Here is a 72,089-nt window from a genome sequence, read left to right on the forward strand (position 1 = left end):
TTAAGAGCTGCATCCTTTCTTTTTTTCTCTCCCAATTTGGAATACCCAATTCCCAATGTGCTCTAAGTCCTCGTGGTGGCGTAGTGACTCTTCTCAATCTGGGTGGCGGAGGACAAATCTCAGTTGCCTCCGTGTCTAAGACCGTCAATCCGTGCATCTTACCACGTGGCTTGTTGATCGTGTTACCGCGGAGACATAGCGCATGTGGAGGCTTGACGCTATTCTCCGCCGCATCCATGCACAACTCACCACACGCCCCACCGAGAGTGAGAACCACATTATAGCAACCACGAGGAGGTTACCCCATGTGACTCTACACTTTCTAGCAAACGGGCCAATTTGGTTGCGTAGGAGACATGGCTGGAGTCACTCAGCATGCCCTGGATTCGAACTCATGACATCAGGGTTGGTCTTTACTTGCTAAGCTTTCCGGGGAGAGACAGCGAGATGACAGTTTGTAAAAATATACTTTAGACAAAAAAAGTATATTTTTACAAACAAAATATACTTTTGTTTGTAAAGTATATTGTCCAATGCTCTGGCAGGCTAACAAGCCACAGTCTGCATAATTTGCTCTGCATTCAAAATTTACTTACTCAGAATTTCAAATCAGCCAAGATGGGGCGATGACCTTTTTCTTGCCATTCTTCTAGTGATCAAGGTTAGGTGAAATCAGTGCTCAATGTCAGCACGTCACTATATGGTTGAGTCACAATTAGTGGATGAGAGCTGTGGCTGAGAGAGAATTCTATTCATTTAAGGATTATTCAAGGAGAGATGGAGGTTTGGTACGAACAACACGTACAGTATATAGCATTGTCAGGTAGAAAAGAGGGAGGAACCCAGAGAGACGGTGCGACCCAATTTTCATAATATCCATTGTAAATACTATGCAAGATTTAAATTTGTGCATCCACAATCATATTAATTTGAAACAGGTTGGGGGGAAACATGCTGAAAACATGAGAAACATGTAATGGGGCAATGCACCCATAGTTGCAATTTAGCCCCCGGCCTTGATTGCAAGGGAACAAATTCAGTTTGATGCTTGCACATCAGTGCAAATGCAAATACAGTATGTGACAAGGGGGTGAGTGGTATCACTTTTATTGTACTTTTGCATCTCTATAAAAGTATTTATATAGCAGCCAGAAAGAGAAACAGAGTTTATTAGATTCTCAAATAAAATATATCTTCTTTAATCTTGTTGTGAACAGCTCTTGGAATAAACTTTTGTTTGTTCGTCTTCATGGGAGCTAATGCCCCTCGCATTCATGTGCAGATATTCTGCATTTTCACAATAAAAAGAAGGAAACCTGAGGGTGTTAAATGTATTCATATTGTAGTGCTACAAGCGAAATTGAAAAATCTGGCCAGAAATATTTTTCAAATGTAATCTTGAATGCAAGCTTGTTATGTGTTGATATGCTCTGCATCTTGCTGCAACTCTCTGTCCCCCCCCCCCCGCCCCCCCTCTCTTGCGCCGCCCATCACCCTGAGGATGTTGAGTTTAGCCTGGCAGTGTGGTGAATCTGCAACTCTAGTTGACATACTCTCTCTTTCTGTCTCTCTCTGCAGCTCTGTCGTTCTTCTCTCCTTCTGTCTATCTGTTTTTCTTTTGCTCTCTAACTCTCTCTCTTTCTCTCTCTCTCTCTCTCTCTCTCTCTCTTTTTACCTCAGTGAGAAATAAGACAATGCTGATCTGCAAACTCTATTTCTCTCTCTCTCGGTCTCTCTTTATATATAGGTACTATATATACTCCGGTGGGTCCTAATAGAGGCAGTGATGCACCCTTACATCCATCAAAATGCCAAAAACATTACACATTCTTGCAACATTTTCTCAAATAGAGGTAACGGTTAATACTTAGATTAATCAGATCTGGAATTAGGGCTTTAAAGCTGAAGTTTTCAATTGGGTACTGATGCAGCAATGGCATCACAGTGGCCATATTTGTGACCATCAGAATGGAGAAACACCTGTGAAATTACATCAATGAAAGCATCCAGAAGTTGCTTTTGATCCATGCCATGTGCCAGGAAAAATGTGTACATGTCTGAAGTCAGCAGAAATGTTCCCAGATTTGACTTTTACGGACATTTAAATATATTTTATTCACGATTAATCTCTGTATGCTTGCCAGACTGACGAGTGATTGGTGAGCACACTCCCAGCGGTATATCACCATAGACATCTCTCATTCAGGAGTTACAAATGTTTGTTTTGTTTTCTGGTCTGACTCGGTACCCAAAATATCCAGCATTTTCAATATCAACTTGCTGTGTAAATAGTACTGAGCAGTATCACTTCATCAAGCTTTATCAATAGAAATAAAAGTTTTGCTAACTTTTGTCTCTTTTGGCTCAGTGCAGCACACAGAAGGTATGTGGAGTTTTGGTCTTATACTGTACTGTATATGGCAGTGAGGTCAAATGAAACAGGTAAATAGAACTGACCTCTTGGCTCAATTCATAGGCTGTATATTTCAAAGCTGGATGTTTTTATTGTTGTAAAATGAGTAGATGGTATATTTGAACATTTTGAATTGAATATTTATTTTATTTTTTGTTATATATAATGTATTGATTATTAAAATATTAATACTATAATAATGATACATATAAACGCTCACATCTATCCAGTCACTTTATGTTGTGGTCATGTAAACAGTACGTTCGTAATCATAAACTGGAATGATTTCAATGACATGAGTTTGGGGCGGGATTATCATTTTGTTAGTCAATGACAGATGGAAAGAGGGTGTTCAGGAAACCTGTTTGAAAATGGTCATTATCTTATCCATTTGGTGACAATAGTGGTGCATAAAATACACACTTCAGCTTTAACCCCAGAAAACAATGTCGAATAATTTCCCTCATGTGCAACTTCAATCCTTCGCTATCATAGGTCATGAAGAGCTAACAAAACTTATCGAAACATCAAAAGCCACAACTTGTTTGTTAGATCCTATACCAACTAAGCTCTTAAAAGAGGTATCTCCTGTAATATCAGAACCTCTTCTTAATATCATTAACTCCTCGCTATGCTTAGGACATGTCCCAAGAAACTTTAAAATGGCAATTATCAAACCGCTAATTAAGAAGCCACAACTTAATCCTGGAGAACTTGCTAATTATAGACCGATTTCAAATCTCCCGTTTATGTCAAAAATACTAGAAAAGGTAGTATCCTCCCAAATATGTTCATTTCTACAGAGAAATAGTATATATGAAGAATTTCAATCAGGATTTAGGTCTCATCACAGTACAGAGACTGCACTTATCACAGTTACAAATGACTTGCTCTTATCATCCGATCGTGGCTGCATTTCTCTTCTAGTGCTTTTAGATCTTAGTGCTGCATTCGACACGATAGATCACGACATTCTCTTGAATAGGCTAGAGAATTATGTTGGAATTTGTGGAGTGGCATTAGCATGGTTTAGGTCATATTTAGCAGACCGCTACCACATTGTCTATGTAAATGTGGAATTGTCAAACCAAACAAAAGTAAAATATGGAGTGCCACAGGGATCAGTTTTAGGGCCTCTGCTTTTCTCCATGTATATGCTTCCCCTGGGAGATATTATCAGGAATCGTGGAATAAGTTTCCACTGCTATGCTGATGATACACAACTTTATATTTCTTCAAAACCTGATGAGATTTCACAATTCTCAAAATTAGCAGAGTGTATTAATGAAATAAAAGATTGGATGGCCAGAAATTTCCTTCTACTCAATTCTGACAAAACAGAGGTTATAATTATTGGACCAAAAAACTCTAAAAATAAGCCACTAAAATATAATTTGTCTCTAGATGGATGTACTGTTACATCATCTTCAACAGCGAAGAACTTAGGTGTTATATTTGATACCAATCTGTCCTTTGAAAATCAAATTACAAATGTTTATTGAACAGCATTCTTCCACCTAAGAAATATTGCTAAATTAAGGCATATGCTCTCGGTTGCTGATGCCGAAAAACTAATTCATGCGTTCATGACCTCAAGACTAGATTATTGTAATGCATTACTGGGAGGATGTCCAGCAAGATCAATAAATAAACTTCAATTGATTCAAAATGCAGCAGCCAGAGTGCTGACGAGAACCAAGAAATATGATCATATTAGCCCCATTTTATCATCATTACATTGGCTACCTGTTAAATTCCGTATTGATTTTAAAATTCTGTTAACTACGTACAAAGCTTTGAATGGTCTAGCTCCGTAGTACTTAAGTGATCTTCTACCACGCTATATTCCAACACGTTCATTAAGATCGCAAAATTCTGGCCTATTAATAGTTCCTAGAATATCAAAATCCACTAAAGGAGGAAGATCCTTTTCATATTTGGCTCCTAAACTATGGAATAGTCTCCCAAACACTGTTCGAGATGCAGACACACTCTCTCAGTTTAAGTCTAGACTAAAGACTCATCTATTTATCCTCCAACCCACAATTAGGCTGCTTTAGTTGGGTCTGCCGGAACCAGAAACCAGAAACATTGAGCATGATCTCTTACTCTGCAATAAATTAAATGGCATCTACGCTTACATCTTTTTATTTGTTTCCCTGTCTCAACCTCGGGACTCCTATCCTGAGGTCACCAGAACCGGCTGGATCCAGCACCATTCCTGCTTCATGTTGGACTCCACTGCTACATGTCGCAGAATGATGATGACTAAATGCAGCCGGTGCCAGCCAAACATCTCTTCAATCTATTATGATGGACTTCAGAGGATGAAATGATGCCAACTCCAACCTGCATCACCTCGGTCTATAGATGGACTATGATCTTGAAATGGAATGCATAGACTAACTATTGCCAACAAAAGCCTTCATCAGCCAATTAACAAGGACAATTGCATCTATGTAAACTTCTGCAATTAATCAAGATGGACTTCAAAGACTTTGGTCATTAATCTTACAGTTCAAACACAATCGATGTTTAATCACTGACCCTTAACACTTAGTTTAATAATTTTAAACCATGATTTTACCTATACATAAGTAATATTTACATTACATTCATGATGTTAGCCAGAGGGGAACTGGCCCCCACAGTGAGTCTGTTTTCTCCCAAGGTTATTTTTCTCCATTAATCAACATCTTATGGAGTTTTGTGTTCCTTGCCACAGTCGCCTACAGCTTGCTCACTGGGGTTATTAATACAATTCTCATTTAATTATTTTTAAACACTATTAAAAATCGTATTTTATCGAAATGACACAATGATGATTAATCGACTTTATAGACATTACAGTTTTATCATCTGTTAATGCTGATATTCTGTAAAGCTGCTTTGAAACGATGTGTGTTGTGAAAGGTGCTATACAAATAAAATTGACTTGACTTGACTTGTGTATTGCCACATGCACACATATAAATATTCAAGTTTTTGAAAAGACTTCACAATGAGAGAGTTCACAATGAAATATAAATGACAACTAATGTCATTCATCTCAAGATGTGTCTGTAGTCAGAGCTTGATATCTGATTTTCTTTTTCAGTCAGCTGCCTCTGATTTTCATTGGATTTATGGAACATAATAATAGTAATAATAAAATCCCTCTTCCTTGATCCTCACAGAAGCTGGATTAAAAAAAATACAGTCAATATATTTTTTACTGAAAGCTTTGTGATTTTACCACCAGCACAGCTGTGAGTTCTTTCTTCTTCTTCTTCTTCTTAAAACTGCATGATTCAGGAGTAGTAAATATACATTAACCTATTCCAGATGTCATAATAGCTATACATTTAACAGTGTAATAACATCTGCTCATGGTACATTTATCAGCCACAGTTCAACATCTTACAAAGGCGCACTAGCTACTGTTGCTAGGGGCTGTAGCCATTAGCCTCCTTGTAAGCACCCGCCTCACATGCCGGCTGACCCCAGTTGGAATCCCGCTCTGAGCAGGTTGAGCAGGACCGGTTACATTCCAAGGTTTCTGAAGCCATGCAATAGCTTTGTATGAAAAACAGGCGAGAACCGGGTTGACAATATAAATAATAGTTTTTATTAGGGCTGTCAATTTAACACGTTAATTCAGTGAGATTAATTTTACTAAAAATAACACATTTAAAATATTTACGCAATTAATCGCACCATAATAAGGAAGATTCCTGAGAAATGCAAGCTTGTAATAACACCTGTTTTCTCCAGAGGGCAGTAAGTGAAATTTCAGCTGTATGAGCAACGCACAGTTTATACAGTGAAGAAAACAACACACAACACAGACATGCGTTACGTTCTGGCGTTCAAAACACTTGAATGAGCGCAAATGCGAACTAAGGGATCTCAAGATGTGTTTAAAGATTGAGTATTAAACTATATTTAACTTGAAACCTTTATCCCTCTTGGAGGCTTGATTAGCCTGATAAAGGACCGGGTGTGTAGAATCATGACCCGGCCCCGCCCTCCACCCTGTCACACAAACATTTTTCAGTCCAATATGTGAAAGTATAGTATTTGGAGTAAAAAGCCCCCTGTTGCAGTGTCTAAAGGCCCCTATTAAACACATTGTTTTGTCTTAAGTGGGGGATCTGTGTGACACACTGTAGCTCCCAGACATGAGACAACGTTCTTTAGAGTATTTTGTCTGTGTGCTCTAAAAAACGAAAGTATTTAAGTAATAATAGAGTCAGTGGCAATATTTTCTCAGATAGTGACGATTTTGTTCTTTTGAACACTTTGGATGGAAACCCAGCTTTATTCTCACAATGTTTTTACAATATTATGTTTTTTTGCATAAATTAAATTTGCAATATGGATGGAAACATAGCTACAACATAACAAGTGTTATGGACCGTTCACACAGGATGTCTTTCTGCATCCATCCGTGCTGTTTTTTCAATTGTTTTTCTATGTAAACACGCACCGCATCTAGCTGTTTTTCAGTGTCTCGTGCAGAGTCCCATGTTTTTTAGACAAGTGGTTCCCAGCCCTGTTTCTGGGGGCCCCCAAACACTGCACATTTTGTATATCTCCCTTTTCTGACACACCCAATTATGGTCTTGGAGTTTCCACTAATGAGCTAATGAGTTGAATCAGGTGTGACTGATTAGGGAGATATCCAAAATGTGCTGTGTTGGGGGGCCTCCAGGAACAGGCTTGGGAACCACTGTTTTAAAACACGTGTCAAGTTAAAAGAACTTTATCTTGTGAAAATGCATCTTGAAATGCCTGCTTTCTGTTCTGTTCATTGCACTGCATCTAGCTTTTTAGAGCATTAACGCGTTTGGTCTGAACAAACCCTTATGGATTTGAAACAACATGAAGGTAAGTGAATGATCACAGAATTTCAACATTTTGGTCAATTAATTCCTTTAACTGCAGATAAAGGACTTTAAACAGTGTAGAAGCAGCATGTACTTGTCCAAGCCAGCTGTGGGTTTCTCTGCCTCATCAAACACAAAGAGTGTTTGTTTAATAAAATCTTATCAGAGGAAGAAAGGAGATAGTATGTAGCTTATATTGTTTATGACTCACAACCCCAACAAGGCTAAGCTTGATTCAGCTCTCTTTCTCTCCTTCCCTTTTTTGTCTCTCACTCACTCACTCTCATTTAGACACAGTTGTTATCTCAATGCCGAAAAGGGACATGTCTGCCCTCTACTGTTGAGACATCACAATTACAGCCACATTGATATTTTCCACCTCACTTTTGGTTCATCGACGGTATTTAGAAAAAGAAAACCATTCGTTCCTGAACCCAAACCGGAACAGACCAGAAAAACAAGTCGATCTGATTTCTCATCAAAACTTTCAACTTACATGTATAATATCTGACACACCGTTCTTGAGCTATGCCATTCAACTTGGATTTGTCAGTACAAAAACAGGCACGAACACAGTTCACAACCATTGTCACAACTTTTAGAATCAGATCTCTTCTCAGTTCCCGTGACCTCATGAGGAAAGAGTGCCCACTGGTCGAGGCAGATGCAGGAGTATCCAGGGATTGTTTGCCTACTATTGTATAAAATATACTGAGTTTTCAGATCTTGCTCATTTGCCATACTACTTTTTGCATACTATATACCGGTAATGGGGAGGTAGGCATATTTGGAGGCTCAGTGACAACCAAGGATTGATGCTGCTTTGGATTTGTTATTTTTATTTGCAGACCAATAATGAACTTAATAACTGCCTGTATTTTTTCTAAAATGTAAGTTGCCCTATATAAACTTATTGTGTATAGAACTGTTGTGTAAATGTAGTATTACTCTCACAATTGTGCTGTTGTAGGACTTTTGCTTGTGTCATATTGCTTAATTTTAATCTGTCGTGTGTGTGTGTGTGTGTGTGTTACGGCTCAAACGCTTAGTCGACTTTATCGACAACGTCGACAATACAAAAATGTCGGGAAAAAAATTTAATTGTCGAATATTCGTTTGATTTCAGTTAATGTAACATGGGATCGTATGAAACTCTAATGATGCGTGAGAGCAGCACTGCCTGACTGAGGAGAGGAAGAATTACACAGCTCACAGTCCAGATGCACTCCAAACTTTCCAAACCGCTTCAGGTGATGTAGATTGCAAAGTAAATAAAGTAAAAACGGAAGCATTCTCGTTGTGTAATAAGTGGAGCCGGATCTGCCACTCCGCTTAAGGAATACTTGTGCCTCGAGTGTCTTTAAAGGAAACACCCTGGTGTTACATCTTATATGCAGTTAAATTAATGCATTATAGCTTTATTATAGTTCAAATAATATTGAAGCAGATCATGTAAATAACTGTAACTGTAAAAAACTCTCAATATAACATTTCTCTGCGGTCAGCGCCTCTTCTATGAGTTGATTGATGTGTCCCGATCTAACGGCGAGAGATTGAAACTGCAGCCTGCTGATGCACACTCTGTCGTGGGGACGCTCATCCCTCATACATGCACGCTTGCTGCAGCTAGATTATAACGTGATGGCTCTTGACTTATTGAATCATAAGATATGTCACTGTGTATTTCTTATCGTGAAGAAAATTGGCAATACGCATCTTTATTGATAAGAGTGAGTATGTTTTTGTGAGTTATAATTGGATTGAAGTGAACCGAAAGGTGAGGGAGGGTAGTCTTCACCCCATTATACACTATAATTGTTGCAGTAATCACCGAATAGTCGAATAATCATTAGATTAAACGATTATCAAAATAATTGTTATTTGCAGCCCTAGTGTGTGTGTGTGTGTGTGCTCGTGCGCGTGTGCGTGTGTGTATAGAGGATGCATTACTGTCTAGATGATCACAGCTCTCTTTGAAGTAGAACAGAAGTAATCACACAGAGCTTTCTGCTCCCAGAGTTTCACTCTAACTCTATATTGTCTCAAATTCTCTTTTTCTCTCTGTCTCTCTGAAATTTTCAATCGTACCCTCGAATGAAGTCTCTTCTTTCACGAGTGGCTGACCACACTGATGAGCTCAGATAAAAGAGATCCCACTGTGAGCTGAACCTAGAACTATACCACCATGCCCACAGAACCAGACGAGACCATAGATCAATGTCTCAGGGAAATGATTACAGTTCAATTATTGGGTTCGGTGACAAGGATAATATTCTGGGGTGGGGGGGTGGTGGTGGTGGGGTTTAGTGCCCCTGTGTCAATAGGCCTGGTCCCCAGTGGCCCCCCTAATCTGGAGTGGTAGAATGTAAGAGTATTCTCATTTTCCATCCCACAGAGAGTTCAGTGATCCCACATCATAGTAAATGGACCAAACAAATTATATTTAAACAAAACATCAATCCATTATGACTGCATAATAATATTTAGCAGGGTACATTTTTATTTAATTTCAATATTTATTAAATATTCGCTTATTGTGCACAAGAGATCATCTGAAAAGTCCTCACACTGTGATAAAACGTCACTGGTGCCCAAGTGTTCAGTATAACTGGTTTGCATGTTCTGGCTTAAACACTGATGAAAAAACATTTACACAATCTAAAGATTGGAAATTGTATGCATAATTTACACTTTAATTTAATTAATTTATGAATGAATACTTGGACACCTCCGACGTTTTATTTCTGTGGGTGGAACTTTCACACGGTCCCTTATGTACGCTGGTCAATGAAATAGCATTTTTAGGCATAATTCTCCAACTACAACAAGCATTGACCGTTTAAGTTCAATGTTTTATGCCTGTATGATGTAGTCATATATTATTTAACCTAATTGTGCTAATTATATTGTTGCAAAATGAACTGCTCCAGTGAGCGTAGGAGAAACCGAATGTCAAACGAACAACGAGTGAGCAAATAACTTCTGGAGAAAAGGTAGAAGTTCAGCATTAGTTTCGCATCTTTGGACCTGCAAGCACCAGTTTCAATTCTACTTGATGTGGATTATACGTGCTGGTGTAAATGTAAGTTAAGTTACTTTTATAGTGCAATTTCCCAAGTTATTGTCATGAAACTCGATCTGGATGTGACTGTCTGCCTTGCTGAATGCATCTGAGGCCAACTCTTTAGATATTGCTCTCATTTGGCAAGCATTTATCGTAAATAAATGTTTTATATGTATCTGTCGGGTTTTCATTTCTGGAACAACATAAAGCACACTTATATTGAGGTATTTTTTACCACTGTCTTTAATTTAATGTAGTTCAAAAAGTTAGGCAAAATAAACTAATAGCCCTTTTTCATGCATTTACGCCTTATTTATCAGCATAAATCTTGCGATTTTTAATTTGTTTTATATTATACATTTAAAAAATATTGAGTGTAAATTTATAACCTTATGCTTTCTGTTATATTACCCTGGAATTAGTTTAAAAAAAATGAATTACCACAGCTGCGAGTGGGTTTCTATTACAGCTGAAACATAGTGACTGTAAATTTGACATCTTAATCCACCGCTCACTATTTATTTTCTCTTCTGGAAAGTCATTCAAATGTAATAGTGGATTTTTTCTTTTGGTGTTGGAGCAAATGGGTAAGTGAAAATAATATTTGCTGTGATCTCACATTCACCGCTGTCGAAGTTTACCCTGCAAACATTTACTTCTGCATTCCAAAACCCGGAGTGTGAAAAAGGTCTATGAAGCAACTCTGATAGGGGCATTGCTAGACATAAAGCTCTAATAGGGCACAGGCCCCCCCATTGCTCATATCACTTTTCTTTCTTTCTTGAAAGCATCCTGCGTGCAAGAAGTGTGCAACACAATGCACTATACAAACTTCCCTTGCTTAACCCATTATTCCTACACTGCAACAATACTGGGAAACATAAACATGTAGAGATATTAATCTTTATGAAAATATTTGTTTATGTATCTTCAACATACTGTACAGGAACATTCTCAACATGTTTTACAGCATAAAATGCATACACTGTATATGCAAATAACAAAACCGGAGAACATTTCTAACACATTTGTATTCTTCTGTATTACACATTACACATCAGGAAAACCTCTGTCAAGTAAGTCTATGGAATTGCATTATCCAACGTCAGACAAAACGGCCTCAGACGAAACGGCTTTAGACAAAAAGGCCTCAGAATGAGTAGAGAGTTGGTTGCTAGGTAAGCATTGGTCGCTAGGCAGAGTTATTAGCTAAACTGGCTAGTTCGGTTGCTAGCTTGTGAAACTAGCTGAGCTATCTCTAACTTAATAAATGCAGAAGTGTTGTTTCTATAAATTAATAACTAGCTAGCTAACATAATTGGTGTAAGTTTAAACTGATGTTTGAAACTCATTAAGTTTACTTGCAACAACAACTCAAAACATGCCAAACTATAGTCCTTTATGGTCGCTAGGTAATTAGCACATAGCAGCCATAGTTACTGCCAACTGTTTATGTAGTGTCCTAAATTAGCGCTAGCAAATTAAATGATTAATTTCATATCCATAAGATTGATTCAGCGTTATCATACACAATCAAAGACAGTACTACAGAACACAAAAATGTGTTTATTTTCTCTGTAATTCTATAGACTTGACAGAGGTTTTCCTGAGACTTCATGCTTTTTCATCTGATGTCTGAAACCTGACTCTGACAGCTGAGGATGTAGTTTATCAAGTCTTACCTCCCTCAAACTCATCTCTTCTTTCAGCTCCCCTTTTCCTGCTTTGTCCAAAGAATTTTCTGATGTCCATCTACAGGAGCCAATAATGTCGTGAGTTAAAATAAGATCATCGGTATTATTTAGAAACATACTTTAGTTTCATCATGTTTTCATAGCCTACCTCAATTCTGACTTGCGTGCCGATACCTGGGTAGGGTTGCACCAGCTGTGCACAAGTTCTCGGGTAAGTTAGGACGTAAAGTTCACACTAAGGGCTTACTAGTTAGTGTAACTAAGTCAGTGCTTAATTTGGTTGCACCACCTGTTCTTAAGGCAAGACTTAACTAGTAGGTTGTAAACTCTCCATAAAATGATGCATAGTTGCATAATATGACGTTTACCTGTATTGATCCAATAAACAGCCTCAAATTTGTACACATAAGTGTTAAAAAGCTTTGAATTTCAGTTTCAGTTCGCTACGGTTGATGTTCAGACCTTGTCTAGTGTAACTGTCAGCTGTAATAAATTATATCACCATTAAAATACAATATGTAAAAAAACAAGATTTAATAAATAGTATATTTGCCCTGTGTAAATAACAATACATAGAAACTGGTTTCTAAAATAAATAAGGGGTGATAAATAAATGCTAATACAACTGGCTGAAAAAATAGACATTTGTTAATTTTAATATCTTATATATTTCGTATATGTTGACACTTGACACCGGACAGCACCGTTTGAACGGTTTCATTCTGAAGAGACGCTTAAAAGTACATAAAACCTGAGCACATTGATGTCATTAAATAGTTTTTTTATTCCAACCATTACTCCTGGTAGGAGGCTTCCGTTAATATTTAGTTCATACATAGTGTTCGTTCTACCTAAGTTTAATGGAGCAACGCTCATAAGCGAAAACCTTTAGTAGTGAGTAAATTGTGACTTAGTGCCCATTTACGCCACAACAAGTTTTAACGTATGTATAGCTGGTGCAACTGGCCCCTGGACTTGTGTGTGTGGCTGTGCGTGCTGCAGTGGCTTTGGTTATAGCATGCGCACAAGCACGCACCGCATGGACATGGATTTCAGATGCATCAGATTTGTGTTTTCGGTTAAATTGTGTTGCTTTTACAAGCGTTGCTTGGGTGGGGTACTCTGTTGCATTTAGATCCGTTTCTTTTTTCTGAGATTATCAATCTAAATGAATGCACTAAAGTAAATTGTTAAAACTCAAACTTGAGATTTTACTGGGGCACAGCAGATTTATACTGGGGCGCGTGCCCCAGTAAAAGGGGTCTAGTGACGCCCCAGGACTCAGGATGAAACAGCACGCTGGAACAGATGTGAAGAAACACAGCTCTGGAAAAAATTACGTTTCTGGAGTGGTGAGAAATTATCAGTTTCTCTGGATTTACTATTTATAGATATGTGATGAATTTTTTTGTTTTATTTTATAATGTACTGACAACATTCTCCCAAATTCCAAATAAAAATATTGTCATTTAGAGCATTTATTTGCGGAAAATGACAACTGGTCAAAATAACACAAAAGATGCAGTTCCCTTATCGAGAGGTCTCTCCTATTGCGTAAGTAGCTTACGCTATGGGAAAACTCCGTTTCTCGAGAAATATTGAAGTCTTTATGTAAAACGCATTGCAGCTGCACAGCAGACAGTGATGAGCGAGGCAGCTCGGTCATTGGCTGTGCTGCGGCAACTGCTCGAACCAATGACGGGGCGATTTAGAACGCGCCACCAATGGGGGCGCGCCCGCTTTCGCGCGCTCATAGCCTGCTGAAATTAGCATATGAGGGCTATATAATGAGCATCCCGTCATTCCGGTTCTTTAGATTTAATCTCCTTCAGCGAAGACCTTCTCTTCGCTGGATCCTCCGGATTGTTGGAGTCTTTCGCCGCCGTTGAAAAGCTACAGCGGGACTGCTAAGAGGACGCCGGCACCTTCAGCTGCCTTCGAAGCCTTCTGCTACGCTATCCGGCGCATCGCATATCCTTTTACTAAGCATATCCTTTTACTGCAAGCGCTCGTCCCCGCGACACTTTTTTAAGTAAAAGAGTGATGTTTCTAAGGCGTTGTTTCAGATGCCTTCAGCCTGCGCCTCGTGCAGAGGCCCTCTTCCTGACGGGGATCATCACATCATTTGCACTCGCTGCCTGGGACCAGACCACGCAGAAGCTGCACTAATTCAGGGCGGATGCCCCGAATGCGACTCACTGGGCCTCGCCGGGCTGCGCGCTCGCTTTGCCGTTTTCACCGCAAGCGAGCCGGCTGCCACCGTGCTGCCACCTCCGTTCGAGCCACACAAGAAAAAGCGCCGCTCACAGAGGCTGCCAGAGCACGTAGACTTCGGTGACGTCATGCCGGCTCAGTCCCCGCGTGCTTCACCGCTACCGGAGATCTCCCCGCCGCCCACGAGAGCGGACCAGCACCCCTCCAACAGAGCGGTGGGTCTCGTCTCGTTCGGCGCGCCAGGGGACGACGATGGAAAGGATGACATTCTTTCTATTGACGCTGCATCCAACGACTGGCCGGGCTCGTTCGACCCCGCGCCATCGACATCAGCGGACACGAGCGCGGGCACCAGCATGGAAGAGACCGCCTCAGCAGCAGCGAGCAAAACGTGTAAAACATTACCCAGTCCCCTTACAGGCGGCTGGAAATGTCTGTACAGCAGTCGATGGGCCAGTCACAGAACTCGCTCACCTGCACTCAAACGCCGTGTTAACGGCAACACACAGAAAACACAAAAATCATTTTCTGCCTGTGTCACTAAGGGGTCACGTGTCCACGCTAAAGTGCGCACTCCCACTTATCAATACTGTCCAAACAGTGCCAAATACTTCCCCAGCTCCAGCTGGACGACCCATAAATGTAGATCGTGTGCCTACTGTCATGTATGCACCACTACACACAAGCACTGTTCCCACAGTTATAAACACTTCCCCAGTAAAAACGGGAAGTGCTATAAGTGTAGCGCGTGTGCCTGCTGTATTGCACGCACCCCTACACACAGCTACCCACACAGTTTCAAACAGCTATGCCGCAAACATCACAGATGTAATGCGCAAGCTAAGAAACTCCCCACTAAAGGCGGAAAGCTTTATGAACGTGGCGCGCGTGCCCATAATGATGAATGCACCCCCACTTCAAAACACTGTTCATACAGTTTAAAGCACTCATGCTGTCAGCATTTCGGAAATAGCGCATGTGCCTGTACTCTCACACGCACCTCTGCACTCGGCACTCAATACAGCTGCTCAGCGCGCACCTGCGCCTCTGAGAGCTGTAGATTCTGTGTTAGCACAAAGCAATTTGCCGGCAGGGCCCATACGTCACTGCGACACACCCCCAGCCGGCATTCAGCCCATATCTGTGCAAGCAGAAGCCTGGGAAAAAATCCCCGACATGCCGAAATGGGTTTTTGAACATAATAAAACACGGATACTCACTTCAATTCGCTCGCAGACCACCCCGCTTTTCAGCGGTGGTCAAGACGAAAGTGAGGAAAGATGTGTCACATGTTCTACACACCGAGGTGCTCAAACTGATAGAGAAGGGCGCTATAGAAACTGTTCCTCCCTCTTTGAGCGAGGCGGGTTTTTACAGCCGCTATTTTCTCGTCCCGAAAAAGGACGGTGGCCTTCGCCCCATCCTGGATCTCAGACATCTGAACAAAGTGTTAATGATTCGCTCGTTCAGAATGTTAACAACCAAACACATCCTCGCGCAAGTTCGCCTCGGGATTGGTTTCTATCAGTGGATTTGAAAGACGCTTACTTTCACATCCCGATAGCGCTCATCACAGGCCCTTTCTGAGATTCGCTCGAGGGACAGTCATACCAGTACACAGTACTACCATTCGCCTATCATTGGCCCCCGTACATTCACCTAAATGTATGGATGCAGCACTTTCCCCTGAGACAGCCGGGAGTGCGGATACTGAATTACCTCGACGATTGGCTAATCATAGCACAATCAGAGGTTCAGTTAATGACACACAGATCTTGGACTATCAGCCATTTACAATGCCTGGGTCTGAGAATAAATTTTGCAAAGAGCGTGCTATCCCCCAGCCAGAATATTTCTTTTCTGGGAATAGTGCTAGACTCAGTGCAGATGACAGCGCCTCTCATCAGAGCACGCGCTTCTATTCGACGCCTTGCAACATCGTTCAGAACGGCGCCACGACGCTCGTCAAACGATTTCAGAGAATGCTCGGCCTCATGGCCTCGCATCAGCTGTACTCCAGCTAGGATTGTTGCACATGCGTCCTCTCCAGCCTGGCTCAAGAGCCGCGTCCCCACTCACGCGTGGCGCTCAGGCCACTTTTTGATCAGAGCGAATCACGGCTGTATAAAAGCCCTGACGCCCTGGAAAGCCATAAAATGGTATCAAACCGGCGTGAGTCTGGGCGTGAATACGCGGAGAAAAATGATCACGACAGATGCCTCCAAAATAGGATGGGGGCCCTTTACGAGGGTAGGCCTGTTTCCGGCTTTTGGTCAAACCCGAAAAGCGTCTACACATAAACTGTCTGGAATGAAAGCGGTCGCCTTGGCTCTCAGATCCCTGCTTCAGTACCTGCAAAACGAACACGCCCTGGTCCGAACGGACAACATGACGGTAGTTTCGTGATATAAATCGCCAAGGTGGACTCAGGTCGAGCTCCCTGCACTCTATGGCCAGGGAGCTCATTCTATGGTCACAACACCACCTGCGCTCGCTAAGAGCAGCGCACGTGCCAGGCGTCCTGAACCAAGGAGCGGACATGCTATCCAGAGACAAAGTTCTCCCAGGAGAATGGTCTCTCCACCCTCTGACGGTTCAGTGGTTATGGCGAACCTTTGGCAAGGCAGAGGTTCGCCTCCAAGGAAAACGCGCACTGCCCTCTCTTCTCAAAAGCACGGACGCGCTCACCCAAGTTTGGCCGAGCCGCCCCTTGTATGCTTTTCCCCCGATTGCGATGCTGCCTCAGGTCATCAGTCGGATCAGGGAGGTGAAATGTGCAGTGCTCCTGGTAGCCCCACTCTGGAAAACCAGACGTGGTTTCCAGAGCTGGTACAGATGATGCAATCTGCCCCATGGCCGATTCCGCTGAGGCAAGACCTCCTTGGACAGGCCAGCAGGATGATTCTTCATCCCCGCCCCGATCTGTGGGCCCTCCATGCATGGCCCCTCAACGGGTTCCCGAGAACCTCCCCAGTGGAGTTCTGAAAACCATTGCTGAAACCATTACCCTCTACGAGGTGCTTGTATGCCCAAAAGTGGAAAGTGTTCAGTGACTGGTGTGATACCAAGAGCTTGAACCCCAAAACGTGTGAGATACCGAGCGTACTCACCTTTTTTCAGGAGCTGCTGGAGGCGGGCCGCACACCCTCCACGCTCAAAGTCTATGTGGCTGCCATAGCGGCGTCACACAGTCCTGATAAAGGACATTCATTAGGAAAAAAACGATCTGATCGTTCGTTTCCTAAGAGGCGCTAGAGGATGAACCCTCCTCGCCCACCTTCGGTGCCGATCTGGGACCTGGCCACGGTCCTGGACGCACTCAAAGGTGCCCCGTTCGAACCTCTCCGAACCGTGCACCTCAAGCAGCTCTCGCTCAAAACCACGCTCTTGCTGGCACTCGCTTCAGTTAAAAGAGTGGGCGACCTGCATGCGCTGTCATCAAGCGCTGCTTGCCTGGAATTTGGACCTAACGACTGCAGAGTTGTCCTTGGGCCAAAGCACAGGTATATTCCTAAGGTGCTCTCCACTCCCTTCAGAGCACAGGTGATATCTCTGGCAGTGCTATCGTCCTCAGCAGACGAAGGCGACGCAAATTTACTCTGCCCGGTCAGGGCGCTCGGAGTATATTTGGAACGTTCTGCCCTGTTCAGACAGACGGAACAATTATTCGTATGCTTTGGCGGCCGAACTAAGGGTCTCGCTGTTTCAAAGCAACGAATATCGCGCTGGATAGTGGATGCTATAGCGCTAGCTTATGAAGCCAAGGGCCTTCAATGCCCCTTAGGCGTCAGAGCTCACTCTACGAGGAGCATGGCCTCCTCGTGGGCATGGTCGAGTGGGATACCCATTTAAGATATTTGTGCAGCAGCAGGCTGGGCCTCGCCGTCGACATTTATCAGGTTTTATAACCTACAGGTCCCCTCACTACATTCCAACATTCTATCAGTCTTACTGTGGAATGAGCTGGAGTATGTACATGCTGGGCATTATCTCCTCCCTTATAAGGTCCGTCTCTGACCAACTTAGAGGGTTTATTATGCGTACCAGTACACAAAAAAACTCAGTACATAAGATGTGTACTTGTGTTTGTACAAGGAGCGCCCCACCTTGTAGGTAAGGGCGCCCTGTCATACCCCACTAAATAGCTCGTCTCTGGCCGGCTCGTGGAATAATCACTTTGCTTTAAGGCTCAGGCACCTGCCTCTGGCTTTATACAGCGAAGTCAGCATGCACGGCGTTTTACATGGGGTTCCCATAGCGTAAGCTACTTACGCAATAGGAGAGACCTCTCGATAAAGGAACGACTCGGTTACTAACGTCACCTCGGTTCCCTGAGAGAGGGAACGACTATTGCGTAAGCTGCCGTGCCTGTGCTTGGTCAGTCGCTTCAGTCGATTGAACCTAAAGAACCGGAATGATGGGATGCTCATTATATAGCCCTCATATGCTAATTTCAGCAGGCTATGAGCGCGCGAGAACGCGCCCCCATTGGTGGCGCGTTCTAAATCGCCCCGTCATTGGTTCGAGCAGTTGCCGCAGCACAGCCAATGACGAGCTGCCTCGCTCATCACTGTCTGCTGTGCAGCTGCAATGCGTTTTACATAAAGACTTCAATATTTCTTGAGAAACGGAGTTGTCCCATAGCGTAAGCTACTTACGCAATAGTCGTTCCCTCTCTCAGGGAACCGAGGTTACGTTAGTAACCGAGTCGTTTTCAGACCTCGAATAATGCAAAGAAAACAAGTTCATATGAATTTTTAAACAACACAATACCAATGTTTTAACTTAGGAAGAATTCAGAAATCAATATTTGTTAGAATAACCTTGATTTTCATTCATAGCTTTCATGCGTCTTGGCATGCTCTCTACCAGTCTTTCGCATTGCTGTTGGGTGACTTTATGCTACTCCTGGTGCAAAAATTCAAGCAGCTCGTCTTTGTTTGATGGCTTGTGGCCATCCATCTTCTTCTTGATCACATACCAGAGGTTTTTAAAGGGGTTCAGGTCTGGAGATTGGGCTGATCATGACAGGGTCTTGATTCGGTGTGTCTCTATCCACACCTTGATTGATCTGGCTGTGTGGCATGGAGCATTGTCTTGCTGAAAAGAACAATCCTTAGAGCTGGGGAACATTTTCAGAGCAGAAAGAAGCAAGTTTTCTTCCAGGATAACCTTGTTCATGGCTTGATTCGTGCATCCTTTCACAAAGACAAATCTCCCCGATGCCAGCCTTGCTGAAACACCCCCAGATAATCACTGATCCTCAACCTGGTTGTCTAATAGTTAGTCGGAGACCTGGAGAGGCCTTCAAGCCACAGTGTCTCGCACTCACTGTGAAATTTGGTGGAGGATCGGTGATGTTCTGGGGTTGCTTCAGCAAGGTTGGAATCGGGCAGGTTCGTAAGATCCTGCTTATAATTACGATGCATGCAACTTTTTTTTAACTCATAGTAATTGAGATACATGCATTTAAAAATCACTTGTTACACTGGACCATTAAAAATAAACTAGTGAATTTAAAAATGTGCTGAAAAAGTCTTAAAAGAATCTGAAAGGAAGTGGTGACATATACAAGACCTGTATGCTGATTGTAACCTATTGATTAAATTCTAACCTGAAATTTGTATGTAACCTATCATTAATTTTACCCAAGAATTTTACTGCATTATTCATTTTATGGTAACACGGCTTAAGGTTTGTGAGTAAAACCACAATGTTAGGATATACTGACTTATTGAAACATTTGTCATGATCCTGTTTGTTCATATATTTTAAAACAAAAATTTACAAATTTTCACTCAAATTTGGTGAATCTTTGGTTGTCTTTAAAAAATGTCATGTCTGCAAATATTAAAACAGCCAGTTATGTTTTATATGTGTGCAGGGGACATTTGAGGTTCAATACAGTTGCTTCCCTACAAGTATACCTGGCAAGAAGAATATTTTTCCATACATTTTTTCCATAGGGATTTCATAAAGTCCCTCATAAAAGAGTTGAACCAATATAAACAAACTAACCAGCTCTGAGGTGAATCACAAATTTACAAACTTTTATTTTAAGCAAAAAAGTATTTGAAAATCTGACAAAAAGACAAAGGTACAAGACTGTGTACTTACCATCTTTAATGAGGCAATGAAGTACAATCCCATGATGCATTGTGAATGATGTAATCAACTAAACAATTATGGAAATGTATAAAACTGGTGATTTAAAGATTTTGGTTTAAAGTATAGAACAAATATATTACGTTTATTGCAAAAATTCTGAAATATAAAAATAAAAAGGTAGTTTGAGAATGTAGGGAGACTAACTCTGTTGCATAATTTTTCAGTGTCTCACAAGTGAGCGGTTGCTTCTGGGCTTTGTTTTTCGCAGTTTGTTTGCTGTGATTCTCTGATCGGTATCATGGGTAGTGTAGTTTTTCACCATTATATCCACTATTAAATATGATTTTATAGTTCTATAACTATTAATAAATATAGTTTAAATAACGCAGACTTATTGCTTCAACAGAAGCATATACAGTTGGTAAACAACCTCTGAGCTGAGTTTTTTTTTTTTTAAGTTATTGTTAATGATCAATTCCCCTATGGAATAAAATGAATGGGATTTTTACTTCCAGAATCAGACTGTTACGCTCTGTTGGATTTACAGTTTTCAGCTAGAGGATGATATAACGGGCAACTATAGACTTTCATTGAAGGAGGGAACTGAGCCATATCTAAGCATCAGAATATCATAGAGACTTCACTTATTTGACTTGGGCTAGTAAGCAACGAATCAGAACACCCTAGCAACCACCCAGATCAACTGAACAACTGCATAGCAATACCCTGGCAACCAAACATAACACCCTAGCATTTTGCATGGGAAAGCACCAATTACAATTTCTTTGATTTCAAACTTTCATAAATCAAAGACTAGTTGATTTTTGCAGTTGAAAATAAACAGACATAAATAATCAACAAAAGACTTTGAAAAAGACTTGACTTGCCTTTTGATGTCTTTTGAGTTGCTAACTCAGTGTTTCAAAGGGTACTAAACTAGACCAAATACACTCAATCCAGCAAACTTCATAGAGAAGGACTGTCAGTGCCCACCACAGAAGAAAGTGATTTATTGAAAGGCATTTTCTAAATGGACCCTTTACTTTCAGTAAAGTCCTCACAGCAGATCGTCTACAGGTGTGACTGAGACCTGGGGTCTTTCTCTGCAGGCACTCTTTAGACAGGAGGAAAATCCTGTTGTTGTAAGAGGTTTTTTAGAGAGGCATACAGGATTACTGATCCAGTTTCAGCTCACAGCTCTGAATAGCCCTTATATGTGTTCAGTCTGCAAGTCTCCTTTAAGGCGCAGAGCTCTGAAGCTTTTACAGAGCTCCTGCAGTGATGTTCAAAGCCCAGTCCTATCTCTAACTCTCTCCTATTCCTTCATCCCTCTCTCAATCACTCATTCTATCATTAATAACCGGCTATTACTCCTGTGATGCAGAAAGAGCCTTTGAATAATTAATAAACTTTCTTCAACAGGGAATTCCATTCTATTGTCTTGAGTGCTTGAAACAAAGGTGCAGAGGTGGAGAGATGAAGGGACAGTGTTTCTGTACAGGGATAAGGTTACCAAAAGAAATACAGGGAGAACCACACACTGCTTGAAACATACTGTATTAATAAAATTCTGACATTAGCAGAGGCAGATTAAAGAGCTTAATATTAGTAAAGCTTTAGTATAGTTCTAAAATATCTCTGAAAATGAAACATATGGCAGTGAAACCAAGAGTGTGCATCTGTCTCTCTCCTAACCTCACCATTTGAGCACATCTTATATCTTCTTTTAAAAGCCATGTTTATGTCTGCGTTCTCCCATGGCTAGACTGTGAAATCGGAAAAGGTGTGATGACTTTTCTCTAGCTAAAATCTGTCATTGCTTACCGAAATGAGAAACACTGCCCCCAGTGGCCAAAGCGGTAAGTGTTGTTGGATGTACAGTGCATTCTTTTTTTTCACATTTTTTTATGTTGCAATCTTGTGCTTAAATGCTTAAAAATATATTTTTACATCAATCATTGAGTCTGTATTTAGTGAAAATCCACTCCTGCTTTGTTTTTCTGCCAGTTCAGACATTCTGTGAAAGACCTGATAACATTTCAGTTTACATAGTTTTCCCAAAGGCCAACATTTTATGGTTTAATTTATTCTGATTTCATCATTGTAATTTTTTCAAATTCTATTGAGTAAATGGATACATTTTATACTGTAAAAGTGTCAAAACAAATTGCATTTGTTCTGGGTTCAAAACAAGTTAAGCTCAATCAACAGCATTTGTGGCATATAGTTGATTTTGACTCGTCCCTCTTTTTCTTGAAAAACATTCTTGGTTCCAGTGAGCTACTTCAATGCAAATGAATGGGGGGCCAATTTATGAATGTTAAAATACTCACTGTTTCAAAAGTGTTGCCACAAGACATAAAAAAATGTGCATGTATATATTATTTTATTATGATAAAATCACTTGATAACCTTATCTGAGGAAAGTTATAGCCAATTTTACAACTTAATGACCATGATGATGTAACGTCAACAAATCCTAAAATCCTAAAAAAAAGTATTTTTTAACAGAAGAATTAATGTAAGTGCTTTTATAAAATTGTACGTTTCACAGTGTTTAAACACAGTGTTTGAATGGCCACATTCACTTCCATTGTTAGTGCCTCACTATAACATTGATGTTTTGCTTTTTAAAGTAAAAGGGGGATGAGTCTAAATACATTTTTGTGGTAATAACACATTATGCCACAAATGCTGTCGATTGAGCTTAACTTGCATTGAACCCAAAACCTTTTTCTACCTGACCTCACCATTAAGTATTACTTAAATTGGTCTCAAAATTGTCATGTTCATTTAGTCATAATGTTATGTATTTCAATTAAACAAAATCAGTTCACATGGATGTTACCACATAAAGTAGCCAACATTTTTAGGTTGAAAATAAATTTTTACAGTGTATGCTGGTCAGTGCAGATAATAACCAGATTAATAAGTTGATTAATAAACATTTTGATGCTACATTTGGAAAACCACTGTATGCTTTGCCAGTAGATGGTATATAGGGCATTATGTAATATTCAGAGCAGTGTTAGCAAAACAAAGTCAATGAGAAGAAAAAATAATTTAAGGAGTTACGAAATGATGGCCAAGTTCAAAATCAGTATCGTTATGTGGCCTAGTTTTGCTTTGGCACTCAGTGGATCTGTGTGGGTTTCCATGTCCTTTCCCCTCTGGGCAACTTTTCCTGTACACTGAAGACTCAAAAAGTTATATATATATGACACTGTTCAGAATGCCTTCTTGAATTAAAAAATAAATAAATAGATGCTGCGCAACGAACTAAGGGCCACTAAGTTAAGTACTTTTAAGGAACTGTTCACTCTGAACCTGTTTGTGTCTATCTGCACTGTTTTTTTTAATTGTTTTTCAAATGCATAACGGTCAAAAACCCATCTAGCACAGCTGTACATGGAAGAACCATTCAAAAGCAGTGTAGACGGCAGGGGCAAGGCCAGAAATCTCCAAATGAGTGGACCTTGGTGAAACAGGGTTGACTTCTATTCTATGCCTTATTTCATTGTGAATATAATGAAGCACGCCCCTTAACTCACCATTTATGAGTCAATATTTGCTCATTTACCTAATACTTAGAGTTGCAAAATTACATGCATAATTACAATAATTATTAGATTTGTATTATTATTAAGTTTATTATTAGAAATGTACTGTACATTAATAGGTCATATTGATGCAATTGTAATGGGGTTGTCTCTGCATTGTGTTGAATAAAGCACTCAACTGACACCATCTCATGCCGCTGGCCACACATGTTGTGTAATGAGGATGAACATTAAATCAAATGTTACTACACATAAAACATGGTAGCTTGAGAAGAGAGCATACAATACACTTGCATACATGACAAAACAATGTTGATGTTTAACCCCCCAAAAATAAGATCAAATAAATTACAATATTTTTCCGGGGGAGCACTCACCCAACACAACCACTCTCTCGGCTGGCACAAATCTTAATGACCCAACCGGAACCATTTCGCTACACAGCACCAGCCAATGGGTGGAGAGTGCAGCTTAAATTTTTATAAAATGTCATGCGAACAATTAAGTAAAGCAAGATGAAGCACCTTTCTGAACCTGTTACATAATGAAAAATAAGAGATATTGCAGTGAACATTGTTATTAGATACTTTTCAGTCCTCCTGCTTTTCACAGGTGTTGGCTGGGTTTCCCAAAGCACCAAGAAGAACATTAGTAGCACTTAAGTAGCACTTAATCTCTACGGTGCGTTTCCCAAAAGCATTGTTATCTAAGTAAAAACTTTGTAAATTAAGGAGAGCTTTGAACTACCCTTAAGTCCATTAAGTGCAACTTAAATGTATCTTTCTCGCATCTTTCACAGATTATCAGAGACCAAGGGACATTTAATAAATTATATTCATATACACTCACCTAAAGGATTATTAGGAACACCTGTTCAATTTCTCATTAATGCAATTATCTAATCAACCAATCACATGGCAGTTGCTTCAATGCATTTAGGGGTGTGGTCCTGGTCAAGACAATCTCCTGAACTCCAAACTGAATGTCAGAATGGGAAAGAAAGGTGATTTAAGCAATTTTGAGCGTGGCATGGTTGTTGGTGCCAGGCGGGCCGGACTGAGTATTTCACAATCTGCTCAGTTACTGGGATTTTCACGCACTACCATTTCTAGGGTTTACAAAGAATGGTGTGAAAAGGGAAAAACATCCAGTATGCGGCAGTCCTGTGGGCGAAAATGCCTTTTTGATGCTAGAGGTCAGAGGAGAATGGGCCAACTGATTCAGCTGATAGAAGAGCAACTTTGCCTGAAATAACCACTCGTTACAACCGAGGTATGCAGCAAAGCATTTGTGAAGCCACAACACTCACAACCTTGAGTCGGATGGGCTACAACAGCAGAAGACCCCACCGGGTACCACTCATCTCCACTACAAATAGGAAAAAGAGGCTACAATTTGCAAGAGCTCACCAAAATTGGACAGTTGAAGACTGGAAAAATGTTGCCTGGTCTGATGAGTCTCGATTTCTGTTGAGACATTCAGATGGTCAGAATTTGGCATAAACAGAATGAGAACATGGATCCATCATGCCTTGTTACCACTGTGCAGGCTGGTGGTGGTTGTGTAATGGTGTGGGGGATGTTTTCTTGGCACACTTTAGGCCCCTTAGTGCCAATTGGGCATCGTTTAAATGCCACGGCCTACCTGAGCATTGTTTCTGACCATGTCCATCCCTTTATGGCCACCAAATACCCATCCTCTGATGGCTACTTCCAGCAGGATAATGCACCATGTTACAAAGCTCGAATCATTTCAAATTGGTTTCTTGAACATGACAATGAGTTCACTGTACTAAAATGGCCCCCACACTCACCAGATCTCAACCCAATAGGGCATCTTTGGGATGTGGTGGAATGGGAGCTTCGTGCCCTGGATGTGCATCCTACAAATCTCCATCAACTGCAAGATGCTATCCTATCAATATGGGCCAACATTTCTAAAGAATGCTTTCAGCACCTTGTTGAATCAATGCCACGTAGAATTAAGGCAGTTCTGAAGGCGAAAGGGGGTCAAACACAGTATTAGTATGGTGTTCCTAATAATCCTTTAGGTGAGTGTATTTTGATCATTGGAAAGACATTGTACACTGTTTTAGAGGATAAAAAGTGTGGGGAAAAATCACATTTAAATCAACTGGCATTCTCCACAGTCTGCACATGCAACGTGATAGGTTTAAAGATATATCTACATTTACATACATTATAATGATTTATTGGCCTTATTTGATGATCATAACAATGATAGCAATAGAAAGATTATCTTATTTAATAGATTTCTTTAGACATATGTGAGTAAAGTGACCCTGCAGTTTAAAACTTGAATAAATAAATAAAATAAGTATATCAAAAGAGGTTAGAGTGAGTGTGCAATGAGAGATTCCCTTCATTCAGTTTAGAAACGTCTATTAGTAGTTCAGTACTGATGTCCATCATTTTAATCCTGTTCTTTGTGTATATGTTCAGTTTCTAGCCAAAGAAACAACACAGGCTACTTGAGAGCCCCTTATGATCATATAATGTGATGCTCATCGGGTACATTCACGCTACATGTACTCCTTGAATCACTTTTATTAATCTATTAGCTGAGCAAACATCTGAAACCCTGTCTTACCAAAGCCGTAATTATTTATTTAATTGAATTCTGTAATAGTTAATACATTTTGCGCCTCGACAATGTTACAAACAACTTCCATGTTTGTTAGTTGTGACAGGGTGGAGGGCGGGGCCAGGTCATGATTCTACACACCCGGTCCCTTATCATGCTAATCAAGTCTCTGAGAGGGATAAAGGCCGACTGTGTACGGTGGTGCGACAGAGAGAGCGCATTTACGTGCAGCTGTCCGTAATATGTGTGTGTTTGTGTCTTTTGGTTTCAGATTACATTCAAATATAATTTATATTATCAAGCCGGTTCTCGTCGCCTCCTTTCCATAATCCCTTTACATTAGTTTCATTCATTTTGAGAAGACAATCACTGGACATATTTGCCAAAGTGATCCGCACCTTTGGACCAGACATTTCTCACAACAAAGCACTTAAGTTCAACTTTATAATGAGCGATCTACGTGCTGGGATGGGAAACAGGCATTACTTCATCGTAAAATAATGAACGACATCAGTTAAGATGATCGTAAAGGCTGAAGTTACAACATTAGGGGGAAACCCAGTGTTTGCTATTTCCCCAAAGATCGAATCTCTAAAAAATGACATCTCTTCTTTGGCTTACGTTCTTGGATTCGTGGAGCTGCTGCAATGTCGCAAAATTTTTATCTTGATTAGTAGTCTATGTAAAATAAAATGTCTAGTGAAAACGTGAGTGAATCAGATGTTCTATTTAACAGCTGAGTTAGGGAATGTTACTATACAAGAACTATTTCTGTAGAGAGCTGTGTAGTGCAGAGAAAATGAGCGACTCGGTAGAAGCCCATTTCAGTTCACCATAATAATATCACAATTTTTATTTGAAATAAAATCCAAGTTTTCTAACTAAATTTATAACTGGAGTATGAAGATTATCTTGCATGTGAGCTATTTTGCGTGTGACAAAATGCTGTTTCTTTTTATTTGCACACTGCTCTTACATTCCTGCAATTTTGATTGGGTGGACCAGCCATCAATCTTGGTGGACTAATGCCAGTCTGGCCCTTATCCTGCCTGGTAGAAGGATAGCAAAATGCATGGCACAATGAATTAGTTGCATCTGCTAAAAGCACCATTAATTTGCACATGCAGTCTTTGCTGTTTTAGCACATGAATCATTAAAGGAATTATGCATTAGGCAGCGGCGCAAAACGCGGCCACAAAATCTGTTATTAACGCAATTTGCAACCTGCAAAAGAGTCGCATCTGTTTACTGAATTGGAAATGCTGACTTTTATGTGTGTGTACTTTTTAGAGTTAGAGCAATGGGAGTTAACGTTGGGCAAAGATTACATTTTCTTTGCTGCAAGAATAGTCTCATATATAAAATGCATGAATTCATGTGACCCTCTATACTACTTAATGATAACAAGGAATTGAGGTTAATCACAGCTGCTACAGGAATAAGCATACCTTACATTAAAAAGGTCAGGCTTTAGTGGATTTGACAGGTCATTGTAAAATTACATTTCAATAGTAACATTACTGTTGTGGCACCCAGAAATCCCTTTTACTGAATCAATTTACAGAACATGGTCTACTTCAGTTGGGCTGCTATTTCCAGCATGTATGGTTAAAATGGTAATAGACACATTTCAAATATGTATCTCCACTTGGATATGACCACTTAGTGTCAGTTAATAGTTGACCTCTGTGTCAGAAATGAAATGAAATTGTTTAAGTCTCAAAGCAATCATTCAACAAAAGTTAGAATTCTATAAATATACGCATTTTCATATTGTTTCAAACTTGAATAGGTATCGTTTTTTATGTGTAACACAAAAGAAATTGTTAGGGAGACTTAAAGAGCTGTGTGCATTAAACATGTATTCAAATTTATCTTCTGTCCAACGGAAGAAAGAATGTCATACATGTTTGGAACGAAATGAGAGTGAGTAAATGATGACAATTTTCATTTGTGGGTGTACTATGGCTTATGTTATTAGAGTTAGCTCTGATACAAATATGAACTGTTTTATTCAAATGCAATGGGCCCTATTCTAAATGTTATTTTCAGGCACAGTGCCAATAACACAGAATCAAATGTTCTTACTTTTATCACAGTTTCCATGGCAGATATTACAAATGTATGCTTCTAAGTAAAAGCCACTCAAGGACAACGTAATTCGTTCTTGTACCTGCAGCATTTATTTATAATGAAGCATGCATTAATGGATGAATCTCAAATATAAATCTACTTTTAAAAGGTCAGTATGCCATTGGAATTACAATGATACGTAGTGCAGAACCAAGAACATAACTTTAGGCATAAAAATTGATGCATTACTGAACTATTCTTCAGTCCTTTCCTGTTCAAAATTGCTTTCATTTCCATCTCTAGTGGATTATTAAAGTTTTTTTTTTTACTTGTCTAACATCATATATAAAAAATATATGATGTTGGACAAGTAAAAAAAAAAAAAAACTTGAAATAATCCACTATGACCTCAAAGTGTGGACTTCGATTTATTTGAAAGTTCTAAATATCATTTTAAATGTCGTGATATTTTGGATTGGGCATGAATATTCTTGGTGGTTTGAATGTAGATTTGGGGATATTTTATGTGATTTTTTTGATGGTTACGCAAAAAGATTCATCTTTATTAAATAACACATAAAACATTTTAGAAAGTTGAGTGATTTTTCTCAGACAACTTTCAAACCCTCCACAAACATTAAAATTTATATCTTTTTTTATATTGTTTTTTACAGATACCAGCACATTACATTCACTTGGATTATTCTGATGGGACAGTCAATAATTTCAGTAATGCAAACACAAAGTTAAGAATTCAAATTTCTCTATCAACAAAACTAAGGATTAAAGCATTGTGTGTGTGTGTGTGTGTGTGTGTGTGTGTGTGTGTGTGTGTGTGTGTGTGTGTGTGTGTGTGTGTGTGTGTGTGTGTGTGTGTGTGTGTGTGTGTGTGTGTGTGTGTGTGTGTGTGTGTGTGTGTGTGTGTGTGTGTGTGTGTGTGTGTGTGTGAGAGCGTGTATTTATCACTTTGTGGGGACCAAATGTCCCCATAAGGATAGTAAAACCCGAAATTTTTGACCTTGTGGGGACATTTTGTCGGTCCCCATGAGGAAAACAGCTTATAAATCATACTAAATTATGTTTTTTGAAAATGTAAAAATGCAGAAAGTTTTCTGTGAGGGTTAGGTTTAGGGGTAGGGTTAGGTTTAGGGGATAGAATATAAAGTTTGTACAGTATAAAAACCATTATGTCTATGGAAAGTCCCCATAAAACATGGAAACACAACATATGTGTGTGTGTGTGTGTGTGTGTGTGTGTGTGTGTGTGTGTGTGTGTGTGTGTGTGTGTGTGTGTGTGTGTGTGTGTGTGTGTGTGTGTGTGTGTGTGTGTGTGTGTGTGTGTGTGTGTGTGTGTGTGTGTGTACTATAAATGTTACTCGCTGTTCACATCAAACTCCACCAATGAATCTAAATGAAACACTTTGATGAAATGCATTGTTGCTCTTCTAAACCACATTTATAAACCTTATAGTCTTCTGTTTGCTATGATGATTCACCAAAAAGCATTATAGAGAATAGATATGGTACAACAACAGTTCTGAGCTGAGACTTGCTCAGCCCTCTGGTGGTGAGAAATTGGCCCGGGATGGGGCAGACCAACAACTGTCATCTCTCTCAATGCAGGAGCAAGGTAGACTGAGGTCGCCGGGCACTTTATGCCCTTTTTGATGTGCTGGTGTGCCAGTATTTCTTGTAGAAAACTGTTCCCATTCCCACAATCATGATGCATGCGAATACCAGGATGCTCACTGCCACGCCAAGACCCACAAAATTATCAGTAGGTTTACTCATGCTGATCGACACATCTGAGATGAAATGACAAGAATACCACATCAGTATCATCAAAACAATCTGATTACATCTGGATGAAAAATATGCACAGAACTGTAAACTCATTTCAAACAGTTAGAGCTCACCTCCTTCTTTTGATGCCACCACTGAAATGAAATAAAAACACAATTAAGTAAGCATATTAAATCATCTTAGCTAGCTTGAAACTCTGTAGCTTAAATGCCATTTTTGTCTTGTTTTCTAGTACATTTCGTCCTTAAGGCAAGATGCATTTATTTGAGAAGCAAATTTGTGTGCAAAATATTGAGACAAAACATATTAAGATACTATTTTCAAAAAATATATATAAAATAATTTTCTTTACCATTTTGGCAACAAAAAATCAATACAATTTTAACAAAAAATCACAACAAAACAAAAAAGGTTTGTCTTAAAACAAGACAAAATAATGGGGCAAGATTTAGTATCTAAAAAAGGTCTTATTACCTTACAGAAGTTTACTTTTCATGTAGATGTATCTTTTTTAATACATAATACAGTAGTCAAAAAAAATATTCTTTTCTTATTTTTTTTCTTTTTTTTTTTTTTTTTTTGCAGTGAAGGGACACATGCCCTAATGATTTGAAGGAACATACTGCTGTCTGCGCGTATGATTATAGCCGGTGACGTGATGGTGGTGGTGTCTGTGACACCATTGGGAGCTGGAGTGGTCAAGGGAACCACATCTCTTCTTCTCCTTTTTTCACATTGCTGTAGAAAGAGATGTGGAGCAGCATGAGTCCAAAGACTGAGCGGGAATTTCTTGGTCATTATATGTCTTTATAATTTTACTGTGTTTGTGGGTTTTGCTATCCTTGTGGGGACAAAAAAAATCCTCAAATATCCTAAATAAACATAGTAAAACCAAGCCTAAATGGCCTTCTGAGAACCAAAAAAAGTTTAATGAAGATTCCTGAACCTTAAAGAGATAGTACACCAAAAAATTACAACTCAAACCCCTTACTTTCTTCTTTGGAACACAAATTCACTTTCATTGTATGGAAAAAGATGCAATGAAAGTGAAGGGTGCTGAGGCTAACATTCTGCCTAACATCTCTTTTTGTGTTCCATGGAAGAAAGAACATTTGGAACAACAATTGCTGTAAATGATGACTGAATTTTCATTTTTGGGTGAAATATCACTTTGACTGGTAAGGCATTCGCAACAACCAAGATGATCTGGGTTAATTCATTAGACTTAGTTAGACTTAGTCTATAGAAATTACTATTAGTTTATTCTAAGAACAATGGGTGTAAACTGGAAGTCCCAACATACACTGGCGGCCAAAAGTTTGGAATAATGTACAGATTTTGTTGTTTCGGAAGGAAATTGGTGATTTAATTCACCAAAGTGGCATTCAATTGATCACAAAGTATAGTCAGGACATTACTGATGTAAAAAACAGCACCATCAATATTTGAAAAAGTCATTTTTTATCAAACCTAGACATCAGCCATCACTCCAACACCTTATTCTTGAGTAATCATGCTAAATTGCAAGTTTTACAAGAAAATCACAATATTATATCAAACACAATTGAAAACTATTTGGTTCATTAAATTAAGCTTAAAATTATCTTTGTGTTTGTTTTTCAGTTGCCACAGTATGCAATAGACTGGCATGTAATAAGGTCAATATTAGGTCAAAAACTTTCTCTAGAAACTCATCAATCAATAATTGTTTTGAGGAATGAAGGCGATACAATGCTTGAAATTGCCAAAAAACCTGAAGATTTCACACATAGGTGTACACTACAGTCTTCAAAGACAAAGGACAACTGGCTCTAACAAGGACCGAAAGAGATGTGGAAGGCCCAGATGTACAACTAAACAAGAGGATAAGTACATCAGAGTCTCTAATTTGAGAAATAGATGCCTCACATGTCCTCAGCTGACAGCTTCATTGAATTATACCCGCTCAACACCAGTTTCATGTGCAACAGTAAAGAGAAGACTCAGGGGTGCAGGCCTTATGGGAAGAGTTGCAAAGAAAAAGCCACTTTTGAAACAGAAATCAAAAAGAAAATCTTAAATTATTTTCTTTACCATTTTGGCAACAAAAAATCAATACAATTTTAACCAAAAATCACAGAATTTAGTAGGGCTGTCTTAAAACAAGACAAAATAATGGGGCAAGATTTAGTATCGTATTACCTTACACAAGTTTACTTTTCAAGTAGATGTATATTTTTTAATACATAATACAGTAGTCAAAAATGATAAGTAAAAAAAATGCAATAGACAGGCATGTCTTAAGGTCAATATTAGGTCAAAAACTTTCTCTAGAAACTCGTCAGTAAGTCATTGTTTTGAGAAATTAAGGCTATTCAATGCTTGAAATTGCCCAACAACCTTGGTTGGAGTTTGCATTAAAAACACAGACATTGGACAACAGATAATTGGAAAAGAGTTTTATGGATCGTAACCCCGTTGAGCATTTGTGGGATCAGATACTACAAGACTATGGCAAGAGCTACAGGAAGTGTGGGGTGAAATGTCACCTGAGTATCTGGACAAACTGACAACTAGAATGCCAAGGATCTGCAAAGCTGTCATTGCTGCACGTGGAAGAACTCCACGTGAAGTTCTGAAAATTTTTGTTTTTCAAATTGTGATTGTCATTTTTCACATTATTAATGTCCTGACTATAAATTGCGATCAGCTGAATGCCACTTTGCTGAATAAAAATAACAATTTCTTTCCATAAGAGCAAAATCTGTACATTATTCCAAACCTTTGGCCACCAGTGTACATACACAAGCTTGTGTGTGTACATGCTGTGTGTGTGAAGCTTTGTTTTTACCGTAAAGATGCTGCAGGATGTTTTTTCACACAGTCTAGTGATACAGTGCAGATAATATGTTGACACTGTCTCGTTCTGCTGCTCTGTAAAACGGAAAGCTGGAAACGAGAACCGGGCATGCTGCATCTCTCCGTTCACCAGCATTTTAGTGAGACGAACTCTGGTACATCTGCAAAGAATCAAAACCAGTGTCAGAATTTTAGAGTCTCTCTAGGATTTGTAAAAACAAAATTGTGTAATTTTACTAACAAATATGGTTCTTGGAGATGGTACCATGGTACTACCATGTTTTATGAATATGTACTGTACCATGGTTATACTATGGTATTCTTTTAAGTACCTTGGAGCATCATGTAATATGGGAATCATTCAGTATAATGATACCATGGGCATCTGATACCAAACTTGTGACATGGTACAGCCACAATTAATTTCTGTGAGGGTTAACATCAGGGTCAGAAATGAACCATGGCTTGGGGCAAAAATGCTACTGAAAGTAACCAAAATACCCAAGATATTATAAATGTGGGTACAAATTTGTTTTTTTATTTAATTCCGACATGTTTTAGATATTGTATCAATTCTTTTCTAGACCTATCTAGTTATGGGAAACATAATAGGAACATGTCAAAAGTCCCCCTGAGAATCAACTCCAGGGGGTAAATATTGTACCTTAATTAAAAAAAAAAAAAAAAAGTTAATTTCCAGCAAGCACCCCTAAAGATACAGAGGGACAATCCAGGTTGTGGTGATTGAACTTACGGCACATAGAGGTTGAAGTAGCTGGTTGTAGTAGGTGTATGGGAAATGGAAGCATAGCATCTGTCTAGTAGTACATAGTATCTGTGAAAGGCACAGCAATTGTTAGCATCAAATGCAGCACCTCTTCATTTAGGGGCCATAATGGAACTCAATGGAAGGGGACTTACTGGGCAGTTAAGTTGGTGGCCTCCACCTGCACAAACACATTTGTCCTCAGCTCTATCCCGAGGAAAGGCATGATGAGAGGCTGAGTGTAATTTATGTCCTGAGAAATTAATTCAGATTAATGAAAATCTGATATTAGTGTTAGACTCTAAGCTGATTTATCAATGAATGACCCAACTAAACCAACAACATCAACAACCACAATAAACGTAAGACAGCCTAAGATAGTTTGCTGGTTATGTCCCAAACCCCTTTAAAACCAGAAAATCAGAACAGCTTGACTAGGCTGGTAGACTAATTAAGACAAACAAACAAATAAAAACAAAAAACACACAGTTTAGACTGGTTTAAGATGTTTTTTTCCAGAAGGGGAAGGTTCAGTGTAAGGCTGGATTGTTTTACGTTGAAGAGTTGGAGATTGAAAGTGCTGATGAAACTGCCATTGTTGTCTTTCACTGCAATCGAAGAGCCTGACCTTTGGGAAGACACAACTGGGTTAAACTTAACTTGACCGCAATCTTTCTGCTGTCAACAGACATTCAACAGTCTGCAGTGAGCCACAAATTTAGATTACAGTTATGGAATTCTGCGCAGTAAACTTAGAAAGTGTCAATACTCCTCAAGAGCTGAGCTAAATTTACTTTTGTTCATTCTGGCTGTAGCGAACTTGGAGCTCCATGAATCACATGAACATCCCTGTGTGTTTGTGTGACTCTTTTGTATAAGAACAAAAACAAAAAATTGATTTAAAAAAAAAAAAAAAGTTTAATATTGTCTCAAAATTGTCTCCTTAGCACAGCAATAAATGATGCACCAATTAAATTAAAATTGTTGTGAGTGATACTACACCAAGAAGCTAAGTGTTTTCTCTACTTTCTGTACAACACAATGGAATGCATCCTTAGTTTGATATCCCATGAGATGAAGTGGCATGACATGCATACACATCAATCTGGGTGTTGTTGAGCAGGTACTCCAGAGGATAGGCACATGAGTAGAAGTACTTCAGCTCAGCACTGTATGTCACTGTGCCTGTTGTGATGTCATTGGATTGGACAACTCCACTAATGTTGACTGTCTCGATGTTGGAGAAGTCTGAGAATGTGCCTGTTCCTATACTTCTGATTGTCTGGAGAAGATTAAGAAATAGTCATCCATAAGGTCTTACAATACTAAAAAATACTAAATGATTACTCTTTAGCTTTGGCACTGAATAATATGTCAGAGCTTTTTTGACAAAAAATTGTGTCAAATAATTTGTTTATGTCAGACTATTATTGGCTTTGATTTATATTTGTAACCAATATTTACACTTTTCCACATAATCAGTTATAGATTTTTTAATATCAGGTTTACCAATAAAGTTAGACATAGCCCAAAACAGATATGAACTGGAATAGCTGAAGACAAATTGAACACACAATCCAGTTTCTGTTTGCTAATGTCATTATCTCTGTTTTCTTTGGACGAAAATTCTATTACAGTGTGAATGAGGTGCAAATGTAGCTAAATAAATTTGTTTTAAATTCTAAAGTTATAAAATATGTGTTAAAATATTTTAGGTTCCAAAAGAATATTCCAAAGTTTTTACAATACTCAAGCGAAGAGTCTTATACAAGTGTATATTGCCAATAAAATGGGTTTAAATTAATTATTTGTTGAGTATTTACAAATTTAGTATCACAAAGCAGGCTGTTCACCTTCAGAGGTTAGTGATGACTGATTTAGTTATTGTTTCGAAATGCAGAAATAAGGCAAAAATTTTTAATGTGTTTAGCACATTGGTTATCGGACACCGAAACAATATTAATTTATCTCTAAAACAACTTATTGCATCTATTAAGGTATCTAGCAAAATACAGAAAGTGTATCAACAATGCACAAATAAACACTGATGGAATTTTTTTTAGGGGTACAATAGCTTATCCCCAAAGTGCAATACCCCCAAAGGAATACCCACTGTACACTTAACATGTCAATCAGAATGTATTTTTACCTTGTCTGTCCTGAAAGGGTACATATTAGTACCTTAAGGTGTATGTTAGGTACAGTGGATGTACCTTTGAGTGTATTGCCCCAGTGACAAGCTGTTGTGGTACATTTTGCAACAAACAAAAAAAAAATCTGACATTGTTTAGTAAAGGACAATCATTCAGTGCCATGATTCAATGCTATGACTCACTACGAAGTTGCTGCCACAGGCATTGTTCATGTTGAGTGGGAACCTAAATCTGGCCACAGGGAGTGAGGCAGTCACGTCAAGAGTTGCCTGGCAGGTTGGGTTATTTATGATGTTGTTGAGGGTGAGCAGTGATTCATTGTAGCCAGAGTATAAGACAGGACAGAATTTAATGGTCAGCCCGATGTATTCCGTTCCACATTCCACAGAGATATCAGTGTATTCTGTTGTGACAAGAATTATTGGTTTAGTTGTTAGAAAAACTGAAGGAAGATACAGTCCATTGGCAAAATTTTATTTGATTGTATAAAATCTTAACTTCTGTGTAAATCTAAGTAACAAACCCAATAGTAAAATATAGCTGCAAGCAGTGACACTGGGGTCAAACCAATTATCAGCACCATGAGCAGCAAAAGAAGCTTTGTGACATGTTTTTGGTTCCGATGAACAGTGTACGTAACCGTTAAGTAAACTTTCAATCATAAAAAAAACTGATTTATTTTAATAATAAGACTATAAATAGTCCAGTATGTGGAATAGCTTTTTCATATCTCGTGACCAGTAGGGGGCAGTCCACCAAAACTCTGCACATAACCTCAGGGCCTAATTGTGATGGCACGTACCAAGTTTTGTCCTAATCCCTCAAAGTGTTGCAGAGATATAGCCTCAAGTTCAACTTTGCACGTTCTTTGTCAAATTCATTGAAGCGCCATTCAAAAACTGTATGGTTTATTAAAATTCTGTGAAATGTTTTTTTTGTCTTGCGTGCCTCTAGATGATGCAGGCCAATTTCCGTGCAAATCAGACAAACAGTCTAGGAGGTGTTTGAAAAAGTAGTTTTTCAAAACATTTAAAAATGGCAGACAGGAAGTTTGATCAATCATAACATTATTGGTATCATTGTTCTCAACATGAACCATGGAATCTAACAAGACCAGTCTCATGACAGTAGGCAAAAGGAGTCAATAGCTATTAGCATTTTTAGAAATAGCATCATAATTTTTGTCTACAAGGTGGCGCTGTCCCGAAACGTTTTGAGTCCCTTCAGAGCATGGTGCCAAAGACACATAACGAGTTTCGTAATGAATGTCCAAAATTGCAGAAATAGGAATTTTTCATATAGTTGGACTCACTATACCTCACCTTCTAATTTGATGATTTTATGACAAACTGTTCAGAAGTTATAAGCAAAAAGTAGCTTTTTTCATATCTCATGACCAGTAGGGGGCAGTCCACCAAAACTCTGCAGAGTTTCATTCCAATCCCTCAAAGTGTTGCGGAGATACAGCCTCAAGTAAAATTTTGCGCATTCGAATCATCTTGAGCCAAGGAAAATTTTGTTTCTAGGACTCACGGTTCAAAAGTTATTAACATAAACATGAGTGCAAATTTGGGCAGTTAGTGGCACTAGAGGGTTTGAGGTAGAGATGCCAAATTTGCTGTGGTATCAGATCAGACTGTCCTCTCTCTGTGTGCCAACTTCCCCGCAAGCGGTTCTATGGGCTGCCATAGACTCAAGAGCAGAAGAAGAAGCGGAATAATAATAAGAAGAAAACTAAGGAAAACAATAGGGGTGTTTTGCGCCTTCGGGGCTTGACCAACTAATTAACTTAAGCTAAAGTTAAATAATTAACTAAACTGAATAAATGTCACAGATTATTGTAAAAAAAAGATATACAATTTCTGTTTCAACTGAAGAACAAATTTAACATAGAAACGTTTACCTGGGCGTCTGTATTCTAATCCACAATCACTCGATGTTAGCTGAACACTGTTTTCAAATTTTGTTGCAAGGATGATGAAAAAAATGTTGAGGAGAGCAATTTTCTTGTTGTTTGCTGAATTTGTACCTGCTGATGGAAAAACAACACCAAATCAAAACCAGTTAGTCACCATCCAGGAACTCAGCATGCTTGAAGATGATATATCCCAAAATATCAGCTCCTAGGTAAGACTCGCACGCACCTTGTATCAGACACTCCATATTAGTGGTTGGTTTGGATATCCTCTGCCTGTGTGATCTTCTATCGAAATGTGAAGTCCTTTTATAGAGCAGTTTCTTTTGTGGGATAGGCAAAAAACAAGGTCACAGTAGTTTGGTGTGTCCACTGTTTCGAGAACAGCCTTTTTGTGGCGAAAGTCCCACAGTCTACCGCCGGAGGGCTCTTGCTGAAACTCTACACACAGTTGGCCTTCAAAGACATGCGGTTTACAATGTCAAGGGTCTTTACTTTGGTACAAAGGTAATCTTAGGAACACACTGAATAAGCTTGATATTGAAAACACACATGATGAGAGGGTACCGATGGGAGGCTACGCAGGTAGACGGTTTTGACACAAAAGTCATTAATTGTTTTTTCGTTTTTTTGGTGATTGTCAGCTTACAAGGCAACAATGTTTATTTAGGTTGAGGTGTTCCCCAGTAGTCATATGATGACTTTTGTCTATTCTTAACTGATTTTTTTGCCAAAGTAAATGAAACTGGATTCTTGACATATAAGCTGAAACAACCTTGAATATTATGTTTAGTTTCCATAACACCATAGAAGAAAATTATTGTGATTCCAATGAGGAAATATGTCTTATACTTGTCTTAAGATCACATATGCCTCACATTAATTATTAATTATTATTAATAATTTATTAAGATATACTGTATAATTACTTTTATAAATAAGTTTCCTTTTCTTTTTCCCTTTCACAATGTCCCATTGTAATACTGTAGAAGAACCCATGAGCTTTTTAACGTTTTAAAGTAATAAAGTTGATTAATTAATAATTATTTGTTACAAGACATTTGGTGAACCTTTGATTAGTACATGTGTTCCCTGGAAATCAAACCCATGACCCAGACAGGGGCATTTATACAATGAGCAATGGAAACTATTCACACTGTAATCTAGAAAAATTGCAGATATGACCGAACTGCGTGTGATTTAAAATTATGCAGAACCTATGGTAATTAATGCATTACCCTATGTCCTAATATACATTTTATCCCATCCGAATTGGGCTTAAGACAGTGGATAGATATATTATTTGTAAATCACTTTGGATAGATAGATAGATACAGCGACAGCCATCTGCACCCCCAGTCTGTGGACCACCTTGAACTTAAAGGGCTGGTGGGCCAGATACCAACAGGTGATCCAGGCGTTAGTATCCTTCATGCGGTGGAGCCATTGGAGTGGGGCGTGATCTGAGCAGAGAGCAGGTAGTATCGGAGCGTGAGGACCGCCCACTTGATGGCCAGACACTCCTTCTCCACGGTGCTGTGCTTTGTTTCCCTCAAGGAGAGCTTACGGCTGAAGTACAGCACCGGGCACTCCTCCCCCTCCACCACCTGCAAGAGTACGGCCCCCAGCCCTCTGTCTGAAGCGTCCGTCTGCAATAAGAAAGGGAGAGAGAAATTAGGTGCATGTAAAAGCGCCCCCCCACAAAGTGCGGCTTTAAGCTGCGTAAATGCCTGTTGGCACTGCTCCGACCATTGGACTGTGTCTGGAGCCCCCTTTTTAGTGAGGTCAGTCAGCGGGCTGGTGACGTCCAAATAATTAAGCACAAACCTCCTATAATAGCCAGCCAGCCCCAGGAACTGCCACACCCACTTTTTGGTCTTAGGTCTTGGGCAAGTCGCAATCACCGCGGTTTTGCTGAAACGCTGCCAACCATCTGGAGCGGGAGAACCGCTGCCAAGGGCGGGGGAGACCCCTTCTGTTCCCCAAGAATGCTGCGGGGCGTTCCGTCCGCCAGGGGCGGGAGGTCTGCCTCCGATCCGCCCGGAGAGGCATGGCTGTTGTCCGTTAGAGGGTGGAGGAGTGACCAAGGAACAAGCTACGCCGTATCGGAGAACTGGTGAGTAAGTGTTTTTTATCTCTCTCTCCTCTCTCTCTCTCACTGCCGCTCCGCGTTGGCCCTTTCCCTCTCATTTAAATGTAAAAACTACACTGTTACAGGAAGTACCCCCTCTATTTAATTATTTCTGTTTCCCTCCCCTTGTCCCCTCCCTCGTTCAGGTAGACGGGGACGACCTGCCGGCAGATGGGGCAAGAGGCACGCCCCTCCCCAGGGAAGGGGGGGGGGGGTGTACGTCATGCCGGGGGCTCCCCTGCCCGAGAGAACGAGGGAGGAATGTGGCAGGGCCGGGTCGTGATCATACACACCCGGTCCCTTATCAGGCTAATCAAGCCTCCGAGAGGGATAAAGGCCGACTGCGGAGGATTGTGCGGGAGAGAGAGATGTGTGTTTGTCTGTTAAGAGTATCATTAAAACCATTATTTATATTGTCAAGCCGGTTCTCGCCTCCTCCTTTCCATTGACTGCTTTACAATAATGTAACCTAATTAATGAATATTCATGTCATGATGAGCCAAGATGATAAGATTTATAATGCCTACTTTCAGATCATTCCATACCTCATGTATCAAAAGGTCCAATAATAGGGTATATTTTTTGACTGAAGGCGAACCGCTGAGTGTAAATACTGCTAAATGGTGTGAAAAGGTCAGTGGATTATTCTGAAATGAGAGGGCTCTGCTTTAAGCCCCAAACTAATTACTTTGTTTCAACGTTCTCTCTCTATTTCTCAGGGAGATGAGCCCAAGATCCAGATAAATCTTAGGTGAATCTGTGGAGAGTCATAGTAGGGTTTAATAAAGCTTAAGCATGACCTCTAGCCGTGTCTGATGCTTGCAGTGTGATTTATTTTACAGTATGTCTCTCTTCAAGCCAGTCCAAAAAGATGTCTTGTTAGCCTTTATCGCTAAACGTGAAGTTACTCAGAGTCAATGCAGCTTTCACAGCCAATAGGAGGATCAGATCACAGACTGATGGACATGAATATCCTCAGATCATGAGGGTTTAGGGCGTTTGATATTTTTGCTATTGCTATTATATTATGGAATTTTGGAAGCTTTAAATGTGCAGGATGTAATCTGTGGGCCTCCAGTGGCACCAAAAAAAATTATAATGAATGTTTCTCGAACACTCAATTAATCAGCCATTGGTCAAAAAACAAAACAAAAACAAAGATAGTGCGGCCCCAAACTCTTGCTATAGGTTGTTAATGTTGCTGTGTAGGGTTGGTGGAGGTGCTTCAACATACACATATAGTGCCACAGAGCCACAGTGTTATATATTTTAGGTTATTCAATTTAGGAGTGTCTTATATTTGTCTCTACATATTAGGTTGGGTGTCACAGTTTGTCACCTTTCTTTTCCTAAGGACTCTTATTTTGGCATTGTTATCATCTTCTGTTATTAGTTTGCCCCATACTATATTTCCCATGTTGCACTGCCCTCACCACAAGCACCAGTTTGTATATATACCCTCTAATTTCTCTCACTCTTTGTCAGTTCTTATGTTACATTGTATGTTTTCTAGCATGTTACTGTGTTGGTTGTTGATGTGTTTATTGGTCTTTGTATAACTCCACATTGTTTTGTATCACCTTCATTAAAAGCCTGTGGTAGAGCCTTCGTCTCCCCTCTCATCCTACAAATCGTTTTTTAACATTTTAATTGGTCATGATCCCTTTAGTCTTTGAAGAGATTGTCATTCTGTTATTTGTATTTTTTTATTATTATTGTTGTATGTTATTGATTCACTTTCCTCCAACTGACTCTCATTGTAACACCATCTATCTACCATTAGTATTCAGAATAGTGCTTCTTGTGTCAAATTAATTAGGGTGTGTGCTCTTAGGTCACTTACAAATCAATTGTACTAATCCTTAATATCTGTGCTGACTGACCATCTGAACTAAATCCATCTTTAGGGCAGATGAGCTGAGCTTTAGACCAGGAAATTCATGTAGGAAACAAAGGGGTTGGATGCCTCTGTAAGAAGGAAGTGCACTTACATATCAGCAAGGGAACCAGCTAACATTGACACTTATACTATAATAGCATGCTTACAAAGAAGTAACATGTCACAATGATGGTATCCGAAGTTAATACCATGGTACTTTTATATATTCCATGGTTCTGATTATCATAATCACAGTAGAATGGTTTTACATGATCCTCCAAGGTACTAAAAATAAAACCAGGGTAGATGTCCAAAAAAACAACAAAACAAAAAAAAACAGGCATTACAACCTAAGGAGGGCATGTCTTCCAATAATTTGGAGACTATTACCCCCTTTTTAGGTAATAATCAATACCGATGCCTTCATTTGAACATTAGGCTAATAGCCACCACCACAACATTCTTAATCGCTTCTATGTCCCCTGCCAAAAAACACTGAATTGCCATGGTAAATGTCCAAAATTGATGGTATTACCATGGTAATATTATGGTAATTTTGGTCCTTTTTTAGTGTATTAATAATCAACCATATCACACAGGAATTTTACATGTTGCTACAGAATGTTCCTATACACTGGCATCGTTCTGCCAAGTGCCATCTTCCATCAGACATTTTTACATCAATTCAAATGTGTTTACTTTTTCCTTTGGAGCTACTAATAGCGTGTTGAATGAGCAGCCTCAGAGACACTGAGGTTGCATTTTAGCTCCATAATTGCATTTTTACTTCAATTTCTATTAGGTTTATGGTTTGGGTTAGGGTGTATGGTTAATAAATTATGCAATTGTGTTGACAATATCACATAATTTTAAACCAAAAATAACTCGCTTTAAAGCTCACTTTTGATGTTACATTGGACTTTTTGCCTTGAAACTGGAGCTCTCACATGGCCATATGTTTAACAACATTTCCAGCTTCAGTCACTGGGGGCATTGCTTAAAATTATGGTAAGCAACTACCAACTACCTTTAACTTACTGATGCGGAATTCACAGTGAGATGAGTCATTCATTACCCCATGTCATCCAGGGGTCATGGAATATGGTTTTAAAATGAAGCTAGCCTTTTTGTCATGCATTGAATTTAATGTCTGATCCTGTCAGATGCATGTCAAGGACACATGTTTGTTGAGAGTTTACATACACAGCTATTCCTTATCACAATTTCAGCAGCTCATGAGAAGAGTGATTATCCTCAGATTGATTGTTTGTTTATCATATCCAGAAAAGACAGCACAGGACATGTGTCGGACCCCTCTATTTTGTACCCAGAATTAGTGTTAATTGTGCCGTTCTTCCATTATTCCAAGATCCCATTCATTTGTGCCACTGATGTCAGTAACTACACGCCTGTAAGTCTTCAAAGATCTCTGCTATGGATACGAACCTCTTTGTTTCTCTGGCATCATTGTGATTACAGTCATTGTGAAGTGTTTTAAAAGTATGCGTTCTTTGACAAGACAGCCGTGATAGAGAAACTGCATTGTGTATTGTGATCTCGGCCTATTTTCTGGTTGTTTGATATTACAAAATGTTGAGACACACATCTGAATGTACTTTATTGTTAAAAATTAGGAAGATAAAAACCTACACAATAATAAAAATGGAACAATAATACATATTTCGGGGATAAAACAAAGTGGGGTTAAAGTATCATTAATTGTTTTGCTTTCAAACAAAAAGAATATCTAAAACTTAATATAAAAGTATGTAATACTGTTAATACTCATTACTGTTCAATGGGTATCACAAAGACATATGAATACTAATGTGTAACAACAAATTCAATTAATTAAATCTAAAAATATCTTAAATTCCCATACAGCACAATCAAATAGCATACTGATCAAGGGTACTGTTCGACATAGTTAAATGAATTCCCTATGGTCTCTCTCAGCTGTTGTAACTTAAACTAGTTATTACAAAGAGTACTGCATTCTGAATCACTGGTGTCCCATGATTCTTTGTGCTCATGATGAATAGACTCCTCACATTCTGTCTTGTAGCCTCTAATATTCTCACTGAACTAGAAATATGTGTTAGGCTTGTCTATTAGATACCTCTGCTCTTGTTCTTCATGTAACTGATCTTAAACCCTACAATAATACAGTGAAGGGCTGAGGTATTAATTTTAAGTTAAAAGGCACCCAAAGTTCTGGATCAATTGACATTTCAAATTAAATACATGTATAAAACAGCTCTCTGGTCTGTTGATCAGATCATTTACAAGTGCAATTAAATAGTGTGATAACAAAAAATCACTCGCTTAATTCTCTATTTAAGTATGAATTACATAGAGTAACTAGGATCACTTTCAATGTTAACTTGATTCTAGACAGAAACACATTTTTGTACTGTTGCGTAGTGTTGTAACAGCTTAGTCTGATGTGGCTGTTTGAAATAAAGCTGTGTTAATGATGTGTAACCAAATATAGGCAATTTGGTGTAGCTTAAGATAGTACAAGCTCCCTAACTTGGATAAAGTCTATATCAAAAAGCTACTTAAAGGAAATCAATGGAAAATGCCTGAAATTGTCCATGAAACATTTATTTAGCTAAAGCTATTTTTTCCAAATTATATCACGCAATAATGTCACTGTATTGTCTGCTTAGTTACCCTTGGGTGTGCTGCACCTGATGCCCTGCTATAGACCTGTTATTTCCCTGTATTACATGATTGAGTGTAAATGAAGACCGCTGCACAAATTATGTATTGCTTTGTATCTGAGTGAAGTGCTGTGTGTGCGTTTAGCTGAAAGCTTGGTTGTGGGCTCCGGAAAGAGATGTTGGAGGCGTCCGTTTCCCCCTCAGCAGTGTTAGAGACAGGATGAAGAAACACATGCTCATAACAGCAAGGATTGTGATGGCAGAAATCAGAGCACTCATCACTGAATTAATTTTGAACGGAGGGCCGTTTAACTGTGCTGAAACACACACAGTCACACTAGTGTTGTTATCGTTCATTACAAAATTAAACATAAAGTAAATGAAAACATATCTGTTAACTGAAATAAAAAATAGACACATTTATTTTAGTTTACTAAAATAAAATATAAATAAAATAATACACAAATTCATTTTTGTTATGTTTTTGATAGACAGTATATTACAAAATGTAAAACCTTCCAAATCTGCCTTCATTAAACATCAAAATGGCACTAGACATCAATAATACTAGAAGGTCGTGAGAAATGTAATGGTGTAAAACATACAAACATATTTAAATCCAGTGTTTGAATTGAGGTGGGGTTTGGGGGGTCCCATACCCCCATAAGTGTTAAGGGAGCCCTATAAGGCCAAAATAATGTAAATTGGTGGATCCCCTGGTGTTTCATCAAAACTAGAATACTAGAAACAAACCAAAAAATATATATTTTTGTGTTGACAACACAACATTGTCCATTTCCTGTCACAGTTTCCATAAATAATTGAAACCATATTCTTTTATGTCAGAAAATTCTAAGCACGCTCGAGTGTGCCGTATGCTGTTTTCTGAAGGAATTTACAGATGGTGACTGAGTGACACTGGCAGAGTGAATCCTCATTTTCACTTTACAAAAACACTTTTCACTCCCATTAACATGTGGATAATTGCACAGTGGTAGATCCTACCTGTTGAGAGGGAAGAGTTGCTACAAGAATGGACCAGAGGGCTAGGGAAGAGTCATCCAGGGAGCCGAGTTAGGAGGATCTCCTGGGATGAGAGCACACGCGATTTCCTCAGTGGAGGGGAAAGGCGCTAGAGGCAAGTGGTACACCTGGTCAGTCGAGTGTGCTCGAACCCGCAAGGGGGTCAACCACCCAGTGAGAAAGACTCTGTTTGGAGACAGTGTTCCCTTTCCGCTGTCCACCAAAGCAGACAAAGTGCTGCTCAGAAAGTCTAAAGCTCTGCGTGCGGTCACATAGGTACGCAGGGCAAGCACTGGACACAGCAACGAAAGGGCTGTTTCTGCCTCCACCCGGGGCAGCGCTTAAAGGTTCACTACCTGGTCTCTGAAAGGAGTCGTAGGAACCTTGGGCACGTAGCCCGGTCGTGATTTTAGGACAACGTGAGTGTCTACCGGACCGAACTCCAGGCAGGTGTCGATGACAGAGAACGCTTGCAGGTTTAGGAGGGCCATCTTCAGAGAGAGGGAGCTTTGAGCTCGACTGATTCTAGCGGCTCGAAGGGGGATCTCTGAAGGCCCGAGAGGACCGCTGAGAGATACCCAGACCCGAGTAACCAATCATCCAGCCACGAAAGCTGATGAGGATGGAGGGTTCCAGTCCAGCCCCAGGCTGAAGGCAGCCCGGGCAAGCATGTCAGACATCTGGGGGTCAGCCTCCAACTGGGCATGCCGACCCGAGGGTGGCAGCCCAATCGCATCAGATGCGGAAAACTCTCCGATGCAGCGGCAATGGTATGGTTCTCGCAGTGAGAACACGAACCATCAACAAACGCTGCCTCGGTGTGAATGTGGCCCAGACACACAAGGCAGTGACCGTCAGGAGCGGAGAGAACTTATTTTTTCATCTTTCATCATTAAAACTAAACTAAAATAGAAAGTCATAAAATGAAAACGAATCTAAGGACATATTGAAAAGGAAATATGTAATAAATAAATATAATAATATAAATAAAAACTTAAGTAAACTGTTTTGACTATAATAATCGTGTGTCTCACACAAAGAAAAATAGACACACAACGTGTTTGGAATACTTCTTATTTAACCCAGGATTCTATTCTCTCTCTCTCTCTCTCTTGCAGTTCTGTTCTCCCTTTCTTGGTAACATAGCCTTCATGTACCCTCTATTAACTTCTCACTGTTGGAAACCCTCCAACTCATCTATATTTTAGTCACAGGTTTAAGCCGCTACATCCTCAGGGGGAAAAACATCCTTCATATTTTTCAATAGACGGTAAAGCGTTATCTTCCATCAGAAATTGTACAGCTCTGAGATTGAATGGGGTTGGCTCCATTTAGAAGCACTATGGAGGGAAAGAGGAGGAGAAAGATGGGGCTTACCTAGCTGGGAATTATTGGTGGGAGTTTCGTCTGTGGACAGAGGGAGAAAATGAATGAATGAATGAATGAACGTTACACTTTATATAGCACTTTTCTGATACTACACTCAAAGCACTTTACACAGTAAACAGGGGACACTCCTCAACAACCACCAGTGTGGAGCTTCCACCTGGAGGATGTAACAGCAGCCATAGTGCACATAGCATGCTCACAACACACCAGTTATTAGTGGAGAGGAGAGAGAAGAGTTATAGAGCCAATTAATGGATGGGGATTATTAGGAGGCCATGACTGAGAAGGGCCAATGGGGGAATTTGGCCAGGACACCAGGGTTACACCCCTACTCTATACAAGAAGTACCCTGGGATTTTTAAATGACCACAGTGAGTCTGGACCTCGGTTTAACGTCTCATTCGTAGGATGGTGCCTTGTTACAGTATAGTGTCCCCATCACTATACTTGGGCATTAGGACCCACACAGACCACAGGGTGAGCACCCCCTGCTGGCCTCCCTAATACCTCTTCCAGCTGCAATCTTAGTTTTCCCCAGGAGGTCTCCCATCCAGGTATTGACAAGGCTTAACCCTGTTTAACTTCAGTGGGCAACCGGTCTTGAGCTAGAGGGTGATATGTCTGCTAGAAAGATTTCATTCATTGAGAAGAAGGTGAAGAATACTGCACGAAGGCAGATCCAGAACACTAAAACAAGTGTCATATACGTAACAGGCTCACTGAACACTACCTACAATGAAGCAATAATGTATGTGATAGGCTTTATTTTTTGTGACCAAAAATTGCAGGCTAGTTTTTTTTATGTTTTTTTGTGTATTGGTGCGCTACCATACCACTCCTGGTGATGATGGGTCCAGCAGTAATGACTGCATTGTCAGAGGCTGCACCGGTTCTTTCCGACACGTCCCTTTTCTTCCTCTTACCACAGATCTGTCAGGATGACAGTATTTCTGAGTAACAAATAAATAAAGTTTCAGCTAGTCCATTTTATTAAGTTTCTCTGCCCTTTATGTATAAGTCTGCTATCACGGTTTTTTCATAGTAGTCACTGACAGTTGGTGGGTAGAACTCACAAAACATGTAAGTCAAATATCACCCCAAAATCAAAAGAAAAAAATATTTTGCATAAAGGAAATCAATTGTTTTCGAGACAATTAAAGGAATGTTCTGGTTTCAATACAAGATAAGCTCAACCGACAGCATTTGTGGCAAATTGTTGATAACCACTAAATGTATTTCAACCCTCATTTAGTAAACAATCAATACAAATATGGTTACGGTAAGGCACTTGCAATTATGATATGCAAGGTTTTCATTTCCATTCTCTTCCATTATAAGTGCTTACCTGTAAATGCAATTTTTGCTTCTTCTTTTTTTATTATTACGTTTAAGTCTAAATTATTTTTGTGGTAATCAACATCATTCCACAAAAATAATATCTTTCTAATAATATATTTTGCATTACTATAATGAGAATTGGGAGGGGGTGCTTATTTGTCACAAAAGTAATGTAAAAACTATGCAAAAGGCTTTGTTTTCTTTAAGCAGATGATACATGTCTTAAGCAGCTCTCTTACAGGCAAGAGCATTGGGCAATCGTCAGCACGACACAGTTTGGTCACACAGTGCAGAAAGACAGTAGACATCTTCTGGTTCTTATGCTTGACAAATCGGAACACCTCGAAGGAGAAGCGGCCCATCTGGCTCTTCCCATTCTCAAACACTGTCGTCTGCGGGTCCTTATCACATCTGCTGAACCAGAGACAAAGACATGTGACGCTTCAGCATTGCACACAGACCTACACTGTCCCCAAGAAGTATTCATACACTTAAGCCACAGTTGAAAATGTATGAATGCCTTTGGATTATATAACATAATATCAAACCAAGTGACATTTATTTTAAAGAAAGATAGCACAAGCACACTTCTCAAGCAAATACTCTATATCCAAACATATCCACAAACACTGTCACATAATCATAATTTAGAAATGATAAGCATAATAGCTGCAGAAAGCATGGAATTACCCAAAGAAAAGGTCGTATCGGAGATGATCATTAGGATTCCCAGAGGGAGTCGTGTAACAGTAGTCCATCAGAACATTCCACCTGTGGAGAGTGGCATGCGTGATTCAGAGTCACTAGAACATGGATGCTTAAATAGGAAACAGACCTTTTCAGGACCAAACTACTGTTATGTCATATAGAACTCATATGTCTTATCTCTAAAGAGGACCCATAACAATCTTTCCCAGTCACTTTAGTGGCGCCCCTTGCTTTCCCTAAACAAGGACAGTATTGAGTCACTCTGTATTCTTCCTTTAATGGGCAAACCAGACTTGTATGTATCAGATATAAGAGAGAAGGTCATTTAGAGAAATGCTCTAACTACACTGTGACACAGTTCACAAATGTGTATCAGTCTCAGTTTACATTTCACCTCCATCAGTTTCAAGGTTAATTGGCCATTTGAACGGTTTCAACATTCAGTATTTTCTATCATATCTGCAGTATGTATGCATTAGGGCCTCCTTGCAATATTGATTTATAAGATATCTTTATGTAATTGTAGTTTACCTCCTGTCTAGGTTAGTGGCTTTTACGGCAGCAAACACCCGTGTCTTCAGAGTGAGTCCTGCCATGGGGATCGCCAAGTGTTGTATGTATGTGGAGTCCTTGAAAATGGAACATCAAGGATCATTTCACACGTTTTTGTTCAAACGCAAACTAACTAAACTTAACAAAATTATTTAAAAAATATTATACACATATTTGGAAGCCTCTTCTTTAGAATGGAAATAATTCACACAAGTCTGTTTAAAGTCATGCCTCTGAGACTGTAAACTGGGCGTTTTATATAGATTTTTAAGTAAATATAAAATATTTAAGATTTATCTGAATTCATTATGCAGCTTTATGGTATACTTGATTGTGATTGGTCAATTGCATCATTCAGCTGTCAAAAATCTTTTGTATTATGATTGCTAAACTGTTTATTTGAGCATTGTCCCAGGCAACCTACAGACGTCCTACATAGCTATGCAAGTTTCATGACTCTAGTATCACTCTGCATTCTCTTTCTTCTCACGAATAAATAATATAAACTTAAATCAATATTTAATGTCCACTTGGCTATTTATTGGCCAAGCAGCCATGTAATAAATGGGACAATTTACATTCATCCAGTCAACAGAGCACAATATAAATTTAACACATAAAATGTTTTCTATTAATAGAGAACTAAAAGAATAATTAATTAGTAATTCCAGATGTACTCACGTTGTACAGGAGTAAGTTCAACGTGCTAACAAATGTACCATTGCTGTCCTTCACTGATATCGCTGCAGCTGACCTTCGAACAAAAGAAGCAATAAGAAACATAAAACATATATATATCTTTTGCAAGCCAATTAATGCCTGAAAGGAAAACTTGTGCAATAGTTTCCCTGATTTACTGTCTGATGTTCTTGTAATCAACTGTGCATTAGGATTTATAACATTTTCATTTGCATCCTAATTTAATTATGTCCCTCAATTTGCCCAGTTAAATCTTAACAATAAGTGCTAATCATTTTACAACATGCAATTTGTGACCTTATTATCTCCACTAAAAATACTGTGAATAACTTAGCATGAATTAAAAATGGCCACAATAATGCACTATTTACTTACCCTCATGATGTTCCAAACACATATGGCTTTTGCTTTCTTCCGTGGAACTCAAAAGGATATTTTAGGCAGAATGTTAGCTTCAGTCAGATGCAATGAAAGTGAATGGTGACTGAGGCTAATATTCTGCCTTGTATCTCCAATTTTGTTTCATGGAAGAAAGAATATTATACAGGTTTGTATCAACAAAGGTGAGTGAATGATGACAGAATGTTTGTTTTTGGGTGATTTAATTTAAATGACATTGTAAAGTGATAAAGCAGACTTACGAAGCAAGCTGTGAATTGTTGACCAGGTACTCCAGTGGGTAACTACAACTAAACTTGTAAAGTAGTCCAGGCAGGTAACTGATGACCGTTGGGGGATCGGGAGTGTCAATGTACCCTGCTATGTTACCAATCTGGACCAGGGAGAGATTCCCATAAGCATTGGGCCCCTGAGCTGTGGAAACCTACAAACACACAGAGAGCAAGTAAGCTGTGAATATTCTCCTATTGGTAGTCAGCACAGGTAATCACCTGTGCTGTGAAAGTAATGTACTTTTGCCTCCCAAATCCTCAATCCAATCCTTTTATCAATGCCAAGCTTCTCCCATCAACCGACCAAACAAAATAAATCTACCTTACTACAGATGTTCATGAAGAACATGAAGTATTACATCTAAATTCTTATACAATGAATCTTCTTTTCAAACACAAGCTGTATTTTTGTATTTGGGTCAATGGTAAATAAGAATGTTGATGGTAAGATGATAAAAAGTCTGTATGACAAGTAATGTATTATATAGGCCTATTATATTTGTAATAATGTTGCCGTCAGATTTGATAAAACTTTATTCCATTTGATACAAATATGTGATTTAATGATTATAAAAATGCCAGTGGATTAACTTTAAGTAAAAGATAACTAATAAAATACTTTTTAAATAAAATGCAACTTGAAACACATTGTATGCAAATTGTGCGTTTGCTGACAAAAACAAATAAAAAAAGTTGTGTACAATTTTTTTTTTGAAGGTCACGGATGGACAGATGGATGGATGGATGGATGGATGGATGGATGGAGAGACTACACTAAGTGCAAATAGCAACAGATGCTATTTTCACTAAGTGTAAAAAGCAACAAAAATCATCTTCATTGCACTAAGTGCAAATAGCGTTAGATACTCTTACACCCCTGTTTACTACATGTCACAATAAAAATGCTGCAGTGATGCCACTATACTAACGGACAGTATAGTGGCATCACTGCAGCATTTTTATTGTGATTATTTGGAGTCCCACAGAAACCCTGCACCCAGTGTTGGGAGGGTTACTTTTGAAATGTATTCCTCTACAGATTACAGAATACATGCGGTAAAATTTAATTTGTAACATATTCCTTTAGATTACTCAAGGTCAGTAACGTATACTAAATACTTTGGATTACTTCTTCAGCACTGGTCGATATTTTCACTTGTTTTGACTATAAAAACTCTGCCAGTACAGTAAGACAAAATACACGTGTTAAAAATACATTCTCTAAAAAACCAAATATATTATGCTGTGTTGTTTCTAAAACAGGATAGTTAGATAATTTTACTGGAAAAAAAATACTATAATTATTATCAAGAATATGATTTTTGCCCTAATATCAAAGGTCTTACTAGAAAAAAGAAATTATGATCCAACGTGAATATTCTTGATAAAAAAATATGATTGTGGCTGGTAACATGTGCATGTAAAATGGCTAGAAATAGCATTTAAGCTTAGCATAAAGCTGACTATTTACACAAGTTTTATTTCTATTTCTTCTGCTCCAAACTTACTTCAAACTTACTTCTCTGTCTGCTCGTATGAACGTAACACATCATAAGAAAGTGTTTCACCGCTGTTCAAATGCACTTTGGATCGCATCATTTATATGTATATACATTTTCCATTTAAAGGACTAAATATTAAATGAAACAAATGACAATAAAATGCTAAGTAATCTCTTCAGTAATCAAAATACTTTGTAACTGTATTCTATTAAACAATTGTTTAAATTGTAACTGTCGTGGAATACAGTTACTAATATTTTGTATTTTAAATATGTAATCCCATTGGATGTATTCTATTACTCCCCAACCCTGCCTACACCAACCCTTACCCCTTACCCTACCTTACAAACATTAACCATGAGTTAACTACAGTAACCATAGTATCACCGGTATTTTTCTAGTATCATAGTAATCACAAAATTAAACTGGTTACTATTAACTACTAACATGTTACTGTAGCAACACCATGGTTAGTACATCAGAACTACATATTTTCCACCAGAATACATGGTTAATACAATATTCCTACAGTAAAGCCATGGTTAATTTTATCCGGATCAAATCCTTCTCTCAACTCCCCAACCTTCACTGTGACCAAATCACTGCAATTAATCTCTTTTATTTATTACTATAAGTAAAATAATAGGAAATATTATGAGTAGAGACATGGGAATAAGTATGTCAAGGGGTAGGATTCAAACCCGGATCTCCAGCGTGACAGCACATACACATACTATCATTACAAACAGAACTACTACAGCTGCACATTGGGGTGCAGTTTGTTTTAAAATCCTGTGTTCGTAATCAGAGAATTGGAGCACAAATAGTCACTTAGTTATCCAATATCTTAATCCACTAAACGTCTAACACGTTGACCAGTTTAATGTCCCTGCCACATCACGAAAAATTCAAATATGCCTGCCTTCATTTGATCAGAAGTAGAAACCACATAAATCTGTGGTGGATGTCTTGAGTTTGGTCTGAGCAGTGTTGGGCTGAGTTAGTGTAAATAGCCTCTGACAACAACATGGTGTAAATAGACACTCCGTTTAATTTATTTATTTATTTATTGTTACTGTCTGCGGACAGTTACACCACCTAGAAATGTTTGACTCCAATTCCCACAAAATAAATATTCATATTAGATATATTTTATGATATTGTATTAATTGCATTTTTAGTGAAAGAATCTTCTCGTCAATCACAGGCTGTTTTCTAGCATTATAACAAATGTGTTTTTCTTACTAACGACCAGACCTGAAATTGAAGTTCTGGTCCATTGAAGGTCTAATGTGGACACTAAATTCTGACACTGCATTGAGGAAGTCTGAGAATATCTGTCTTCATGTGAGGCAGATATGGGTCAGCCCTCTCCACGATGCAGGCCTTCAGAATGCTTTCTCTTCATAAGTGATTCAGCTCAACATAGAGCCTTTAAAACTGGTGACAACAGCAACTCAAAGTCAGTGTCTTACCACTAGTGAATTACCACAGGCCTCCAGGGTGCTGAGACTGATGCTGAACAGCACGGCTGTTGGAAAAGTGTTGTTGTTAATGAACCCTCGGCAGTGAGCATCTCCATGACGACCATTGAGTGCCAAGTCAGTGTCGGTGTAGCCGGAGAATAGCACTGGGCAAAAATTTATCTTCAACGTTATGGTCTGCACTCCACAATATACACTGATGTCCCGCTCAGCTACAGAGGGATAATAAAATGTTATTAATTAATATTTAACTAACTATGTCCTGACAATAATCACTAATAATGCTTCTTTATCAATTTATCGTGTCACATCTTTGGTTATTCCATAGGAAAGAAAAATCACAAACTAGATCTCTTTAATATTTTAATTGATTCTCCTAGTCAGCAATGAAAGCAAATGGAGAGCAAATGGAGACATTTCTGCAAATAAATAAGGCCCTAGTAATTTCACATGTGTCTCCTCTAGAGTTCCAAAAGAGATCTGTGCTCAGACTTACCAAGATCCCAAAGGCTACGATCAAAAGTAATTAACTTCTCAATACTTCTCAACATTTCTCATCAAAATATATCAAGACCTAATTATCTAAGCAATGCTGTACACATTCTTACTGTATGCCAATAATTGATTCAGGAATTTTTGGTGAAACATATCTGAGACCAAGTTGATACTTAAATGTGAACTCCAAAAGGTCTCCTGACCTGAGATATAAAAGAGCACCCTCTGGGCAATAACATTTTCCTTCAGGATGTGTCATTGTTTATGTTCAGACAATAAAATGTTTGATGGCACAACAAGATAAGCTTTTCCTCGATTAACTCACCGGGAAAGCGGCTGTGGAAGTTGGCATCACAGTTGAATCCATTGAATTGTGCCTTGACTATTAAAGTTTTACTTATAAGCATAAGAATTACACATAAACGTTCCATTTCAATGCCCGAGGAAGACAATCTGTTAGCAATTTCTTTGGATTCATCAGAAAATGCTATTTTTTCTGAAATAAACATAAAAAATACTTATTTAGACATGGATTGCATCTTCAAAATGTAATTGAATTGCATTGTTCTGTAATTACTCTATATAATTTGCATGAAGTAACAAAATAAGAAAGTAAAAAGGAAATATGATACTTCTATTGCTGCTTCTGCCAAATCTGTCACAAAAAAAATGTATTCAAACCAGTAAAGAACAAGCCCTTTTTGTTATGCAAAATTCATAAACTTCTTACACAAACTTAGTGATCAAATCAATTCCCATCAGATTTTCTCTGGTTAATTATTGAAATAAAATCCAGTGTATAAAAGTGTAATTGAAACATATTTACTTACAGTATGCATCTAATATGATGTTTCTACACAGAGTGCTCTACGTTTGACCCTGACCATCACCCACTTTTACCCTCTGCCAGTTCTAGCATCCCTCTCTCTATTTCGGGAGACTCACCCGTTTCCGTGGCAGCTGTAGAATCAGCGGTACTCCATCTGTTTCCAGCTGCTGCGTGAGACTGACTGAATTAACCGGCATCCCGGCAAAACCACTAGAAACACGGGTTTGCTCTCAGGGAAGAAAAAAATTAAACATAAGTGATTCATTATTTGAACACGTCAACAGAAAAAGAGCTGTCTGGGGGAACATGGGAAAGTCCATCAAAAGTGAATGTGTTATACAAATCCTTTCACGGGCCCAGAAACATGAGCAGGTTTTGAAGTTTCCCACTCATATCCTTTCTGCTTGATCTCGCTCTGTCAGCGCTCACAAGCGGCCCCACACCGCATGTGGTCTGCGAGGGGAGAATTATCTTTTCATCAGTTCCAAGACTGTGCTCATCGCTGACTGAGTTGGCCTTTCTGTGTGCCAGCATGGTCTGGGTTGGGACCAGGATAGTCTGGGCGCTTTAGATGCTTTGTTTTGCCCAGCTCAGTCAGCACTTCCCCAGCCACCTCCCATGATGGCTGCCTTGGCTGGTATCCTACCTGTCTAGTCCTGACTGACCTCCTGCTCTCGTTGTGCCCTTCCGATTGCAGCCCCTGGCATTACCTTGTCTCCTTGGCATTATCACTCCAGCATATACACTCTTAAGGCTAATTGAAACAAGAGATCCAAAAAAGATCACAAATTATATCTCTTCAACATACTGTATATCTGTTGTTTCTCCTAGACAGCAATGAGATTATATGGAGAGCAACTGGAGAAAAATACCCCAATATTCTCATATGTGTCTTCTCTAGAGTTTCAGAAGAGATCTAAACTGCATCTGAAACTATGATCAAATCAGCTAAAATACCAAAGTCTGCAAACAAAAGTAAAATATTTTAATATGAAATCAAACATCTCTCATTAAAAAAAAAAAAGTTTTACAAGCCACGTTCTGACTAACCCATTTTCTAAAATGTAGTTTTCACATTTTTCCAAAGTATGCGTTAATCAAGAAAGTTTTCGGAAAGCCCTATTCAAGAGCGGAAGAAAAAGTAGCATTACAATGCATTTTCCAAAGAAAATGAATACGCATGGACGTGGCCAAAATATTTTTCTAATGAAAACGCATTGATTTTGGCCTCGCATCCACACTGGTACTGTGTTTTCTTCCACCATTAATGGAGACTTTCAAAAACACTCTCTTGTATGCTTTCTAGTACAGATAGTTAGAACCAGATTTTGAATAATAAAAAAAAACAATATGTTGATCTGTAGGGCCTATAATGTAACTGAAGACATTTTTTAAGCTCAAAAGAACCGTAGCCAATTAAAAAACCCAATGAAAAATGGTTATTGGTAAGAAGAGGGTTCTTTTCTGTACCTAAGGTGCAGCAAACAACCTTTATTTTTAATAGTATACTATGAGAATCTCTTAAAATGACAACTACAAAAAGGACAAACTTGGGCTTTGATTTCAATGTATCAAAACCAGTTTTTATTCTCATATTCTCATGATCTTTATAATTCAAGGGAAAGACACTTGTTTCTAAAACATTCGCACAGTACTATCCCTGCTGAAGAATTATTTGCCATCCTGGTTCAGGCTGGTTTGCCCTTTCAAAAATCTTGAGTTCTGGCAAACTTGCTGCAGATTTGCCACTCATTATTTTCACATGCAAATGAGTTTGCGATTTGACGCAAATAATTGGCAGATGTTTGCAGCTCTATACCAGTATAGGTGAACCTGCATCAAACCTTTGGCTACAATGGGCAGTTTGCTGCTACTGGCAAACACATATATGGCAAACCTGTAGCAGCAATGAAGTGTTTGCCACAGAACTCGTTTGTATGTGAAAACAATGAGTAGCAAATCTGCTGAAAGTTTGCCAAATCTCTTAAATTTTCTAAGGGTTAACCCTTAAAATAAAGGTTCTTTATCAGCATGCATGGTTCCATGAAGAAGCTTTAACATCCATGGAACCTTCCCATTGCACAAATGGTTCTTTTCAGTGGAAAAAGATTCTCTAGACTAGACAAAAGGTTCAAAATATTTCTTTTAAAACCTTTCACTAAAATGTTATTTGGGGAATCAAAAATGGTCTTCTATGGCATCGCTGTGAAGCGATGGTTAATTTTGGGACCTTTATTTTACGAGTGTTGGTTTGGTGCTAGTCAAGCAGGCAAATCAGCAATACTATTCTGGCCATCCAGTATGGCCATCCAGTTGACCAAAAAGTTTTGTTTGTGAAGGTAAGAAGCCTGGTTGGGGCACCAGCACACCAACATCCTGGAATCAGCATCTAAAACACAGCAAGTCTATTCAACACGGATAGCAGACTATTAATTAATTAAAATAGTTTTAACTAAAAAAGAACGGATATAATTTATTGATGTTTATACATCATAATTGAAAAAATAATTCCTTACATTTCCAGGATTTTCTGCCTGTGAAATGTATCTCTGGTACATCCTTCCATGAGATAAAAAAAATACAATTTAAAAGAATTGAGGTCTGTTCTTACCATATTAATCAAAGTCCAATATATCAGGGCAACAGGCCAGCTTAAACTCCAAAGCATCGTTCAAAAGTAATTTGTCAGTCTGTACAAAACATAGAAATCCAAAGGATAAAGTTTTCCAGAAGTATGCAGTGCATACCACAATCTTCCATTCCTAAAGCCATCTCAGTTATTACAAAGACACGCTTTAATTCAGGCTCTGAGCTCCTTCGGCAGAGCTTGGCTGGTCTGACAAAGTCCATCTCGCATCTTAGACTTTCTTCAGATGGAAGGGATTGTGGGTGAAATAGCCTTGGAGAAAGGAGCTTTTGGCCTATAGTGGAGCAATTTAGTTCTTGCGATAACTATCTCTATTTATGCGGTTCCAGCAAATGTCATTCTTTCATTCTTGACACTTGAATCTCTCTATATGGCAAGCCATAGTGCTGTTAATCAGTGTGACACAATCTCATTCACCTTGGCAAGATATCAGGACTCACAGAACTGAACAATTTAAACTCTTCTTAATTTATGTGGGAAGAATCTGTTTGCATTTGAAGAAAATAAATAGGCTAACATTTGAAATAATTTGGCATTCTTTGACTCCAACTTCAGGAACTGAATTGAATTCCGTTTTATTTTTAAGTTCCATTTTTTTCTACATATCTGATCCAAGCAAGAGCTCAAATGAAACAGAAATCACAAATGAGATTGCTTCAACATCTCAGTTCTTTCTTCTAGAAAGCAATGAGATAAAATGGAGAACAAATTAGTACTTTTGCTAAAACTAACCTAGTTATTGCACACTTGTCACCTTTAAAATTTCAGATGACATCTCAGCAATGTCTCAAAATTTGCTCAGATTTAAAGACACCAAAGTCTACAAGTCTCAAAAGGAAGGGATTTTAATATGAAATCAAATTCTTCCAAAACCAGATTATCTGAGCTTTGCAATCAACATTAATTGAATACAATTCTATGTAAGGTATCTTTGGAACAACATCAAAGAAAATGTTAATGTTTCAATGAGCCATTATATATAAAACACCATTACATTTCCTGATCAAGGAAAGAGCAGCCTCTGAGCAATAACATTTCCCTCTTGGAGGACTGGTGGCACAAAATAGCTCCTTTTAGAAAAACTGTGTCCTTTGACAATTTGGGCCATTTAAAACCTTGTAAATATGATTTCAGCTGGACGTTTTAAAGTGTTAACATATTTGATTATTAATTCACTTGCAAAAAAAAAATCGACTTCACATAACTGCTCGAAGTATTAACAGTTTGTGCTCATTTTAAACACTGACTAGAATGATGAAATGATATTGACTCACATCTGACCTTTATTGAAATCAAAACCACCAGCACCGACAATCATGTTTACGAATACATTAATAGCTCATCATAACACAAAGGCTGTACTTTTATTTGCCTGGCATTTGGATTGAGACTGTGTCCTACCTCATTTTCCAGTCTTTTTATTTATCGAATGACTTTATACGGATTAAAAATAAGAATAATGTAGGTCATTATGAGGTTATGGTGAGAAGTTCAGGAATGAAATATAAAATTGACAATAGACATTGATAGGGGTGCAGCATTGAAAACAGCAAATCTAACATTTCTTGCTCTTTAGTGTGACCAACAATAATATTTGGTCATCCTCTTTTAGCTGAATAATATCAGGATATTTGGTATCACAGGCCAAAATCAGTCAATAGTTCTTGGAATACGTGTTTGACCCTTTCTTATCAGGGTACAAGTAATTACTGTTTTTCTCCAGTTGTGTGAAATGCCATCAGTTGGCTGGCAAGCATGTGTCAGGCCCAGTGCATCAATCACTGTGCTCCATAAGGAATTCTTAACTATGAGCAATCTGTCTCTGTTTGGTTGTCATGGTCATCCATCTAGCCAAGCAAAAGAGACATAAAAGAGAAACTGCAAAATGAAGGAACAAGTGAACATACTTTCGATGGCCTTTTTGAAGCACCACAAGGCATTTGGAGTCTCCAGTTTGACTAATTGTCTCTGACTCTCAAAGTATCTGCTTGCTTTGTTGCTTAATTGGGCAATGTTTATTCATTAGGGTTTTTAACAGGAGTCATTCAACTGGTTATAATGTAAACTCGATTTGAAATGTAACTGAAATCATTTTAGGCATCAAATTGGCTTTTAATTGATTGGGTTGTCTCAAAGTCAAGTTCTATAGAAACAGAAGCAGACAAAAAAATCATTATAAAACAAAGAGGAATTTGAAATGGAGAGACAGACAAGGACAGATAACACATCTGAAATGTTTCATAGAGTATGTTGTGAACTCTTTGTATATACACTTCAAATATGGAAATAACTGTGAGTAGATAGGGAGATGAGGTGTGAAAGAAAGAGAGATAGAGAGCGGGAAAGTTGTTTGTCTGTGGGTGTCTCTCCAGTGACAGCTTATGGCCCCTATGTCAGGTAGCACAGATGAAAATGCCTTTTCTCTTCTCAGTAGATTGTATTGTCTGTCACAGCAGCCAACTTAGTTACCTCAAAACTGTTTTCCTGTCAACAGAAGAACATTCAAAATGTCGCCAAGCCACATCACTCTTTTCCAATTTTCTTTGTAAATGAAAATGAACAATGTCAAGCGTCACATTTGACATCTAGCCTTCATCCATTACAAAAACATTAGTTACATCTGCTCGTAAAAAGGGGTCAAATACTATATACTATACTATACTATACTATAGAGAAAAATCGTATCCATGTCAACAAAGCATCTGACATCTGTATCACTTTTCTCCACACACCCTTTCAATGACCCATTTGTAACCCCGTCGTTTAAGTTTCACTAATTTTCACTTTCACAGTGCAGACATTTCTAGTGGTTTTTAAAGATATGAAAATATTGTTTGTGAAATTGAATAATGTGTAATTGTCAAACCAAGAGGACTGGAAACATTTTATAAGTTTTACATTGACAAGTTAACAAAATAGCTAACATGAACTAACAACCAGCAGTACTTTTACAGTATTCATTCATCTTTATAGTTAATAAACATATATATCTACTGATAAATGTTTTTCATTATAAGGAGTAGTGTATACGTTAACATTAGTTAATGCATTATGAGCTAACAATGTACTACTAAGGTAACACTTTACAATAAGGTTGTATTTGTTAAAGGTACATTCCGAGTTCAATACAAGTTAAGTTAAAGCGACAGCATTTGTGGTATGAAGCTGATCACCACAAAAAAAACTATTTTTGACTTGTACCTCCTTTTCTTAAAAAATAAAAATAAATCTGGGTAACAGTGAGGCAAATGAGGAAGTGAATTTGGCCAATCTGTAAAAGTTAAAATACTCACTGTTTCAAAAGTAAAGTCTCAAGACATAAACAATATGTGTGCGTTAACATGATTGTAGTGTGATAAAATTTCAACCTTTTCTGTTAAGTTATATCCAAATGTACAATTTGTTGCCATGACGACTTATCGCCGTAAAATCTAAAACCGCAAAATGACTGTAAAAACAACAACTTTACGGTTCAAATAATACATGACTTTTAACAGAAGAAATACAGTAAGTGATTTTATAAAATTATAAGCTTCACATTTCTGCCTTTAAACCCTCCAAAAATGGTCCCCATTCACTTCCATTGTGAGTACCTCACTGTAACCTTGATTTTTGCTTTTTATAAATAAAAGGAGAGACAAGTCAAAATATTTCATTGCAGTAAGCGGCACAATGCCACAAATGCTGTAGATTGTGCTTAACATATATTGAAACCAGAATATTCCTTTAAAATTAGTAGGTATCATGAACTCTCAAAAAAACACTCGGTTTTTAAACATTTATTAATATTGTTTAATGTTAATTTATGAAAATACTGTACAATTGTTCATTTTTAGTTAATGTTAGATTATAATGCATTAACACATTTTTACATATACAGCTTATCACTTTAAAAATTCATTAGTTTTTGTTGAAATACGCATATTAATAAGTGCTGTAAAAGTATTGTTAATTGTTAGTTGATGTTAGCTAATGTAATTAAGTAATGTTAACAAATACATCCTTATTCTAAAGAGTTAACCACTAACAATGAACAATGCCAGGCCTACAGGTGTATTTATGAACAATATAGGCCTACAGGTGTATTCATGAACAATATAGGCCTACAGGTGTATTCATGAACAATATAGGCCTACAGGTGTATTCATGAACAATATAGGCCTACAGGAGTATTCATGAATAAACTTTAAACTAGATTAAAAAATGCATTAAAAAAAATCATTCTTAGGCAGTTTGTGATACTTAATGCATTATTATTGTAGAGTGTTACCAGAGCACTTACGAATATATATCTAAAACAAGATTTTTTTTTTTATGTGCTGGGTTTATACGGTAAGCGCTATTGCATAAAAAGCATTCTGAACCACAAGTGAATTTATACAGTTGAAACAGTGCTGGACAGCTTTGAAGAAGCTATTGTGCATGTGAGAGAGTTTTCTACGGGGCTGAACAGACCGAAAAGCTGTGTCTCTGGTCCCAGGTGGCATAAATCACAGGATGCCTTATTGTTTATGTGTGAAACACAAGCCATCTGGTATTCAGACCTGAGGGATGTACCCTCTCATTATGAGCCATATCTATAACCAGCTCACTCCTCACAGACACAGACCTGGACAGAGATCTATATAAAACAGAATACAAAACAGCAGACTGCCAGTATAAAGAATGTCTAAGACAAAAAGTGTTTCAAAACTGCACTTTATTCTTTCTAATAATAATTATAATTATAATAATTCCTATACATAATTATTATTATTATTATTAGCATTATTATTATGAGAAATAAATAGTATATGTCAATTTAAAATTATATTTTATATGACTGTAATAATCTAATATGAATGTAATCATTTCTAATTATAGGTATATAGGTTTAGTATTAGCTAAATTATTCTTGTTATTGTTTGTAATTAAGTGTTATAATAATTAATATTATTAATGGTGGTGTTTTTCTTATAATTGTTGGTTTTTTTGTTGTTGTTGTTTTAAAATCATATTATTATTTATTGGTTCGATGTGAAAGAAGTTAAATGATAATACCTGTTACAAATGTGTAATAGAAACACTAAGTCTTAACATATTCTTTAGTATTCTGATACAGTTTTGTTGTCAATGGATGTTGCAGTATGTGGCAAGGACATGCAAACCAGTATGGGCATTTTGCCCCCTGCTGGAAATGCTGAGCACTGACGCCACCTGTGTGATAATGCTGATATATGTAAGTAAAGCTGCCTAGGCCATTTAAAAAACTTTTTTCCTGTGAGTGCGATCAGTGCTTTGGCATTGTGCTCTGGTAGCTTATCTCCCAGCCATTCAATCTCAGATACCCACTTCCTCTCTGAAATCATGATTCTCTTTTCATTGCTGTCCCTCAGCTTAGGTTCCATCTCATTGCACCACTGAACTGAATATAGTAACAAGAGGATCACTTTGTAAGAGATGATGATTTTGGTACACAAAAGTGCTGTGGCAGTTTATGGCTTTTATATGCCGCTATATGCTATATATATATATATATATATATATATATATATATATACATGTATATATACTGTATATACTTTGGCGGCAAAAAGTTTGGAATAATGTACAGATTTTGATCTTATGGAAAGAAATTCACCAGTATATTGCAAGAGTGATCTGAGCACATTGGAGATTTTTGTTGATTCTGAGTATATATTTATTTAGTAATTTTATGAATATATAAAAATAATAACAATTTAACATTTACACATTTCAATTTCATAGCAAACTTCGTGGAAGCAAGCGCTTCCTGTAGCACTTGCCATAGATGTCGGGCACTTCTCACGCACCTTACAGTCTAGCTGATCCCACAAAAGCTGAATGGGGTTAAGATCCATAACACTCTTTTCCAATTATCTGTTGTCCAATATCTGTGTTTCTTTGCCCACACTAACCTTTTCTTTTTGTTATTCTGTTTCAAAAGTGGCTTTTTCTTTGCATTTCTTCTCATAAGGCCTGCACCCCTGAGTCTTCTCTTTACTGTTGTACATGAAACTGGTGTTGAGCGGTTAGAATTCAATGAAGCTGTCAGCTGAGGACATGTGAGGTGTCTATTTCTCAAACTAGAGACTCTGATGTACTTATCCTCTTGTTTAGATGTACATCTGGCCAGTAACGCCGCTCCCTATAAGTAGACTACGCAGTCTGTGTAGGACACCATCTTACCCTAGGAAGTACTAGAAAGTCCACCGGCCGCCCTTACTCGCACGTTATACGTCATTCAAGGACCCGAAAGCAGTTGCTGAACACAGATGATTGCTTTGCGCTCGTATCACGCGAACACGTGATTTTCTAGTGCTAAATTAGCAATTTAACATGATTACTCAAGGAAAAGGTGTGGAGTGATGGCTGCTGAAAATGGGGCCTGTCTAAATTTTATCCAAAAAAATATTATTTTTATTTTAAATGGTGATAGTGCTGTTTTTTACATCAGTAATATCCTGACTATACTTTGTGATCAGGTGAAAGACCAATTTCCTTCCAAAACAGCTAAATCTGTACATTATTCCAAACTTTTGGCTACATCTGTGTGTGTGTGTGTGTGTGTCTGTGAGAGAGAGAGAGAGAGAGAGAGAGAGAGAGAGAGAGAGAGAGTGTATAAACATGCTATCACTAGTACTTCTTTAAAGTAACAATAAGTCACCTATTTCTTGTCAGTGGAGAAAAAAATATCTATTTTTTATTTAATGAAAATTATTACTTCTAGAGTTCTAGAATTACTAACAACTGTATTTTATAGGACTGAAAATGATTGCTACTAAATGTATTAGTAGCATATTAAGGTTGAACTGGTACTGAACATTTCAACAGCTCAGACTGCAGGCTTTGACTGTCCTTTTATGCTTTACAAATAACAAGTTACAAATTGAGAACTCTGTTAACATGAGCATGATCAACTACTATAATGTATAAATAATTTTAAGCTTTAATGATACAGCTCAAGCTTTATCGACTGTCTCAAAACTTGACTGGCAACCTACTTTATAAACTACTTGAAGGTAGTGCTCTCTGTAATCACATCTTTTAATCACTAGGTGTCTCCCTTTTTAGGCATTTTGTAAGGAAATATGAAGAAAATATCTATTTGAAAATGTATTGTGCTCCTCCTCTATTCCCCATGTTCTCCTATTTAAAAAAAAATCTGAGATACAAATAGCAAGCCACTTTAAATAATTTAATCTGTATCTATTAGAATCGCAAAAAAGACTATATTACTTCATTGAAAAGACAGAAATAAATAATCTACTGACAGATCATTCTAATTGTGAAAAATTAAAAGCAATCTTAAAATTAAATCAAATTAAAACATATTTAGTCTCCTGGGCCCCATTCTTAAAAAAATATCTGGAGAGTGGAATCCACTTTTGACTGTCCCAATTGAGATTACTGTCTGAATTTACTTTCTGCTCTTTTTGAATGCTTTACACTTTACAATCTAAACACAATGTGCAACTTTGTGCAATAATAGAATTTCCCACTTTGTTCTCTTTTTCTGCCTGTTTTGTAAATGTAAAACTTCAAAACACAAAAGTCTTCTGTATTGTCATTAGTCATGAAATGTAATGTTTTCTAATGTGCTAAAAGTCTAATACTAAAAGAAGAAGTTATTGTGCCTGCACTGTGGGGAAGTTAAATGCATATATTTTTTTAGGCATTTGACATGCTCTACATCAGTTACTAACTAATTAACTTATTTATTTATACTTCCAATTACTCACAGTTGTTGAGTAGGAACTTTGTGTATTAAACATAAAAACAGACAAGATTCTTCATTTATATTACTTCCTTCATACTAAGTCATACTACTTTATTTTATATTGTATTTTTGACTAAGTGAATATTATTGTGAAAATGTTGACAGTATATTGCAAGAGTGATCTAAGCACATTGGTGAATCTCACAACATGGAACAGTGAATAAAATCAAAGAACTTTGTTGATTCTGAGTATATATTTATTTAGTAATTTTATGAATATAAAAATAATAACAATTTAGCATTTACACATTTCAATTTCATAGCAATCTTCTGTTAAAATTAATTTAGTAATCTTTAATAAAATATTAAAACTAAGAATTTTAAGTTTATTCATATTATTTTGTTTGAACACTACACAATGCATATTGCATTTATTCGTAAATTAAATAATTTGTGCGATTAAAAAATTACGAAACAACTACAAATGGTGTCCTGTACTGCTTCATGACCCCTATGGCTGTAAAAATAATTTCACACGGTGTGAAACATGTGAAACCCTGAATGTTATTGGACCAATTTTGTCACGTGCGTGACTTGTCACCTGCCTCAGTTAGCGGAACTAGCAGCGCTGGAGTCGCCATCTTGGATCAGACGCCAAATCGCAACCTTCGCTTCTGCACAATGCAGGATTCCCTGCTTGCTATTTAGAGCCAAAATGTCGGAGCTTTGCGCCGACCGTACAGCATCCATAAAATTAACCTTGGGAGGATCCTCTGAAAAGAGGAAACAGACCCGCCATTTTCCTGCGAGCCTACAGTCCTTTTAAACCCAGCAGGGGGAGGCGAGATCCGAGAGGAGAGCCACTGAGAAGGGAAAAAGGGGGAGTTAGAGAGAGACAGAGGGAGAGGGACAGCGAGAGTGCGTGCGTGACAGAGGGGTTGAGTGTGAGAGGGGACGTATTTGAATAGAAGAGGAAACGTTTGGTATGTGTGTATATATATATATATATATATATTCATGTGGAGTATTTAAAGGGGTGGATGCCACCAGTACCTCCTCGCGTCTTCTCAGCCATCTAATTTATTTTCTCTCTGTGCTTTTTTCCCCCAGTCAAGTGGCGAAACGTTGCACATCCCAGGGACTTACAGCATTGCCGCTGGATTTAACAGTCCTCTTCGTTTTTCCCCCCTTTTTTGTTTCCCCCTTATTTGTTTGTTCTAACCTGCGAAGATGTCTGGACAGAGCATAACGGACAGAATAGCGGCAGCGCAACACAGTGTTACCGGTTCCGCGGTGTCCAAAACTGTGTGTAAGGCGACCACGCACGAGGTCATGGGGCCAAAGAAGAAACATTTGGATTGTAAGTGTCACGGGATTTGTTACAATATTGTCGCGTTCGGAAAGTTCGTCAGTCACCCTGGAAACGACACATTCGGGCTCGAGGCCTGCAAACAATTCAAGTTAAATTCCTGTTTCTGTTATTTAACCAGCTTAAAGCTTCCTCTGTAACTTTTCCTGCAGCGACCTTTACATTTTAATGAGGTTAAGCCTGTGACTAATTATCATACGTGTCAATATGGCACGCTTCAAGTTTTGAGATCGCACATGCTGATTAGCACGTTGGATTACAGTGCAGTCCATTTAATGATTTAACTAGCTAACTAATAATTAACCACATTTAAAAATGAGTCCATCTGCTGTCTAATTAGGACGCTTGTGGTTAGAGGGTGCACGCTGAGTGGATCCGTTAAGAAATCTGCTTGAGCTAGAGATGATTACAGGGGTAGTTCACCCAAAAACTATAATTCTGTCATCATTTACTCACAATCATGTCGTTACAATCCTGTGTGACTTTCTATCTTCCGTAGAACACACGAGGGGTAATCTTAAATAATGTGCTTGCTGCTATTTTTCCTTAAAGTGAATAGTGACTGACTCTGCCATTCCCTAACATTCTGCCACTTCTCAGGAAAAACACCTCCTATAGGACCTGTCCTGAACTTATCAGGCCTCCAAGAATAGCAAGTGTGAATGTTCTGACTGTGTTTGGGAGGTGTGGATTACAAACTGTATTTGGCAATTCATCAATTTAAGGAATAGTCCAGGTTCAATACAAGTTAAGTTCAATCGACAGCAATTGTGGCATAATGTAAATTATCATAAAAATAAATGTCTAATTGTCCCTCATTTTCTTTAAAAAGTGAAAAGTGAGGCCATTTAATGTAAGTGAATGAGGATCAATCCGTAAACATAAAAAAAGCATGTTTCAAAAGCATAGCCACAAGATGTAAACAATGTGTATGTTAACATAATTTTAGTGTGATAAAATCACTTATCAATGTTTTCTTTGTAGAGTTATATCCAATTTTACAACTTCGTTGCTGTGACGACGTAATGCTGTGAAACCTAATACCCACAAATGACTGTAAAAATTATGATTGTAATAACTTTGCAGCTCAAATAATATACATGTTTTAACAAAATATTAATGTAAGTTGTTTTATAAAATTATAAGCTTCACCTTTCTGTCTTTAAACCATATTTTTTACTGTAAATCTCCTTTGACCAGCTCTGATCAGTAGGGGGCAATATGCACAAAGAACAACCGGATCTCATGAAAAGTCATTCATAATTGTTGAATGTTGGCTATTTCGAATGGACTTGCACAATATTTTTTGCATAAACTCGTACGACTTCATCACGTGCAAATTCCTGGATGTCTAATGCGGAAATAAACTTGAGTTCCATGCATGTGGCTTTAAAGGTCATACTTTTTAATATTATGCCCTTACCCAAACCGCTTATCTAAACATAACCAATCAGTAGAGTGTGTAAACATGATAGGAAGCTGTCGTGTGTGACAGAAGCAAGAAATTGTCACACATTATATGGAAATGATGTCCAGCGACGTCATTGGCTGTAGTGAAAGTTGTAGGAATTCAAACGAGTGCAGTCGCACGATATCATACGAATTAGCCAAATTTAGAAAAGTTGTATGAATCGTGACAATTTCGTGTGTTGGTTTTAATTTCCAAAAAGCAAAAGAAGAATGTGAAAGTGTAGATTTATTGTGAAAAAGGACTTTAATATTAATCCGTTTCTCACCCACTTATCATATCAGTTCATAAGATGTGGATTTAACCATTGGAGTTGCATGGATTACTTTTAAAATGGCTTTATGTGATTTGCATTGTGTGGACCTACAGAGCATTTTCATTTTTGGCTGAACTATTCCTTGAACTTGAACCAAACACAGAATATTCCTTTCATTGTTCTCTTTGGTTGTCATCCGTTTTACTGTTGCTTTTGGCAGGTTTGGATTTATAAACTTTTTCTTTTAGTAAAATGCTTGATTTTTGGTATCTGTATTGCTTTGTGGATGTGATGCATATCTCCCATGAGAGAGAGAGAGAGAACGAGAACGAACAGTAGATATGGCACCACCATTTGAGTAAAACTAAGGAGGCTCTACCATATCAATGCCCTTTAACCCCATTGTGCATGTTTGCATATAGTCTTTTGAATTCGCTCCCAACCTACTGTACTATTTTCCCTTGAAGAAGCAATTTTTAGCTGGGTCTTGACAATAAAACTGGTCTGTCAGCACTCATGCCATTCTGTAAAGAACTGAAGACAAGACAGTAGTCAGACCTAATGGCCTTTCTCCCTCAAAAGTATGTTCACGAGAGCTTGTGAGAATAAGAAGTCTAAAAGCAAACCGAATTTGGCTTAACTGCAGTATAGAGTTCTTAGTGTCCAACTGAGCATTCTAGAACTTAAACTCTGTTGAATCCACATTATGGTTCTTGAGTAGTTTTGGACTCAGAGGTCCGTTTCGATAGGTTGTTACAAGGTCTTGTAGGTATTTTAGCACAGCTTTATGATATTTGCCAGGGGTTTCCTTTGGGACAGAAATAGCAGCGTGTCTCACTCTCCTTCTGTTTGATTTGAACATTAGATATGACTCGGGCTTCGTCCCTAGACCCTTTGATTTGGGACGGGTTTCCGGGGAAGGGAGAACATTCCTCTTGAACTACCCTTATCCCTGAAATTACCAGCTGCCTGATAAATGGCCTCCAATTGTTTCTACGATGCTTCATGTTTTGGTTTGGGACATTTTTTTTTGTAAAAAAAAACAAGAACGCTGCTGGTGTTTTAATTTCAGTTAATCACAAAATCCTTTGTACTCAGTTTCTTCTTGGCTTCTATCAGATCAGAGTTTGTGTTTTTTATTTATTGAATTAAAGGGGCATTTCACCCAAAAATGAGAAGTAATTCATCATTTACGCAGACTCTTGAGTTCCAAACCAATATAACTTCTTCAGATGTTTGGCAGAATGTTATCCTCAGTCACCATTCACTTGTATTGCAATTTTTTTACAGTCTACAATGAAAGTGAATGGGGACTGAAAAGTGAAAGGATGAAATTCTACCTAACATCTCCTTGTTGCATGGAAGGGGAAAAAAGTCATATGGGTTTGGGACAAGATGAGGATTAGTAGATTGTCTTTTTGATTTTTTTATTTTTTTTGGTGAACAAACCCTTTGATAAATTATTTATTTTTTTTGTGCAAAATTAAACCATTCTGAGCCTTAATATTCGACTCTGCAGTTTATTTATGATTACAGACCGATTTAAGATTATGTTGTTCCAGAGGGTTAGATCAGGTGCCATTTACATCCTTTTATGTCCTTATATAGGGATCTAATTCTGGTCATCTGACATTGACAGCTTTAAGTCAGTCAGGCTTTAGTGTGTATTCCATGTATTACAAGTAGCAAGGTAGGAAATGCAGAGCACTGGACTACTCAAGCTAATTATTAAATGGAATAAAGGTCACATTCATATTATTGTTCGAATACATTAAAATGGGTTTAAAATAAAATATGATTTAAATGGGACTTTCTAAGTTCTGCATTTTGTATAATTGGAAGTTTTCGAGGTGTGTGTGTGTGTGTGTGTGTGTGTGTGTATAATCCATGTATGTTGGTAGATTGAACTTTTGATTTTACATACTCTGTTGTTGTGTCAAAGTTCTAAATGGCTCTTGAATTTAAATACGGGGCGTACAGAACAGCATGTCATTTGATAATGGTTTGGTGTAAGTAAACTGGTTATTTTGGCATTACATTAGTGGATTCATTCACCATAAGAGATTGGAACTACTGATTAGCTGTCTGGTCTAATGGAAGGTGATCACACACTAACAATACCAACACCAGAACTTCCATTGTTGTATTTCCACAACTTGTTGAAGTCATGTTGGCTGGCCTTCCGTTCCCCCAGTGCCGTGTAAGCATGTTCTGTGCGATCAAGGTTTATTCTGGGTGCTCATTCATTTGAGTCAGTTCCGCAATATAATAGATACTTTTTACAATCTTCTGAGAATAAATGGCACACAGACATACTTTTTGTTTATGGTTCTGAGACATACAGCCACTCCTAGCTAGCTACCAAGGAAACTTATGTGCCTGAATTGATTTGGAAGTAATTATATGCTTTGCATTAGCTTTATAATAGGACTGTCAGTCGATCAAAAATTGTTGCATCAAACTAATCGCAATTAAGCGCATGCATAATTATTTGCTGAGAAAGGCCCCCAAAATAAAGATAATTTATATTAATAATGTATAGTATATTATGCATAGTAATTTAAATATTTAGAAATATAATATGTAGGGCCTATAAAAAATCCATTATATTGATTGATAATCAGTTTGAAATAAATTGCATTATTGTGGCAGATGAATAAATTATTGATTAAGACCGTTCAAAACGTGTCTTTAAAAACTCAGTAGATTGTTTTTTATCTTCATATCATTGAACAAGCCTACAGTTGACATTTTCAATTGAGTTTGTCAATGTGTCCAGTTCTCACAGTACGCATTCTTGCATTCCGTCTTCACTATTTAAGCTCCAGGTACATGTGCGTGCCTTAGATTAGGGTTGTGCACGAGTAGTCAAATATTTGGTTCTGCAATAATTATTCGAATAGTAAAAATACTTTAACAAAGTTTTGTTTTGCTGGCCATATGTACAGTGAGATGCATGTTACATCCTGAACACACAAACTAAAACTGACAGTTATAACAGAATGCACTGGGTGGTGCCAGAAAGCAGGTTATTGTGAGAATGTGGCTTACTGTGAGAAAGTTGGGTTCCTGTTTAAATGTAGTGGTGGTGTACACTTTGCTTTTTGATGAGCTGCACATATACGAGAGTAGTGTCCCCGTAGCAACGTAATGTAAACAACAAACATGGCATCCGAGAAGAACTATGCTA

At 38.2% G+C, this 72,089-nt stretch overlaps 3 protein-coding genes across 20 annotated transcripts in view; 1 reads left to right on the forward strand and 2 right to left on the reverse strand.

Annotated features, from left to right (window-relative positions):
* Window positions 1-29,513: 29,513 nt before the first annotated feature.
* si:ch211-103f14.3 (zona pellucida-like domain-containing protein 1) lies at window positions 29,514-38,348 on the reverse strand. Its single transcript, XM_052115660.1, has 11 exons — window positions 38,303-38,348; window positions 38,062-38,190; window positions 36,341-36,561; window positions 35,103-35,287; window positions 34,561-34,633; window positions 34,161-34,258; window positions 33,994-34,074; window positions 33,232-33,400; window positions 31,025-31,139; window positions 30,515-30,535; window positions 29,514-30,403 (listed from the first exon to the last, which is right to left on the reverse strand). The coding sequence occupies exons 1-11, from the start codon at window positions 38,319-38,321 to the stop codon at window positions 30,252-30,254; spliced, it is 1,263 nt and encodes a 420-aa protein (XP_051971620.1). The 5' UTR covers window positions 38,322-38,348; the 3' UTR covers window positions 29,514-30,251.
* A 6,134-nt stretch (window positions 38,349-44,482) lies between these two features.
* Window positions 44,483-55,041, reverse strand: zpld1a (zona pellucida-like domain containing 1a). Its single transcript, XM_052116544.1, has 10 exons — window positions 54,936-55,041; window positions 54,107-54,327; window positions 51,100-51,281; window positions 50,441-50,513; window positions 49,739-49,836; window positions 49,190-49,270; window positions 48,739-48,910; window positions 47,995-48,091; window positions 47,150-47,179; window positions 44,483-45,066 (listed from the first exon to the last, which is right to left on the reverse strand). The coding sequence occupies exons 1-10, from the start codon at window positions 55,039-55,041 to the stop codon at window positions 44,891-44,893; spliced, it is 1,236 nt and encodes a 411-aa protein (XP_051972504.1). The 3' UTR covers window positions 44,483-44,890.
* An 11,416-nt stretch (window positions 55,042-66,457) lies between these two features.
* The window catches only part of picalma (phosphatidylinositol binding clathrin assembly protein a), a 54,642-nt gene continuing 49,010 nt past the window's right edge, over window positions 66,458-72,089 (forward strand). For 5 of the 18 annotated variants that reach the window (XM_052115872.1, XM_052115878.1, XM_052115873.1 and 2 more), the window contains exons 1-2: window positions 66,458-66,789; window positions 66,917-67,166. In XM_052115872.1, coding sequence (XP_051971832.1) covers window positions 67,037-67,166 — 130 coding nt within the window. In that variant the 5' untranslated portion in view covers window positions 66,458-66,789; window positions 66,917-67,036. The remainder of the gene's footprint in view (window positions 66,790-66,916; window positions 67,167-72,089) is intronic. The other 13 variants (XM_052115881.1, XM_052115874.1, XM_052115876.1 and 10 more) reach the window with 6 other exon arrangements.

This window comes from Xyrauchen texanus, chromosome 43 (assembly GCF_025860055.1).
Source record: "Xyrauchen texanus isolate HMW12.3.18 chromosome 43, RBS_HiC_50CHRs, whole genome shotgun sequence".
NCBI lineage: Eukaryota > Metazoa > Chordata > Actinopteri > Cypriniformes > Catostomidae > Xyrauchen > Xyrauchen texanus.

Excerpts from the sequence above, each read along its gene's own strand:
- zpld1a (XM_052116544.1), bottom strand. The coding sequence starts at position 55,041 with ATGGAACGTTTATGTGTAATTCTTATGCTTATAAGTAAAACTTTAATA. Across the intron at positions 50,514-51,099 it reads AACAATTCACAGCTTGCTTC|GTCAGCTGCAGCGATATCAG; the intron begins GTAAGTCTGCTT and ends TTTTGTTCGAAG. Across the intron at positions 49,837-50,440 it reads TGAACTTACTCCTGTACAAC|GACTCCACATACATACAACA; the intron begins GTGAGTACATCT and ends TCCATTTTCAAG.
- si:ch211-103f14.3 (XM_052115660.1), bottom strand. Across the intron at positions 34,634-35,102 it reads AACAACACCCAGATTGATGT|GTCAGGCTCTTCGATTGCAG; the intron begins GTATGCATGTCA and ends GTCTTCCCAAAG. Across the intron at positions 30,536-31,024 it reads AATCATACGCGCAGACAGCA|TGGTGGCATCAAAAGAAGGA; the intron begins GTATGTTCCTTC and ends ATTTCATTTCAG.